This window comes from Corvus hawaiiensis, chromosome 31, assembly GCF_020740725.1.
Source record: "Corvus hawaiiensis isolate bCorHaw1 chromosome 31, bCorHaw1.pri.cur, whole genome shotgun sequence".
NCBI lineage: Eukaryota > Metazoa > Chordata > Aves > Passeriformes > Corvidae > Corvus > Corvus hawaiiensis.
This window is the reverse complement of record NC_063243.1, coordinates 1,602,230-1,670,723: the sequence shown is the minus strand read 5'-3', so window position 1 is coordinate 1,670,723 and position 68,494 is coordinate 1,602,230. Positions and strand designations below refer to the sequence as shown.

General features: G+C 55.5%; 4 protein-coding genes across 6 annotated transcripts; all 4 read right to left on the bottom strand.

Annotated features, from left to right (window-relative positions):
• Positions 1 to 10,815: 10,815 nt before the first annotated feature.
• On the bottom strand, positions 10,816 to 19,014 carry LOC125318728 (serine/threonine-protein kinase PAK 1-like). The gene is made up of 12 exons (XM_048289664.1): positions 18,647 to 19,014; positions 18,166 to 18,278; positions 17,667 to 17,704; positions 16,729 to 17,263; positions 16,439 to 16,502; positions 15,561 to 15,609; positions 14,428 to 14,537; positions 13,552 to 13,669; positions 13,057 to 13,156; positions 12,441 to 12,637; positions 11,340 to 11,530; positions 10,816 to 10,882 (listed from the first exon to the last, which is right to left on the bottom strand). Exons 2-12 carry the CDS (start codon positions 18,242 to 18,244, stop codon positions 10,816 to 10,818), a joined length of 1,548 nt encoding a protein of 515 aa, XP_048145621.1. The 5' UTR covers positions 18,245 to 18,278; positions 18,647 to 19,014.
• Positions 19,015 to 25,470: 6,456 nt separating this feature from the next.
• Positions 25,471 to 26,386, bottom strand: LOC125318727 (zinc finger protein 3-like). The gene is made up of 2 exons (XM_048289663.1): positions 26,373 to 26,386; positions 25,471 to 25,906 (listed from the first exon to the last, which is right to left on the bottom strand). Exons 1-2 carry the CDS (start codon positions 26,384 to 26,386, stop codon positions 25,471 to 25,473), a joined length of 450 nt encoding a protein of 149 aa, XP_048145620.1.
• Positions 26,387 to 35,675: 9,289 nt separating this feature from the next.
• Positions 35,676 to 45,765, bottom strand: LOC125318779 (class I histocompatibility antigen, F10 alpha chain-like). 3 transcript variants are annotated; one of them, XM_048289708.1, is made up of 10 exons: positions 45,601 to 45,765; positions 45,458 to 45,518; positions 44,189 to 44,224; positions 37,958 to 38,221; positions 37,414 to 37,689; positions 36,924 to 37,184; positions 36,715 to 36,822; positions 36,575 to 36,610; positions 36,423 to 36,455; positions 35,676 to 36,122 (listed from the first exon to the last, which is right to left on the bottom strand). In XM_048289708.1, the coding sequence occupies exons 1-10, from the start codon at positions 45,748 to 45,750 to the stop codon at positions 36,106 to 36,108; spliced, it is 1,242 nt and encodes a 413-aa protein (XP_048145665.1). In that variant the 5' UTR covers positions 45,751 to 45,765; the 3' UTR covers positions 35,676 to 36,105. The 3 variants fall into 3 exon arrangements, with proteins under 3 accessions (XP_048145665.1, XP_048145663.1, XP_048145664.1); XM_048289706.1 differs by lacking the exon at positions 44,189 to 44,224 and having other exon boundaries at positions 45,408 to 45,765; XM_048289707.1 differs by lacking the exons at positions 36,423 to 36,455; positions 36,575 to 36,610; positions 36,715 to 36,822; positions 44,189 to 44,224 and having other exon boundaries at positions 36,042 to 36,246; positions 37,051 to 37,184; positions 45,408 to 45,765.
• A 15,780-nt stretch (positions 45,766 to 61,545) lies between these two features.
• Positions 61,546 to 65,290, bottom strand: LOC125318726 (zinc finger protein 154-like). The gene is made up of 3 exons (XM_048289662.1): positions 65,279 to 65,290; positions 64,414 to 64,512; positions 61,546 to 62,046 (listed from the first exon to the last, which is right to left on the bottom strand). The coding sequence occupies exons 1-3, from the start codon at positions 65,288 to 65,290 to the stop codon at positions 61,546 to 61,548; spliced, it is 612 nt and encodes a 203-aa protein (XP_048145619.1).
• Positions 65,291 to 68,494: the final 3,204 nt, after the last annotated feature.

Here is a 68,494-nt window from a genome sequence, read left to right as displayed (position 1 = left end):
AGAGGAAGTGGGAGCACGGGCAGGAGGGTCCCATGGCGGCCGTGGGGCACAGGGGGTGCGGAGCGGGGATCCGGGGTGGCTCCCGGAGCTCTGGGCGTGCTGGGGGCTGCAGGGGGGCAGCCCCTGAGCTGTGTCCCGCACACACAGGGGTGTTCCAGGGGATGATGAAGTCCGAGTGTCACTTCATGAAGGGCAGCGAGCGGGTGAGGTTGGTGCAGAGGAGCATCTGACACCGGGAGCAGCAACTGCACTCGCCAGCGATGTGGGGCTGTTGGTGGGGGACACCCCGTGTGGGGAGAAACAGGCGCAGTGCTGGAACAGCCATGCAGCAAGAGTGGGGTACAAAGGGGCTCTGGCGGACAGGCTCTGCCGGCACAACCGCGAGATCGTTGCCCCGTTGCTGGCGGAGCGCAGAGGTGCAGAACGTCGGGCAGAGCGAGTCCCCTCGGGCCCTGCCCTGGGGATGAGCCTGGAGCCCCTCAGCCCCCCTGGAGCCCATCCCCGGGGCCTCTTGTCCTTCCAGGTTCCCCTGAGCTCTCCCAGTCCCTCCCAGTCCCTCCCAGTGTCTCCCAGTGCCCCCGCGCTTGTGCCTTCCTGCCCTGCGTGGCGCCCCTCAGCCAATCAGAGCGCGTCTCTCTGATGACTCATCAGTTGCCAGGCAGACCCGCAGCGCCGACTGCCCCGTGCTGGACTCGGCCTCCCAGTGCCGCGCACTCCATTCCCAGTCGCTCCCAGTGCCCTCCCAGTGCCCTCCCAGTGCCCTCAATCCACTCCCCTCTCACGAGGGCAGCTCACTTCTCTCAGAACACTCCAACCCAAAGCTGTCTATGCTTCTAGGCCGATCTCTTGTCCTGTTTCTCGGTGTTGAGCATTCCATCAAGAGCCATCCTTCTTTTTAGCCTTGGCAAAGGGGCTGGGAGAGGGTTTGGGGGATCCTCGGAAGGCAGGAGCACCTGCGATGGGGTTTGTGGAGTCCTGGAGGAGATGAGAGTGGGTTTGGCATGTGCTGGAAGGTTTAACGGCGTTCTGAACAGATTGGGGACGAAAAAAAGAGGGGTTTAGAGGGTCCTGATGGCTCTCTGGGGGGTTTTTTGAGAGGTCCTGACCCCTGCGGACCCCCCAGAGATGCCAGCAGACACTGCCCGCAGCAAGATTCTGACGGGGATCGGGGACTTCGTGTTGGGCTTCATCTTCCTGGCGCTGGGGCTCGGCTTTCACTTGCTCGAGGAGGTGACGGGGGGTCCCGGGGATCGCATCCCCCCTCCCCCAGAGCGTGTGTGCCCTCCCGGGCCCCCCAGCCCGGTGTCACCCCCTTTGCTCTGCCCACAGAGCTCCTGAGCCGCCGGCGGCCGCAGCCCCTCCCCGTGGCCTCGGGCCCGGCCGGGACCCCCCGCTCCATCCCCGCGCTGATTTTGGGGGGGTCGTGTGTCCCCCCCAGCCCCGCTGTCACTCTGCCCCTGCCCGGCTGCTCCCAGTGTTCCCAGTTCGGCCTGGTCCCGTTTATTGGGAGGCACTGGGGAGGGACTCTGGGGAACCCCGCAGGGAGCCGAGACTGGGGGGGCAAAACCGGCCCTGGGATGGATCAGGAATGGGGACCCCCGTGTGTCCCCCCCGTGTCACCCCGCTCTGGCTGCTGGGAGCCCCCGGCTGCGGGTGAGGAGCTCTTGGGTGAGTGGGGGGGGGCGCGGGGACGATGGGAAAGGTGTCTGAGAGGGGGATAAGGGCCGGGGGACAGCGGGAAAGGGCTTCCCATGAGAGTCCCTTCATTTCCCCATCACTTGATCTCTTGAGCTGTTCCCTGGGGCTCTCGGGGGAGCAGAACCTCACGGGGGGGTCCCCAAACCCCTGTCCCTCCCTGGGGGTCTCATGGGGGGTTCCTCCCCACCCAGCAGCTGGTGCTGAGGCGGCCGTGGGGCAGAGAGGGGTGGGAAAGGGGTGTCCAGGGGGGTCCCTTGAGCTCCCAACCTGCTGTGGGATGCTGGGGGCTGCTGGAGGGGGGCACCCCCTGTCCTGTCTCCCACACAGGTGTGTTCCATTCCTGGGGAAAAGCCCACTGGCACTTCCTTGATGACAACAACTGGGTGAAGTTCATGGGCAGGAACATCTACAACTGGGAGCAATTTGGGCACAGAGGATACCCCAAAATTTGGAGGTGGGATGGAGTTGTCTTGAGGTGGAATTGAGCTGTTTGCAGTGGGATGGAGACAAGGCTTGTCTGCCTGGGAATGACTGGGTTCATACTGCAAGTGACTGGGGCCTTACCTGACTCTACTGGGAGGGACTGAGAGTGAAAGGAACCATAGAGGGCATGACTGGGAACAACTGGGACCATGTTGGGGGCAAGGGGGATCTTATTGGGAATGACTGGGAACATAAAAGCTTGAGTGGAGTTTTTATCCCGTGGCATTCCCGGGGAGCAGCGGCAGCTCCGCGCCCCCAGCCCGGGGGGTGGGAGCAGGGGAACCACTGGCAGCACCTTCAGGGCACAGCCGAGGGCTGGGGGGCTCCTCCCCCACTTCATTTTCTCTGCCCAATTCAAATCATCCCCTCCCATTCAAATCCCCTCCGTTCACATTTTCTCCCCACCATTAAAGTTTCCTTGCCCCAATTCAACTTTTCTCCCCAGTTAAGCCCTGAGGCCCCTCCCCGCCCCCGGCTCCTCCCGGCAGGACCCGGCCGGGACCTTCTGGAAACAGCAGCGGAAAGAGTTCAAAAATTCCTCATTACTTCCATCGATTTCCTTGCTTTCCGGGGCATTTTCCTGCGGCTGCTCCAGGCCATGGCTGAGGGGTTCCCTCGGGCTCCAGCCCCTTTCCAGCCCTTTTTTCCAGCTCTTTCCTCAGCTGACCCAAAGCTGCGGATTTTGGGGGGTGGGAAGAGTCGCTCTACTCGGGGATCCCCGCGGTGCCCCAGGGAGGCCCCGAGGCCGCAGCGCGGTTCCCTCGGGCCCCTTGGAGCGTTTGGAATCTCCAACTCTCAGCAATCGCTGTCCCTGGGATTCAATCCCCCCTGCAGGGTTTTCCCCCAGACCGGCTTTCTTTCCAGAGGGTTTTGTGGTTTCGCTTCGAGCCGGGGCCTGAGGGCACCGGAGCGGCTGCGGGTGCCGGGGCAGGAAGGGCTGAGGGACAGCAGCGCCCCACAAACCTCCGGGAGGGGGACAAGGGCTGGAGGGGGCAAAGAGAGAATAAACACGAGATTTTAGAAAAAGAAAGAAAAAAAAAAGCGTACCGCTAAGGAAATTCAGCTTGGCTTGCAGCTTGCAGGACACGTCTCAGCATGCAGATCATGTTGGCATGCACCAATTATTACCGCAGGCCTGGGCCCTGGGGTATATCACCATGTCCCACAGCCTTAGGGAGGAGGAGGAGAGAAGATCCAGCAGGCAGGAATTGTGCAGCAAGATTGATTTATTTAATTATTTTACAAACTCTTTTATAGACTTTTTTCTTCATAGTCTAATTGGAAAAAGGATCAGCCACCCCTTGGGGTGATTGGCTAAAATCCTAAAACATCCATTGTCAAAATATTTTTCTACTATACTATTAACAAGACTTTTCAAGGTTGCAGGTGGCTTGGTTGTTTACATACCCTGCTACCTCTTCTGTGAGAGAGAAAAGTCTCTCACGAACTTAGAAAATAGCAAGAAAAATCCTTGCTGGCAGCATTTTTGCATCTACAGTGAGTGAGTGGGGTGTGGATCACATCACTGGCATCCCTCACTCGCCCACAGGCCAAGCCATCGTAGAGAGGAAACATCAAACACTAAAAATACTGCTAGAACAACAAAAAGGTGGCAATGAGATCGCTGTCCCCATCACAAGACTGTCCAAAGCGTTGTTCACTTTGAACTTTTTAAACTGCTCCTATGAGGAACCTGATCTTCCCATAATGAGACACTTCACCAACTCTGCCAAACATAAACTGACTGAGAGACCTGAGGTCCTAATAAAAGACCCTGATACTTTACAAATACGTGGCCCGTACCCCCTAGTGACCCGGGGTAGAGGCTACGAGTGTGTTTCCACCCCAGAGGGTCCAAGATGAATCCCTGGGAAATGGATCAAACCCTTTTTGAGACCACCTGCGGATGCCAAACAAAGGAAAGAAGCTGCCACAGCCTGGAAAAGAAGAAAAATCAAGCCACCTGGAAAAAAGACTCCTCCTCCAGGCCTGAAAAACAAACCCTCCATCTCCCAGTCTCCTTAAAATGTGTCTCCCTTCCCAAAATGACCCCTCATTTTGTTTTGAAAGAGGGGCAGTCCAAGGGAGCCATTGTTATTTAAGTTGATTGTATTTGTATTAATTTTATTTGTGTTATACTGTTCCTAAAGTTACCTCCCTTGACAGCATGATGACATCCTACCTGCTGCTGTCCCACCTGCTGCTGCAGCTCCTCCTCTGCACCGGGAGCTCCAGCAGGCAGATTCCTTCCATTATCAAGGACATTGTATGGGGTTTCTTTATGGAGTTGTTAATTTTATTAGCCTTTCCCAATTTTAAGTGTTTGGTTTTGAAATCCCTTAAGCCTTCCCCCTCATTTCAAAGTAATAAACAAGGGGGAGATGTTGGTGTGACCCAGCCCACTGCAGGGCTGGGGCAGTGAGATGCCAATCAATCCCAGCCCCTCCCCTGGATCGGGTTCCCCGAAGAGGCCGACTCAGAGGTTGATGGGCGGCTCAGAAGCCTAAGCCGCACCCCCTGGGCGGTGCCCGGGTCCAAGCCACCTCCCTCGGTTCGGGAAAATTCTCGGTTATTCAGTCGTTCATTGGTTCTGTTATAACTCCTGCCTCTCGGTTCCCCCCCCCCCGCAGTGGTTCTTGTTCCATTGTATCCTCCCCCTGGCTTGGAACTCATTGGTTGTTTTCCCTTTTCACCAGGGTTTTCAAATTCCCTATAAAACTGAGGAAAAAGCCTCAGTAGCCAATCCCACCAATCCCATCACATACCAACACATCGGATTCCAGCCTTCCGAGCTCGTTTGGGTAGCGAAACTGCGAACAATAAACCTGTTAGAAGTCAAACCTGAACAGCCTCTCTCTTCCTTTGTCTCCGAGCTAACGTGAGCCGATCCCGTCGGCTCCTGCCGTGTTCCCTCTGCTGAGAAGCCAGCTAGTTGCCCAGCAAGCAGCTCTTTTCCTGATCCTGAAGTCGATTCTGTGACGCGCAGAAGTAACGCAGCTGGACTGTCTCTGACCTGGGGCATGCCAGAGCTCATGCTTCGAGCACCAAACGCCGTGTTAAACCTGACTGGGAAAGAGTGGCAAAAGCATCTGATTGTGACTGGCCCAGAGGCCCCGTGTATTCTGGGCATAGACTTCCTCCGGAATGGCTCTTACAAAGGCTCGAAAGGACTCAGGTGGACATTTGGGATTGCTGCTGTGGAGGCAGAGGGCATTAGGCAATTGAACACCCTGCCTGGACTATCAGAAAATCCTTCTGCAGTTGGGCTCCTGAAAGTGGAAGAGCAACGAGTGCCAATTGCCACCTCAACAGTGCACCGTCAGCAGTATCGGACAAATTGAGCTGTGATTCCCATCCACAAGATGATCCATGAGTTGGAGAGCCAAGGGGTGGTCAGCAAGACCCACTCACCCTTCAACGGCCCCATCTGGCCTGTGCGCAAGTCTGACGGGGAATGGAGATTGACTGTGGACTATCGTGCCTTGAATGAAGTGACTCCACCGCTGAGCGCTGCTGTGCTGGACATGTTGGAGCTCCAGTACGAGCTGGAATCCAAAGCAGCGAAGTGGTACGCCACTATTGACATTGCTAATGCTTTTTTCTCCATTCCTCTGGCAGCAGAGTGCAGGCCTCAGTTTGCTTTCACCTGGAGGGCCGTGCAGTACACCTGGAACCGACTGCCCCAGGGGTGGAAGCACAGTCCCACCATCTGCCATGGACTGATCCAGGCTGCACTGGAAAAGGGTGAGGCCCCAGAACATCTGCAGTACATTGATGACATCATTGTGTGGGGGAACACGGCATCGGAGATCTTTGAGAAAGGAGAGAGAATCATCCAGATTCTCCTGCAAGCTGGATTTGCCATCAAGAAGAGCAAAGTCAAGGAACCTGCCCGAGAGATCCAGCTCCTAGGAGTAAAGTGGCAAGATGGACGACGTCAGATTCCCACTGAGATCATCAATAAGATCATGGCAATATCTCCACCGACCAACAAGAAGGAAACACAAGCTTTCCTAGGTGCCATAGGTTTTTGGAGAATGCACATTCCTGAGTACAGCCAGATTGTGAGCCCTCTCAACCTGGTTACCCGAAAGAAGAATGATTTCCACTGGGGCCCTGAACAGCAGCAAGCCTTCGCCCAGATCAAGCAGGAAATCGCTCACGCCGTAGCCCTTGGCCCAGTCAGGACAGGACCAGAGGTGAAGAACGTGCTCTACTCTGCAGCCAGGAGCAATGGTCTGTCCTGGAACCTCTGGCAGCAGGTGCCTGGTGAAACTCAGGGCTGACCACTGGGATTCTGGAGCCGAAGCTACAGAGGGTCCAAAGCCAACTACACCCCAACAGAGAAAGAAATCTTGGCAGCTTATGAAGGAGTCCAAGCTGCCTCAGAAGTAATTGTCACAGAGGCACAACTCCTCCTGGCACCCCGACTACCGGTGCTGGGGTGGATGTTCAAGGGAAAGGTTCCCTCTACCCACCATGCCACCAATGCCACATGGAGCAAATGGATCGCCCTCATCATGCAGCGCACCTGCATTGGAAACCCAAGTCGCCCTGGGATCTTGGAAATAATTACGAACTGGCTGGAAGGTGAGACTTTTGGGTTATCTTCTGAAGAAGAAGAGGAGCAAGTGACAAGTGCCGAAGAAGCCCCACCATATAACGAGCTACCAGAGAGTGAAAGACAATACGCCCTCTTCACTGATGGTTCCTGCCGAATTGTAGGCGCTGGCTGGAAAGGAAAGCCACTCTATGAAGCCCCACATGACAAGCTGCACAGGCTACTGAAGGAGAAGGGGGATCGAGCCAATTTGCCGAACTCAAAGCTGTCCAATTAGGTCTTGACATTGCTGAAAGAGAGAAGTGGCCAAAGCTCTACCTCTACACTGATTCATGGATGGTAGCCAATGCTCTGTGGGGTTGGCTGGAAAGGTGGAATAAGGCAAACTGGCAGCACAGTGGAAAACCAATCTGGGCTGCTGAGGAGTGGAAAGGCATTGCCACTCGGGTAGAGAAGCTACCCGTGAAAGTCTGCCATGTAGGTGCTCACGTCCTCAAGAGCCGGGCTAATGAAGAACATCATAACAACAAACAGGTAGATCAGACTGCGAAAATAGAGGTGTCCCAGATAGACTTGGATTGGCAACATCAAGGAGAGCTGTTCCTAGCTCAATGGGCCCCTGATGCCTCAGGCAGAGATGCCACCTATAGGTGGGCATGAGATTGAGGGGTGGATCTAACCATGGACAGTATCTCCCAGGTTATCCATGATTGTGAGACATGCGCTGCGATCAAGCAGGCCAAGCGAGTGAAGCCCCTGTGGTATGGTGGGCGATGGTCCAAATACAAGTATGGGGAGGCCTGGCAGACTGATTACATCACACTGCCTCAAACCCACCAAGGCAAGTGCTATGTGCTCACAATGGTAGAAGCCACCACTGGATGGCTGGAGACCTACCCTGTGCCTCATGCTACTGCCCGGAACACCATCCTGGGCCTTGGAAAGCAAGTCCTTTAGAGGCATGGTACCCCTAAGAGAATCGAGTCTGATAATGGGACTCATTTCAAGAACAGCCTTATAAACACCTGGGCTAGAGAACATGGCATAGAGTGGGTGTACCACATCCCTTACCATGCACCAGCAGCTTGGAAGGTTGAGTGATGTAATGGATTGCTTAAAACCACCTTGAAGGCACTGGGTGGGGGGACTTTCAAAAACTGGGAGGTGCATTTAGCAAGAGCCACCGGGTTAGTTAACACTCGAGGCTCCACCAGCCGAGCAGGCCCTGCCCAATCCGAGCCCCTACAAACAACAGACGGGGATAAGGTTCCAGTGGTGCACATGAGAGGTATGCTTGGAAAAACTGTTTGAGTTAGTTCTGCCTCGAGGAAAGACAAACCCATCCGTGGGGTTGTCTTCGCTCAGGGACCAGGTTGTACCTGGTGGGTGATGCAAAAGGATGGAGAGACCCGATGCTTACCTCAAGGGGACCTTGTTTTAGGGTGAACTACCCATGGCTCTGTACTTGTATCAGTATCAGAATGAATATATGTATATAATTTTGGGTGATGCATGTATGTGTATGGTTAAAAGGGTTCAGTTTCATGTAACATGTTAGTATGGAAAAAATTTGGGGTGGATAATGTTGGGGTTTTAGGAGTTCTCCTCCTATTTTCTTTTTCTCTTAAAGGAATTTTCCCCATAGATGTTGCCAGGGGGACAAATTACTGGGTGCTTAAGGAAAACAAAGGACCTGGCCATAAAGGAGGAGGGGTGCATCTCTTTCACCTAGGTTTGTGGACAGTCAGTTCCCGGCGTTTGGACGGAGAGAGAGGCTGCGTATTTGGCTGCTTTCCTTTTACTGGAGAGACCCCGGGATCCCAAGCCCGCCTTTCCCTGTCCCGCCCGGAGCCGGGCTGCGGCTGCCCCACCCCTGCCGTTGCTTTGAGCCTTCACTATGTTGTAGCCCTGCTCCCCCTGCCTGCCCAGACCTCCAGGGGTTCCCACCACAGCTCCGGAGTTGAATACATCTCTTCTGACGCCCGGGATTTGTGCTCATCCCTGCTGTTCCAGCGTGCTGTTCCCGAGGGTCCAGCCGGACACCGGGATCGGCTGCCCAGGGGTTTGTGGAGCCTTTGTTCCATCCCTTCCCGGGATCCCAGGCCGCCAGTGCCGCGTGCTCCCCGAGCTCGCTCCGGAGCGCCCCCTGCAGCCGCGGGGGAACCATCGCACCTGCCCTGCTCACCGGGAGCCGCCAGCGCCCCTGCCGGCTGCGAGCGGAACTGCACCCGAGGGGAAAGGGCCTGACAGCCGAGAAGGCTGGCACTGGGTTTGTGATTGTTTGCTGTTACTGCCGTAGTTGTTGTTTTGTTGGACTGGTTATATATACATATATATATATATATATATAGTAAAGAACTGTGTTTCCTATTTCCCACATCTTTGCCTGAAAGCCCCTTAATTTCAAAATTATAATAATTCGGAGGGAAGGGGGTTGCAATTTTTTTTTCTTCCATTTCAAGGGAGACTCCGGCCTTCCTTGGCAGACACCTGTCTTTCAAACCAAGACACTGGGAGCAACTGGGACCACAGTGGGGGCAAATACAATCATACAGGGAGTGACTAGGTTCATACTGGAAGTGACTGGAGCCACACTGTACTCTTACTGAGAGTGAAATGAACCATACTGGGTGTGACTGGGAACCACGGGGACCATGCTGCAGGCAACTGGGATCTTATTGGGAGAAACTGGGACCATATTGAAAACAGAGTGGGAGTGACTGTAAGCGACCGGGATGATGCTGGGAGTGACCGGGTTCATACTGGGGGTGACTGGGAATCACCGCTGAGGCGGCGGCGGAGCTCGGAGGCGGCCCCAGCACAGGTGGGAGCCGCGCTCAGTTCTGGCGGGGCTCGGGGCTGGCTGCGGGCGGAGGGGGCGGCAGGGGGCTGTGGCGGGTTCGTTGTGCCGTGTGGGCGCCGTGCTCGCCCTGGCGTGAGGGCGCTGCGGGAGCGGCTGCCCGCGGTCTCCTTCCCGCTGCTGCCTCGGCAGGAGCCGGTGCCGGAGCAGCGCTGGCTCGTCCCGGCTGCTGTGGGTAGGACAGAGGTGGCTGCCCTGTGGCCGGGAGTGTTTCTTGGAAGGTTTAGACTTCCCGATCCACCCGCCAAGATGCACACACCCGTTTTGTTTGTTTTAGTAAAACAAAGCAATATTAATAACTCCATTGAGTCTTTGTTCTTCTTCTCTACGTTCAGGAATTTAACATGGCCTTGGCTGAGCAGCAGTCCATGGCAATCAGTAACATTTTCTGGAAGTGATAGTTTCTTTCATTCCTTCCTACCTACAGCTCCCTGGCCCTATCTAACGCAGATTCACGGGCTTTGTTTGTTTAAGTCACATTCACCTTATTCCTTTCCCCCCCCCCCGTCACTGCCGGAGCCCCTCCCCTGCTTGCGCTCGCAGGTGCCACCGAATGCGTGTCCCGGGACCGCATCTCCCCGCCCGCAGCCTCCAGCGCCCGCCCTGTCCCGGGCTGGGCCTGGGCTGGCGGCAGCGAGCCCGACAGAAACCAGCGCCCGCGGGGCCACCGGCGCCGGGGCTCAGAGCCGTGCAAGGGACGCTTTGGTTTGCAGGGGCGGAAGGGCCTGGGCTCCTCCCCTGCCCCGTTTGATTTGGTTTAGGATTCAATGTTTTGGCCGACGTGGGAGAGGAAAAAGGCGTGGTTTTTCTCAGCACTGGGCAGGTTTTTCCCTTGCATGGAGCACTTGGGCCTTCCCCGGGCCCCCTCTGGCCTCTTGCAGAACCAGTGGCATTTCCCACCCCAGGTGGTTTGTAAACAAGAGTTGGCTGCAGTCGAGAAGGCTCCAGGCGCCTCCTTCCAGGCTGACTCTGCCGATGCTGAGGCTGCTCTGGGCTCTGCCGGGGCTCTGCTGGGGCTCAGCTCTGGGCAAGGCTGGGCCCGCTCTCCCCTCGCATTGCTCTGGGCAGCTGAGTCACGGGGGGACAAGGAAGGGACATGTCAAGGGATTTGAGGTTTAACAGAGTTTTTATTCAAAAAACTGCCATAACTACCAGGCTGTCCTAACCACCATAACTAACTAGCAGTGCTAACTACTGTAACTATCCACTTGTCCTAACTACTATAACGAAAAGCTGTCCCCAGGTGCTTCACGTCCTCCACTGTTCCCTCAGTTGCTTTGCTGCAGCGATCAGAGGGCTCAGGCTGGAGAGAGGCTTGGCTGATGATAAAAATGGGTGCTGCCCAAAGGATGAAAAAGAAAGAAATGAACTGTTACTTTCCCAAGTCAAGTTCCTCACAGACTCTGTTGCACCAGGACAAAGGGGAATGGTTTGAAACTCAGGAGAGGGAAGCAGGCTCAGATTAGATCTGAGGCAGAATTTTTTTATCAGAAGAGCGGGGAAACACTGGCAGAGGGTGCCCAGAGATGCGGGAGGTGCCTCCTCCCTGGAAACATCCAGGCTCAGGTCAGGCAGGGCTCTGAGCCACCTGATCTGCTTGAAGATGTCCCTGCTCCTTGCGGGGCACCTGGTCCAGATGACCTGCAAAGGACCCTGCCAAGCCAAACCAGGCGAGGATTCTGCTGCCTTTGCATGTGAAAAGCAGCGAGACTGGAGACTATTGGAGGGGGGCCCCACGAGAAAACCCCTCCCTCGCGCTGCTGTTTCCCCTGCAGCCGCTTCGCATCCACCTGCAGCAGCTCCTGGGCAGACAAGCGCCGCTCCTCGTCCGGCTCCAGGCTGCACTCCAGGAAGTCCCGCAGCAGAGCCGACAGGCGCCTGGGCTCCTGCAGCTGCGGGGTCCCGTTCTGCCGGATCAGACAGCGAGCCTGCGCGAAAAGCAAACACTTCTGAAAAAGCTCTGCCAGCTTCCTTCACACCCACGAGTGCTCACAGCGACCCCGGTTTCTCAGCCCCAGTCTCCAGGGGCACTTTCCTCCCTGGCAGAGATGCTGCTCAGAGCTCATTTTTCTATGCCAACCAAAAAAGCCAAATGCTGCTGCAGCCACAGCCATTCCACCATCCAGATGATCTTGCCTTGAGAGCCAATGTCATTGGCTGACTTTGTTAGTTGGACCTCCATCAGAAATAACCCATTTTGCTTCTCCAAATACAGACACTAGCTTTACAGGCCATTTGCAAGAGTCACTGTGGTCTGCCTGTGTTATTTCCAAGGATTCTTACATCAAATGCATCCCTGCAGTGCCACTGACACTCAAGTAAATGCATTCATGATGTTCTATCCCAGAAACTGCCAGGCAAGGAACCTGAAGTTTGGGTTGCTGAAAGCTCAGGCTTGGTGACATGGAGAAAGGGCTTGGGCTAGGAAAGAAATATGTTAGACTATGGGGATGTTAAACAATCATCTTCATGTTTTAGACAAGTTTCCCAGTGAGAAGAGTCAGGGGGAGTTCATCTCGCAGAACATCTTTCAGAAACTCCTTCAGAAAACTTGTTGGGTTTGGGTGTGGGTTTTGGGGTTGGTCTGGGGTTTTCTGCAAGAGAAGATTAGAGCTGATGCTCTGGCTTCATATTTTCAGGTCATCCTCACAGACAGAAGAGCTGCAACAACTTAAAACCCAAAGCAAATTCTGGAGACTGCAGAATATTGGTCTGTGCTTGGGCTCGAGTCCTCTGGGAATTCCCTTCCCGATGGGCAGAGCCCTCCGGCTGCTCCTCCCAGGGCGGGTCCCTCTGTGCTCACAGGCCTCTGCAAACTCTGGGAAATTTGCCTCTTACCATGGCCGCCGTGTGCTCAAAGTAAGGAGGTTCTCCTTCCACCATCTCGATGGTCACAATGCCCAAGGACCAGATGTCCACCTTGGGGCCATAAGGAGAACTGGTCACAACCTCTGGGGCCATCCAGTGAGCAGTGCCCACCATGGAGCTGCGCTGCTCCTGCTCAGGGCTGAGCTGAGCGCAGAGGCCAAAATCAGCTGAGGACAGAAACAAACACTGTCAAAGGCAGCTGGAATGAGGAAAGCAAGCACAAAGATTGCCCACTCTCAGTCTGAGAATGCAGTGCTGAATCCAGCTGGAAAAGTCCTCAGGGCTGTAGCCAAGGCAAGATGGAAGTGGAGCCTTAAAGGAACCCTCAGCTTTCATGCAGTGGCTTTGAGTGATTCCCTTGAAGCTTCAGATTCCAACTCTCACCCCTCTGCAAGGGCCATACCCAGAGCAAAGCCACTGCTGACACCCTGCTCCTCTCCTGAGCTCTCTGCATGGGGCAGCCGCTCTCAGCTGCCAGCAGGGGCCGGGCACCGCCACCAGCAGCACTTGTGGGGCTCTGGCCGTCACTGGGAAGCAGCCCCACACCCGCAGCCCGGGAGCGCCGTGCCTGACCAGGAACACCCACCCAGCTTGACAGAGCCATCCGTTGCCAGAAGGATGTTGGAGCTCTTCAGATCTCTGTGGATCACCCGGTTCGAGTGGAGGAAATCCAGGCCCTGCAGACACTGAGAGAGAGCAAGAAACACGAGGGTGGAAATCCATGGCCGGAATACACAATCACACAAGAAAGGACAGTTTAGAATTCTGCCAGCAGCAGCTTTGCTGTGACAGGCCAGGAGTGCAGTGCAGACAAGCTCCGGGCAAATGGTTCAAGGCAAAGCTGAGAACAGCAAATCAAATCAAAAAAGACAGAGAGTCCCACAACAGCAGGAAAGAGGACAAGAGCAGAGTGGAAGTGCAGTGCCACTGGCAGGCCATTCACTTCAGAGGCTCTTTCTTCTCCAGCTCATAAAAACAACACAGAAACAAAGCTCTGAGCATGGAGCCACTCCTGTTCTCAGGCCCTGCTTGGAAGGAGCATTGTGTCCAAGCCATGGCAAGCACGAGCAGGATCCCTCACCTCCCGACTGACAGCTGCCATCTCTCCTTCAGCCATGCGTGTCTGTCTGACAACGTCCTGCAAAGTTCCTCCATCCATGTATTCCATCACCAGCCAGAGATCTTCATCAACAAGGAAGCTGGAAGAGGCAAACAATGGCATGGAGATGAACGTGCACTGCTCAATTCCCCGATGGAAAAGCCTCGAGTGGAGTTTTGTTTCCAGGTCACTTGTAAATGAGGACAGAATCCGATGCAGAGACATTCCTGCCAGGCTGCACAGTCCTTGGGATCTGCACAGTCTAAGGGAGAAGGAGACGCCTGTGGGAAAGGAGAGGCCTTAGATGGCAAACAAGTGAAAAATGCAGTTTAGCAACAGCCCAGATCAATGTGGAACCACAACACTTGCCCCCAGCTGGTTCAGCATCTGAACTCAGCAGTTCCACCGTTCCCTCCAGAACAAGGCAACACAACTTCCAGAGTTATCCAGGGCAGGAGGCCCTGCAGCATTTAGAACAAAAGTGGTCAAATGTTTGGAAAACCTTGCAGAAAGTCCCTTCAGAAACAGGCAAGGCCATTGCAAAATGGGCAAATGAGGCGTTTCTGGAAACAAGAACCTGGTCTTCCTGGCATCTGCAGCAATGGAAAAGAGTTGGGAAGGAGAAGCCAAGGGAAATAATGTCTGCCAGGGTTTATCAGCACAAGACCCAGAAAATGGGGTCAGCTTGAAGGAAAAACCAAACCAAAGCAACAAAAGCACATGGAGGGAGTGAACTGACAGGCTGTTGTTTTGGGAAGCTACGGCCGGGTGAGGCTTTTTCAAAACAGGCTACAGACTGCGGATGCCAGGAGGGATTAACGCAGGGCCCGTGCACGGGATAAGAGCTGAAGCACTCACCTGTCCCAAGAGCTGACAATGTTGGGGTTCTTCTTGTCCTTCAGGACCAGGATCTCATTCACAGCTCGTTCCCCGTTCTGCCCTCTGAGACTCATTTTCTTTATGGCCACCTGAAAGGACATTGCAGCCCTTGAACTGGAGGAGTCTGGGGCAGGAGGCCGCAGCAAACACGGAGCGAGTCTTTGTGGAGCGACGGAGCCGGGCTGTGCCAAACTGCCTTGGGATGGGACACCCGGGCTCAGCAAGTGACATTCCCACAGCCCCTTTCTCTGCTTGCTGCGGGGCCGCTTACAGGACACACGGCCAGAGACATTTGGCCTTGGAAGCTCTGCAGAAATGGTCCCTCAGCTCTCAGCCTCAAAGCTCTCACAACATTCTCTGCACCTGCAGTCTTCTCAAACAGCCTTAGTTTACCACCACTCTCATTATCATTCAAACACATTTTGCAAGCAGCAAGTAATTCTGGTTCTGTGAAAACAGAGCAAAACAGCCGGGAACCCTTTAGCAATCCTGTGGGATTTGGTCATGATTTCAAAGGCAACTGCTCTGTTTGGGATTGCACAACAGAGCAAACACGCACATCCATTGCTCGGATGATCCCTGTCACGGGCTGTCACTGACACCAGACCCAAACACAGCTGCAGGGTTTAGGGGAGAGCTTTGCTCTGCACATCCATTTTCTCATTCCTCTCCCTCTCTCTGGGAACAGCTGCAGTAGGACTAAAACCCCAAACTGATGCCAAGCAGGATCGCTCCTTAATTAGGTCTTGAGGTATCCTTTGAAGATGAAGCACAGGATGGAAAAACTGCTAAACAGTGTTCCTGTCCGAGGCTGGGATGAAGATAAATTAGGCCTCAGTCTCCACCAGCTGATGCACTGATGCTTTCAGATATGAAGACCAAGCCAGCGTGTCCTGCTCTGACAGACACCGCTGCCCTCCTTGCATTCCTTTGGGCACTTCAGAAGGCTCAAGTCTGTCCCCGCCGTGCTCTGCAGGCTGACACTGCTGTGCCTTCAGAGGAACAACCTGTGCAGGAAAGCTCTGCTGGCCCCCCAAAGCTGCAGCCACAGCTCCCAGCAGAGGGGAAAGCCCTCGAGAGCTGCCCGACGCGCTGGGCGTGGTGACACTGACCTCTCCTCCAGTGGCCCTGTCGAGTCCTTTAGAAACGGTTCCAAAAGCCCTGGAGACAGAAAGCAGAGAAGAAAGAAGCAGCGCTTTAGGCCCTGGGAGTGAAAGCCAGCCCAGACAGGAGATCTCTGCTGCCTGCAGCCTTTACAAAACACCTGGGTGCATCGACCCTTCAAACAGCAGCACAGCAGCCACCAGCCCTGTGCCTTGCAAGGTGTGCGAGAGAAAACTGAGGCCCAACACGAAGGAAAAGGGCTGGAGCAAATCCCAAATGTCCACGCTGAATTACTTTAGTCCAAAACCTAGGGTGGGAGCGGGTGTCTAAAGAACTGGAAATGAATGTATTTCATCCTTTTCCATTTCCTGCCTACGAGCTGCAGGATCCACAAGGGCCCTGCCATCAGGCAGCTGATGCATTTTCCCCTCGAGTGCAGCAGCTCTGTGCCTGTTACTGAATGTCCGGGGTTTACTACCTGTGCTGAAAAGAGCGCTTATTAGCTCATCTCTGGTTTCTGTTTCTAAACCGTTATGTTGATAATCCTGACCGGTGGATATTTTTGGAAGCAAAATATTTGAAAGGAATGTTCTTGAGAACTGTTTTCTGGCAGTCACCAGATGGTGAGCTGCTCTTTCAGGCAATCAAATTCCAGGGACAGAAGATCTTCCAGGTCCTGCTCCTTGCTGCAGGCAGGACACTGCCAGCCTCAGGGACCTTTGATGTTGCCTTCTGACCACAGTTACCAATTCTGATCAGCACTGAGAGACAGCAGCATCGTGCCCCAGTGTCTGAAGCTGTTTGCAGCTTGCCTGGCTTCTCACTTGATCCTGCACCAGCAAATACCTGGCCCCTGCTTGTGCAGAAGTAACTGCCGTGCACTTACCCTTGGCCAACCTGCTCCAGTTCCAGGTATTTCTCGGCAGGCTCCCCCACGCTCACGGCGCTCCCTGAAAGAAACCACATGGAAGACGCTCCCTCCCAGATGGAGAGCCCGCCTTGCAGCAGGGCCAAAATGCAGCCCCACTCGCTGGGGCCGGGAGCCCCTTGGTCTCAGCTGGGCAAGGACAATAAATGACTCTGTGACATTCAGCTGCAGAGCAAGCCTGGGTGCAGCTGATGCTGAGACACACACGCAGCACCCTGCTCTGGCACACAGCAGCAGAGCAGACGTACTCAGCTGCATCAGGCACCACTCCTCTCTGCCCTCTGGCTGCAGGGCTCTGCTGCTGTCAGAATGTTCAGCCCAGGATCCCGCAGCAGAGGGAGCTTCAGTGTCCTCTTCCCAAGCAGAGGGAGGTTCCCCATCCTCTTCCCAAAATTCAACAGGTTCCTGGTCTTCTTTCCAAGCCACGGGATGTTTGCCATCCTCTTCCCATGCTGGGAGAATTGCAGCCTCCTCTTCCCAAGTCACAGGATGTCCTCTGTCCTCGTCCCACACTGGGAGATGTCCGTCCTCCTTGTCCCATGCCGCTGGAGCCTCGCTGTCCCCGTCCCACACCGGGTGATGTCCACCATCCTCGCCCCACACCACAGGAGCTTCACTGTTGTATTCCCAAACCGTGGGATGTTTGCCCTCATCTCCCGGGACAGAGGGAAGTTCACCATCATCCCCCAGAAGAGTGGGAAGTTCACTGCTGTCTTCCTCCTCTTTGGCCTCCTCTTTGGAAGCAGAGGGAGCCAGAGGAGGAGCTGATGCTGCTTTTGTGCCCTGTGGACAGGTGGTAACGTGAGGGACGGGAAGTTCTCTCTCAGTTATCACCTTATTTATCCTCAGCTACACATCCAGCTGCACTAAGCAGGAATGGGATTCGGAGCTGTTCAAACTAGGAATGGGCTGAAGTCGACATTGCCACTTATTGCTGGGCATTCCATATTCCACCGTGGCTAAAGCCAGCAAGCAATCTTCTGCCTGCAAAACCAGACCTGCAGCTCTTCAAAAGCTCTTCAGCAGAGAAGGAGAAAAGTGCCAGGGATCCCTTTGCTGCTGCTGCTGCTGCAAAGACACTGGCAGGAACTTTCCTTCAGCCTCCCAGGCTGGCGCTCGACTGCCACACACCAAGCTCACAACTCTCTGCACAATTCCGACCACCAAAGGTTCCTTTCCCACTCACCGAAGGAGGAGCTGCTCGGGATCCACGCGTGAGGTGCCCTGCAACGGGACAGGGAACACGAACCAGATGCTGTTAGGAAAAACCTGCCCGTGGTGGGAACTCCCACGGAGCAAGGCAACCCCGAGAGGGCATTTTGCTTCCACAACATCCCTCCAGGAGCCACAGTCCCTTTGCACAGCAAGCAAGAGAACAGCACAGAATCCTGGGCTGTGTCAGCTCTTGGCTGGAGCAGCCACCGGAGGGAGTTGCAGGCTCCGCTGGCACAGACTCTGCGCTTGAGGGAACAGAACCCCCCCGGCTCCATTGCAAATGCTGTGCACGCCCCGCTGGCTGCAGACACCCCCTTTTTCAGCTGCAGCTGCTGGCAGGAGCTCTCCCAAACCAACGGTGTCTTAATGGCAATTTGGTTACAAAGGCAGCTCAGTTCCAGTGGCAGAACAGAAAGCAGCCAGCAAGCCCGAAGGCACCGATGCTGCACCCAGGGAAAACCTCGACTTACGTGCCAAGTGGGCTAAAAAATAGCCCGAATAAGCCACAGAGTACAGAGTGCAAACTGCAGCAACCGCTTGCTGGATCATTTTGGCCGTGCTGCACACGTCGCAGACTGTACCCCTGCAAGCACAGAAGGACACCCGTCAGGGGCTGGGCTGGCTGCTGAGAATGCCTCGGGCAGGAGGATCCTCCGGCAACCAGCGGGCGCCCAGAGCCGCTCTGGACACTGAGGGCTCCGTGCCCCGCAGCAACGGGAACACGGCGAGGACGCGGCAGCGTTCCCGTGACATCACAGCAGCAGCTCACGCAAGAACCGCCTGGAAGGTTCTCCTCTGTCCCAAAGGAGCACAAAGGATCCTCCCGGGGCACAGCCTGTTGCTCAAAGGATCCAAGAGGAACCCAGAAAATGCAGCACACAAGGACAGCCCATAGCCAAGCCTGAACACTGAGGAGGAACGAGGACAGGACCAAACCAAAGGAATCACGACCTTTAGTCACTGATGCTGCTGACTAAAACCAGCAAGGATTGTTCCGTCTGGGATCTCTGTTCTAGTTCTAGAAACAAGCAAAGTTCTCCACTCTAAATATACAGAAAGCAGGAACTGGGGAGGAGGCGGGATGAGGAAGGAGGAGAACAGCAGGAGGTGGAGGAGAGGAAAAGGAGGAGCAGGAGGAGGAGGAGCAGGAACAGGAATAGAAGGAGAAGCAGGAGGTTCCAGTGCCCGCTGTGTCCGCAGCACTCCCGGCCCCGGGAGCGTCCCCCCACGGCATCCTGCAGGTGGCTGGGGAGGGGGAGCTCGTCCCAAATCTATCAGGGGGTCCCTGAGAGGGTTTTTTTATTGGGGAGTGTTTGGAGCTGGCAGATTCCAGAACCCAAATATCTTTTAGTGTCCTGGGAGAGTTTTTTTGTGTGTGTATGTTTGGATCTTTCAGGACCCCAAAGCTGAGCCCCTTGGGGGGATCATGTCCCCTTACATCAGCCAATACACACAGAGGAGAGGCCCTTCCGCTGCCCTGAGTGTGGGAAGGGTTTCAACCACAGCTCAACACCACCGGAGGCACCGCTAAGGGAAGCCCTGCGAGTGCCCCGAGTGCGGGAAGAGCTTCGTGCGCTGCTCCAGCTCCATCCCCCGTGGGAGGATCGGCGTTGGATGATCCCCAGTGATCCCCGTGGGGCAGAGCCCTGGTGACCCCCGTTCCGGGTGATCCCCGCTGGGTGGGGGGAAGGTGTTGGAGAGATTTCTTTGCCTTCTCCTTGTGCTGCTGGGATTTGGTTGGGAATAAATTCCCTCCCTGTGCCCAGGCTGGCTCTGTTGTGCCCGTGCCAGTGCTCGGGGCGGGATCTCTCCCGGTCCTTCTCTCAGCTCCTGGGCCTTTCCTTGTATTTCCTGTCCCTGTGCAGTAGCAGAGGGCAGGGACAGAGCGGTTTTGGTGTCTCCCGGCATCCAGGCAGGGCCAGCCCAGCCCCGGGGGTTGGGAGGGGCTTGTGAGGGTCCCCCATTTTCAGGATATCCCCTCTGGAGGAGGGTGTCCCCCCTTGCTGCAGCCCCAGCCCTCAGGCAGCGCTCAGCCAAGCAGGGAACACCCTCAGCTGGGGCCTCGTTTTTGGGCACAGCTGAGCCCCTGGACATCTCCATCCCCATTTTGGAGTGCAGCTGAGCTCCTGGATACCTGGGTCCCCAGTTTTGGGGCTCTATTAGTCTTGCAGAGCCTGGTTTTGGTAGCGGGGTTGGTTCAGAGGTGACTTCTGCGAGAAGGATCTGGAAGCTTCCTCCATGTCTGGCAGAGCCAATCCCGGGCGGCTCCAAAGATGGAGGTGCCGGATGTAGAGATGCCCCCACAGCCCCTGGGAAGGAGGGAGGGGTGGGGGGAGGGTGTTTTTAAGGGTCTTTTTTTCCTTCTCATTCTCCTGCTCTTATTTTTTCGGTGTCATCAATTTAATTAATGTCTCTAATTAGAGCCTGTTTTGCCCGTGCCGGTGTTTGCTGAGGGATCTCTCCCGATCCTTTTCCCCACCCGGGAAGCCTCGGTTCCATTTTCTCTCCCCTGTGCAGCTGCGGGGGGCAGGGACAGAGTGGCTTTGGTGGGTGCCTGGCACCGGGCCAGCGTCACCCCAGGCCATGGGCACCCCTGAGATCCCGCGTCCCTGGGGACACATTTCGGGGCACAACTGAGCTCCCACCTGCCCAGCACCCCGAGGTTCCCCCTCCAAAAACCCCCACCGCGAGGCTGCAGCGTCCCTAAAGCACCTCAGCCAATCAAAATCATGGCCAGCGCTGGCCATGGGGTGAGTGGTGGCAGCTGGGGCCGTACTGGTGGCACTGGTGGTGCCGGGAGCCACCCCGGCTGCGGGCGTGGAGCTCTCGGGTGAGCAGGGTCGGTGGGACGTGATGGGAAAGGGGGGAGAAGGGGAAAAAGGGGTGATGGGACCCCTAAAATGAGTGAGAGGTGGAGGGGACCCTCAAAGGAAGAGCAGGAGGGGGCTGAAGAGTGGGGGAGAAACGGGTGGGAGGGGGTGGGAAAGTGGGGAAAAGTAGAGGATGGGACCCTAAAAGTGAGTGGGAGTGGGCTGGGGATTGGGGGATTGTGGGGAAAAGGGTGGCAAGGGTGAAAAGGGGGGAATGGGACTCCAAAACTCCTCTGGGGAGCGGCTGGAAATGGCGGGGGAGGGGATGTGAAATAGGGAGAAGGGTGGAAAAGAGGAAGTGGGAGCACGGGCAGGAGGGTCCCATGGCGGCCGTGGGGCACAGGGGGTGCGGAGCGGGGATCCGGGGTGGCTCCCGGAGCTCTGGGCGTGCTGGGGGCTGCAGGGGGGCACCCCCTGAGCTGTGTCCCGCACACACAGGGGTGTTCCAGGGGATGATGAAGTCCGAGTGTCACTTCATGAAGGGCAGCGAGCGGGTGAGGTTGGTGCAGAGGAGCATCTGACACCGGGAGCAGCAACTGCACTCGCCAGCGATGTGGGGCTGTTGGTGGGGGACACCCCGTGTGGGGAGAAACAGGCGCAGTGCTGGAACAGCCATGCAGCAAGAGTGGGGTACAAAGGGGCTCTGGCGGACAGGCTCTGCCGGCACAACCGCGAGATCGTTGCCCCGTTGCTGGCGGAGCGCAGAGGTGCAGAACGTCGGGCAGAGCGAGTCCCCTCGGGCCCTGCCCTGGGGATGAGCCTGGAGCCCCTCAGCCCCCCTGGAGCCCATCCCCGGGGCCTCTTGTCCTCCCAGGTTCCCCTGAGCTCTCCCAGTCTCTCCCAGTCCCTCCCAGTCCATCGCAGTGTCTCCCAGTGCCCCCGCGCGTGTCCATCGCAGCCCTGCGTGGCGCTGACGCCCCTCAGCCAATCAGAGCGCGTCTCTCTGATGACTCATCAGTTGCCAGGCAGACCCGCAGCGCCGACTGCCCCGTGCTGGACTCGGCCTCCCAGTGCCGCGCGCTCCGTTCCCAGTCGCTCCCAGTGCCCTCCCAGTGCCTCCCCAGTGCCCTCAATCCACTCCCCTCTCACGAGGGCAGCTCACTTCTCTCAGAACACTCCAACCCAAAGCTGTCTGTGCTTCTAGGCCGATCTCTTGTCCTGTTTCTTGGTGTTGGGCATTCCACCAAGAGCCATCCTTCTTTTTAGCCTGGGCAAAGGGGCTGGGAGAGGGTTTGGGGGATCCTCGGAAGGCAGGGAGCACCTGCCATGGGGTTTGTGGAGTCCTGGAGGAGATGAGAGTGGGTTTGGCATGTGCTGGAAGGTTTAACGGCGTTCTGAACAGATTGGGGACGAAAAAAAGAGGGGTTTGGGGGGTCCTGATGGTTCTCTGGGGTCTTATTGAGACGTCCTGACCCCTCCGGAACCCCCACAGATGCCAGCGGACACTGCTCGCAGCAAGATTCTGATGGGGATCATGGACTTCATGTTGGGCTTCATCTTCCTGGCGCTGGGGCTCAGCTTTCACTTGCTTGAGGAGGTGACAGGGGGTCCCGGGGATCGCATCCCCCCTCCCCCAGAGCGTGTGTGCCCCCCAGGACACTGGATCCAAACATGGATCACTCAGACGGGGGGCACCAGGGCTCTGCCTGTCGTGGTTTGACGCAGTTGAGCGTCAAGCACACAAAATCTGTTATTTTTCATAAGGGGAAAATAAGAAAATATTGAGGAAAACTAGAGAGCTGCGAGGCAAAACAGGTTCAAACTTAAACAGTTGCTGTACAAAGAAAAAGTTTATTACTAACAGAATTAAAAGTAAAAGGAAATAACAAGAAATTCAAGCAAACCTCCCCTCTCTTCCAGCACTTCCCTCCTTTTACCCAACTTGCACAAAGGAAGCAGAACATGGGATTTTGGTCAGTGCTGCAGTTCTTGAAAAGTCTCTTTGTTATGCTTAAGGAAAAAAGGGTTTTCTTCTGCATCACGTGGTTCCCAAAGTGCCACCAACAGCAGACCCACCCAGAAAGAAACAATCTGCGGTGGTGTAAAACATCTCTTGGGCGTGCCCAGCCCCTGCCTTGGAGGGATCTCTGCTGAGAGAAGAGATTTTGTAATCGCCCAGCAGGACTCGCTGGAAAGGCAACCACTTCTTTGGTCACGGCGAGAAAAGACAGACCCACAGTCCTTTAGGAGACCCTATGCAGATCCTTTGTAACCCATTGGCCTTTACCCATCCCAGATCCTTTGTAACCCATTGGCCTTTACCGATCCCCTGTATCCCTATAAAGCCAGCCCTCTGCCTCTGCGAGGAGAGAGAGCTGCTGCCGTCCCTGGCTTTCCCCTTCGCTGGAGTACGGACCAACAATAAAGCTACTCTGTGCGGAACCAGCCACACGAGTGTCTTGTCTCTCTCTCTGGTCTGGCTTGGCCTGGAGGCTGCCCTGCAGAGCTGAGCTGGAATCACGAGCTGATAATCACTAAAGAGCTGACAGTCTCTGCACAGGCCCTTCTGCCAGCAGCTGAGGTAAGACATCGAGCCTCGGGAAGGCGATTCCTTTCGGGACCATCTCCCGGGACCGGGCACCTCTTCCTGGGTCAGAGCCACTGACCCCATCACCAGCTGTAATAATCTCTGCCCTGAAAAATCTCACAGTTCCTTCACACTGCCAGACATGGGCCATCACATGGGGTTATTAATCTTTTTAAGGATTAATTACTTTGGCCTGAACACAAAGGGTTTTGGGTTTTTTTTTGTGAAAGGAAGTCTCTAAAAGCCTCTCAATACTTCTATATAGCCTGGCATAGGCACTTTTCATAATTTTCCTGGGCCACGGGTGAACTTTTCATCCCGCCATGTACTCCAAATGGATCCAAGAGACAAACAGTTTGTGATATTACAGTTTCTTACCACGGCCTGCAGGAAGGTTTTTCAGCTACGCGCGAGAATCGTGGCACCGCCCTCTTTTCTCCCGTCGCCATTTCCAGCCCCGTCCCACAGGACTCTGTGGGATTTCTCCTCCGCTTTCTCTTCTCTCTGACTCCGAAGCCGCCACGTTGAAGAGTGTTCTTGTTCGGGCTTTACAGTGGAGAAAGCCTTGCTCCCTTTGTGCTGCTGGCTGCGTGGTGTCCTCTTCAGTTCAGCGCGGAGTGTGCTGGCTGCAGACAGGAGGCTCCGCCGGCTCCCGCTGGCTCCGCCGGCTCCGCGTGGAGGGGAGAGGGACCCGCCGGTCCCAGGGAGCCGCGCCGGATGGGTTTAGCTGTGAGCAGTCCATGGCTGGCTTTAGCTGCCTGCGGCTCTGGGACAGTTCCCCCCAGCAGTGACACAGGCTCTGTGCCGCGGCGTTGGGAAAGGAGGGGGTGCAGGGGCCCTGGCCCGGCGGGGCCCGGAGGCTCCAAGGCTGCCCCACCTTCCAGCAGGAGAGCTGGAACGAAAGGAATTCCTGCGTTTCCGTGTGGTTTAAATGTGTAAATTGTGAGAAGCATCATTAGTCTAAAGGACTGTCCATCAACTCAGGGTCAACCCACCACATCACCTCTGAACCAACCCCGCTACCAAAACCAGGCTGTGCAAGCCCAGTAGAGCCCCAAAACTGGGGACCCAGGTATCGAGGAGCTCAGCTGCACCCCAAAATGGGGATGGAGATGTCCAGGGGCTCAGCTGTGCCCAAAAACGAGGCCCCAGCTGAGGGTGTTCCCTGCTTGGCTGAGCGCTGCCTGAGGGCTGGGGCTGCAGCAAGGGGGGACACCCTCCTCCAGAGGGGATGTCCCGCAAACGGGGGACCCCCACAAGCCCCTCACAACCCCCGGGGCTGAGCTGGCCCTGCCTGGATGCCGGGAGACACCAAAACTGCTCTGTCCCTGCCCTCTGCTACTGCACAGGGACAGTGATTTACCAAAATATGAATATCGATCTAATATCGATATCCACCTGAGACGGACAAAAACTCTCTAACAGTTTAAAGTTAGAAAGTGCATGTTTTATTTGGCACCAGGCACTGCGTGGAATGGCTCCCTAAGACACAGGCCCCAGTACAAGCAAACATGATACCTTTTTTTTCCAAATATTATGAATATCCAAAATACAAATGTATATTCATAACACTAGCACCTCCCATTCTCTGCTTCGTATGGAAATGAGCTTAAATGTCATTAAGCATGCGTAATGTGTGATCTGAATTGAGTCGGTGGTCTTGAATTGGGTCAGTGGTCCCAAAGAAAATGAAGTAACATCTTCCTCATTTTGACCTTTTTGCTTCTCTGAGTTTTAACAATTCTAATTACCTTAGTGACCTGTAAGTTTCCTCTTGCATGACTTTTGGATGCACTCCCACAAAGGGAGGAAATTGGTAATTGTCTTTATTCTATACACCAACTTATCAATGTTTCTGCTCCTTATTCTAAGCACAGCTAAACAAACATGCAAATGACAGATCATCAGTTATTTGGTAATCAGTTACTAACACCTAAAACTCTATTTCAAGTCCAGCTCGCCTAACTATTTTGATTAACCCGCACTGGGCCCAAGCCTACAACTGAAATCCCAAGCCTATGACTAAAATCTTTGTTTCCTCTAAATCTATGTTTCAACAGGAAATGCAAGGAAAGGCCCAGGAGCTGAGAAGGACCGGGAGAGATCCCGCCCCGAGCACCGGCACGGGCACAACAGAGCCAGCCTGGGCACAGGGAGGGAATTTATTCCCAACCAAATCCCAGCAGCACAAGGGGAAGGCAAAGAAATCTCTCCAACACCTTCCCCCCACCCAGCGGGGATCACCCGGAACAGGGGTCACCAGGGCTCTGCCCAACGGGGGTCACTGGGGATCATCCAACGCCGATCCTCCCACGGGGGATGGAGCTGGAGCAGCGCACGAAGCTCTTCCTGCACTCGGGGCACTCGCAGGGCTTCCCTTAGCGGTGCCTCCGGTGGTGTTCGGTCCAGTGAGAGCTCTGTGAGAAGCTCTTCCCACACTGGGGACACTCATAGGGCCTCTCCCCGGTGTGGATGCGCCAGTGGATGATGAGGTGGGCGTTGCGTTTGAAGCCCTTCCTGCACTTGGGGCAGCGGAAGGGCCTCTCATCCGTGTGAATGCGCTGATGTACGAGGAGAATGGAGCTCCTCTGAAACCTCTTCCCACACTCAGAACACTCGTAGGGCCTCTCCCCAGTGTGGGTGCGCTGGTGTACCCTCAGGTCAGAGCTCCGGCCGAAGCTCTTCCAACAATCCAAGCACTCATAGGGCCGTTCCCCGGTGTGGACCACCCGGTGCTGGATCAGGTGAGAGATGCTGGAGAAGCCCTTCCCACATTCCCCACATTCCGTAGGGCCTCTCCCCAGTGTGGATGCGCTGATGGTTTCTCAGGCTGGAGCTCTGGCTCAAGCTCATCCCACATTCCAAGCACTTGTGGGGCTTCTCCCCACCCTGAGCCTTCTCCCCCAGCTCCAAGCTCCCCCTGGATCTCCGGCCGCCTTCCCGGCACAGGGGGGCTCTTTCCTCCTTGGATCTCTCTGGGCTGCGTTTGCAGCCCCTCCTCCTGCGGCATCTCCGGGGCTTTTCCTCCTCCTCCATCCGGCCACGCCTTGGGAATGACAAATCCTGGATTGGGGAAAAACAAGGGGTGAGCGCCTTGGGCTGGGGGCTCCTCCTGCCCAGGTCCAACATCAGGCATCTTGTGTCCGTAAAAACCTCCAAAACACCAAGATACAGACCAAAACGCTCCCTGACATCAAGACACAGACCAAAAACTCCCAAAACATCAAGATTCAGATAAAACTTCCTCCAAAATATAAACATTCAGCCCCCACAAAAATACCAAAGCACCAACATGGAGACCAAGAAACCTCAGAAACACCAAGATTCACCCCCAGGAAAATCGTGGATCCCCCTCCCTGATCACCTGCTGGATGGGGGGGGCAACGCTCCCGGGGCTGGGGGGAGGCTGCAGATACAGCGAGTGCTGGAACCTTGCGGTGCCTCCTCTTCCTGCTCCTCCTCCTCCTGTGTCCCTACTCTTCCTCACACTCTTCCTCACACTACTTTTTCTCCTGCAGAATCCCACCTGCTGCTCCCACGTCCATCCTTTCACCATTCTGCTCTCCAGCCCTGCTCCTCCAGCCTTTCTCCTCCTCCCTCCAGGCCCAGCACCCACCCCTGGCTCGCTCTGCCCCCCAGAGCTCTCGGATCCCACAGCACCAGCAGGGATGCAGCTGCGGCAGCTCGGGCTGCGGCAGCGCTGGGCTCTCGGCCGCTCCTGCCCGCACTCGGCCCCCGCCGCAGCCACTTCTGCCAGCACAGCACGGGCCGGCCCGGCCTTGGCGCTCCCCCCCTCCCACCTCCCCAAATTCCCCTCGCGGGGGGCGCCAAGGCCGGGCCACACGGGGGCTCCAGCTGGGGAGCGCCGGGCGCTGCGGCTCTGCCTGGCAACTGCTGACTCACCAGCGCCGCGCCTTCTGATTGGCTGAGCGCTGCCTGAGGGCCGCGCCTGCACCAAGGGGGGACACCCTGCTCCAAGGGGGATGGCCCGAAAACCGGGCACCCCCAGCCAAGGAACAACAGCAACGCCTCCCTACAAACACATGCTCTCAATCTGCTCGGACACAGCCACACCGACTTGGACACAAGCAAGTGACACCACAAACCATCAGCTCCACAAAATGGCACTGATTGACACACACTGCTGCTCAGCCAAGCTCCTGCTCAATTCCTCAACTTCCAGAACAACAACAAAGCCTCAACACAACCATGGACATCGTTTCCTATACAAAAGGGGACAAGGTGGAGGCAGTTTGCACATTCTTCCAGAGCTAATTAAGGACATGGACACCCAGCAGGGGTAAAAAGGGAAGTCGAGAAGGGGTCTCAGCAACAGGGATGGATGGTGTTGGTGTGCTGGGAAAGGATTGGTTGAAGGGAGTGTGCAGGAATATGGTTAAGGCAAACAGCAGCAGGAGGCATCTATGTGGTAAGAAAGGAAAAGGAAGATGGAAAAGAGGAGGAAGAGAAAAAAATGAGGACTGGGATGCTTTTCAGCACCATCTTATCCTCAAAATTTGACAGCTGATCCAGATCTTTTGTATCCCCACTTTCCAGGACAGGAAAACAAAGAAGTTCAGGATTTCAGGGTGTTTCTCTGTGGGGGGGAGCAGCAGGACAGGGCAGCACGGGCTGGGGGCCTGTGGGGAGCTGCGGGGCCGGGCCGGGGCTGTGGGGCAGCCGGGGCTCAGCGCCGGGCACTGCCTGACCCCATGTCGCGGGTTCGGTTTGTAACCGGGCGGAAACACCAATTTAGTGTAGTGGTTTGGTCCAAAATACTCATTACTGTTTATCTGCTGTGAGATAAGAATTAGGAGAAATGCAAAACAGGCACCAAACTTGAAAGAATATAAAGAAGTTTATTAACAGACCTAAAAGAAGAAAAAAAAAAAAATTATACCACCTTCAGAACTCTCCTCCTCCCCCCACCTTCCTCCCTTCTCCCACTGACAATGTGCAAAGACAACCCTTAAGATGTTCAGTCTGTTTACCACTTCCATAATAACCTTGTTCAGTCCATTTAGAAAGAGAAGTCTCTTCTTGCTCATGCTATGAAAACAGTATCACAACTAGACAGCCGCCCACTTCCAAATATTGTTCAGTCCATTCAGGAAGAGGAGTCTCTCTGCCTGCGTGTGAGTCCCTTCCCCCGACTTGCAGCTTTTCCCGCAACTGCTTTCGAGGGTCCACTCTTGAAGTTTTTTGGGGTACAATTTTAAGGTTGAGCCGTTCAGAAACAAAAACAGAGGCCCTTCTCCTTCCCTGGGAGCAAAGGGTCTTCATCATCTTCATCGTTAGGACTATCTCTGGGAGCATCTCTAGGAACTGAGGTTTTCTCCTTTCCCATTTGGAGCAAAAGTCCTCATCTGGTTCATCTCTAGGGACTGAGGTTTCCTCCTTTCCCGTTTGGAGCAAAAGTCCTCATCTGGTCCATCTCTCCTTGTCCAAACTTCTCATGAAATTACAGCTGCGTCAGCATCTGCCTATCTCAGTGCAGGTGCTTTTGCTCACGAGTTGAACACTCCACCCCCCGTATCTTCATGAAATTACAACGGGATACTCTGATATATCATAGCTTCACAACAGAATTTCAGCTTTAAGCATCTCCTCTCTCTCTTCCCTCAGGTTTTCAGCTCTTCACAGCAATAAAAAGGGTTACTCTCACCTCGGCCTTGCAGCTTTGCAGCTGGAATGTTGAATGTTTCTTATCACAGTGGAGAGGGGGGAGAGCCGAGCCGCTCCGGCTGCCCACAGCAAGGCAGTGGGGGGGGGTTCCACGGCTAGAACAGGTCCATGGCTTCAGGATGGCCGTGGCCCGGCCCGGCCTGGCCCAAGCAGGGCCTGGCCGGGCCCACTGGGCCCTGCTCGGGCCCTGCAGCCACCTGTCCCAGCGCCGGAAACAAGAGAGAGCTTGGAGGGGGAGTTTGCCTATTCTTAAATGTGGATAACAGAGGTGATCACAACTTTAAGTGGCTTAGAGACTTGTCCATATTCAAACTGGCCAGCTGATAGGTTCTATCAGTTCCCAGAGGAAACTGTAAGCACCCCTTAGCAAGGACGTCCCTTCCTGGACTATGCTTGCTAACCTATGACACCCCAACATCCCCCGGGCAGGGCCGGCACTGGCCCCCGGCCCCCAGGAGGCTGCGGGATGTGGAAAGATCAGGATTTTCTTTCATCGATCTTGTTTGGGTCACTGGAGAAACGAATGATTGTGCAGAAAGCTCAGCAGCTGTCAGAGGATGAGCACCCACAGGCACTGAGGGGGCTGCAGGAGAGGCACAAGAAGCCCCTGCAGCACTTGGCCAGAAAGGCTCAGCAGGGGAATGCAAGAAGGGATGAGCAAAAGGCCAAGGTGAAGGCAAAGGCCATGGCAGAGTTTCTACAGCCCCCCAGGGATGAACCGCAGGGCCCAAGGGGGCCCCAGCACCCAGGGGACGGCAGCGGCCACAAGCACCTGGCACAGGCATTGCCCTCCTCGGCACGGCAGAGCCCACCCAAACAGCCCCTGCCAAGGAATCAGGGCTCCAGCTGCAGGCCACAAGGACACTGCAAGCACAGACAGCAGCACCCTCAGCACCAGCAAGTCCACCCCTGATGGACATGGATTGTCAGGGCTCTCAGAGCTCCCAGCACACCAGGGACCCACCGCACCAGAGCCCTTGAGAACATTCAGGGCGCCTCTGCATCGAGACGAGGCCGCTCCTGATGGACACAGGGGCCTCTCGATCCACTCCAAATCTGAGACCTAAGGGGGGAAATTGTCAAGAAGTTCATTCATTATCCAGGCAATAAGTGGGAAAGATGAGCAGGTGTGTTTTATACAACAACTATAAGTAGGGGATGGGTTTGAAATGCATCGATTTCTGTTTGTTCCTAATTGTGATTGTAATTTACTGGGAAGGGATTTGGTGGCTGAAGTGGGAATGCAAATTCATATTGTCAAAGGAGATACAGAGGCTAATGCTGCTGTACCTTGGTGTCAAATGTCTGCCAAGGCCTCTGCTGAAGGGAACCCAGAAGTGTGGGCAGCCCCAGGGAAATAGGCAAAATTAGATATGGAGCTTCTCCAAATTCCTCTGAAGCATCCAGGACAAGTGGTGTCTAAAAGCAATACCCTGTTCCAAGGGAGGCAAGGAAGGGGTTACAGCCTCTTACTGAGGCCCTGCTAAAGGCAGCGCTTCTGGAGCCAGGCATCTCTCCCTACAACACTCCTCTCCTGCCAGCCAAGAAACCCCATCATGGACACCAGAAGGAAAGCACAAGTTTCAAGGCTTCAAAAGCAGATTAACTGAGCCTCCTGCCCTGGCCCTCCCAGACAATAGACTCAGACAGGGGAACTCATTTTACAGGAAAGATCCTTCAGGCCGTTCTGGCTGCTTTAGGAACACAGTGGCACCTCCAAACGCCCTGGCAACCCCAGAGTTCGGGTCGGGTAGAAAGAATGAATGGGGAAATAAAGAAACACCTTCTGAAGCTGCTGAGAGAAACCAAGATGCCACGGCTACGGCTGCTGCCATTGGCTTTGGCAAGAAGAAGAGCCAGACCCAGGGCAGATATTCAATTATCTCTCCTGGAACTGATGTTTCCAATTCCTCACCCTGCTCATTCTCGACCTAGTTGGGGGGGGTGGAGATCAGGGATGTCTGTTTCAAGCAGTCTGTGGCCAGAATCCTGTCTCTTGTGAAATCTCTTCCACAGGAAGCTCGGCTGGCACACACCCTGCCTTGGGTCTTTAAGGGATGTTACACCTCTCAACAGAGATGAGCTTAACATCTCAACAGACTGGGAAGAGCCCAAAAGATACCCAAAAGATAACGCCCATCAACAAAACATCAACGCCCATCAGCAAACATCAAGGAACAGCTACCTCAGACACTGCCCCCGGCACAGCTGGAGACCCCTGCTCTGGAAAAGGCTGAGAAGGAAATCAAGGAGTGTGCACCTAATTAACATCAGAGGCCAAGCAATCCGGGGCCAATAGGAAACCAAATACTAAGAACTACCCAACTTGGAACCAATGAACATTAAACCTACGGATTTCTATGGGTTTAGACTGTATAAAGTTGAGGAAAAATCGAGTAAAACTCGTGTGCCATGGAATGATTTTCTCTGCACACCCGGGCTATGTGTGCATGAAATGATTTCTGTTGCACATCCTGGCCAGAATAAAGTAATGCCTTGATCCTATAACACTGAAAAGGTCTTTGGAGAGTTTTTGTTCTTCCCACAGTTTCAGTGACAAGATTGCACCATTAGAATGTTTTTTCTTAATAATCCTACTTTGATATTGTCAGTTGGGTTTGGGACAAAGGTGTGAGAGTCAATTTTTAGTCTTAGGGGAAGAACCAAAAATCTTTATTGCTTTGGAGGTTTTTTTGTGTATGTGTGTGCATGGCTGTTAGTGATGGCAGAATTTCGGAATGGGTTTGTTGATGTTCACCTTAAGGCTGCATTTTGCAAAACTAGGAGAGCTTTAAAACTGACCCTTTTCCTCATAAACAGTTAAAAAATATTTAAAAAAAAAGGGGGGGGGGAGGGAAAGCCGCTTTTGGGGGGGCCACTTGTGAGTCACCTGATGGCTGCCCTGCAAGAGAAGCTTCCTTCCAGGCAGCCAGCAGAGGAGCTTTAGAAATGCAAATTAACTCTGCTGGGGGAAGTGTGCACAATGTCCCAGGCTCTCCTTGCCTGCCACAGGAATTGGGCTGATTCCCTCTTCCCCTCACCCCAAGCTCTGCCTCCCTGCACTGACGGAATTTGCATCGCTAAAGGCAGAGCCCACACTGAGCATCTCTGACTCTGCAACAGAAATCCCTGAAGCTGCAAAGGAAAACAGCAAACGGAGAATGTTGGGAGAACTTCACTCACAAAAGCGGGGGGGAATCATCCCTCTCCCCACTCCAACATCTGCTGGCACTCTCTGTGTTATACAGGGTGGGTTTGACCACTGGGCTGCTTTTGCTGACACAAGGTCAGCGAAATCACTTGGGAATCCAAGGATGTGATAATTAATCCGAGAAAAGCGGTCAATTGATGCTTCCCTGGCCTTTTTGGGAGCGCCCAAAAATGGGGAAAAGATCAATGGCCACCAGAACAAATCCTACAACACCATGGAGCAGCCCCTGGGAACCCGAACAAATTCATACCAGGTGCCAGAGAACCCACTGATCATTTCAATGCATCATTAGATTACAAGCTGTCCTCCAAATCATAACCAAGCACACAGCTCCAGCTCCTGACCTTCTCACCCACCAATCCACTCCCATGAGCAACGCCACATTTCACCCTGGGATGCCATCAGATTCTCTTCCAGCAGAAGGACCAGCAGGTTATGGAAAATTAAAAGACTCAAAGTGCTCTTGGCAAAGAGATGACAAAGGAAAAGTGGAGAAACAGAGAACAAAGGAAATAAAACTTCACAGAGCCATGAATATCGGATGTTATACAAAGTGGGGGGGGCACATTAAGGGGCACATGCAGCAGGCGGATCGGGAAGTCTGTACCTTCCAAGGACCTCAGCCACGGGGGAAAGGGACACGGAGATGCGGCCGGGCAAATCGGCATAAAAAGGAGGCTGCGTCCTCCAACACTTGGACAGACCCCACGGGAAATGCCCCGTGGCCTCTCCCTTTGTCCACGAATAAAGTTACTTTTACACGACTCCTCCGGCTCCTCTGGGGACACAAACCTCTGGCCACGGGAACTTTCCCGCACACTGCCGGCCACGGGGCAGCCACCTCTGTCCTACCCACAGCAGCCGGGACGAGCCAGCGCTGCTCCGGCACCGGCTCCTGCCGAGGCAGCAGCGGGAAGGAGACCGCGGGCAGCCGCTCCCGCAGCGCCCTCACGCCAGGGCGAACACGGCGCCCACACGGCACAACGAACCCGCCACAGCCCCCTGCCGCCCCCTCCGCCCGCAGCCAGCCCCGAGCCCCGCCAGAACCGAGCGCGGCTCCCACCTGCGCTGGGGCCGCCTCCGAGCTCCGCCGCCGCCTCACCGGGCTCCGGCCGCCGCCGCCGCTCCCGGGCCCGCACAGACGCTCCGCCAATGGCGCCTCTGCTGCGCCACGGCCGCCCTGCCGGCGGCTCCGGGCCCGGGCTGCTCCCCGCTCCGACCAATCAGCGCGCCAGAACCACGACTGACGGCAGCGCCGCCCAATCGGAGCGAGGGGCGGGCTCTGCACACGGCCCAGCCCCGCCCCGCGCTCCCAGCGCCCCCCGGGCTGCGTGAGGGGAAAGCCGCAGCTGAGGAGCAGCCCTGGAACGGGCCCGGCCCGAGCCGCCATTCAGCTGAGAAGAGAAACAAAGCTCTCCGCTGCTCCCGGCCCGACCTGCCCAGCCCTGCGTGTCGGGTGCCTCCGGCTCCTTGGGAAGCCCTGCAGCCTCGCTACTGCCGCCCCTAATTCGGAGCATCAGTGCATGGCTTTGATTTCCCCGAGAAAGGGAAAACCGCCCCAAACCCCTTTGGCTGAGTGCACGAGGGGAGAGACTTGTGGCAGAAAACTCCCAAAGTCGTTTTTGCCCAGCTTGGGAAGAACAGCCCAAGCCAAGCGGAGCTGGGACCCCCCAGCAGCGCCTCTCTGCCGCCCCAGCTGAAGCCCTCGCTGGCTGCTCCAGGCTGGATGGGCAGACTGGGAGCACTGGGAAGGGGCCCCGGCTCGGGGCGCAGCCCCCGGGGCAGCCCCACGGCCCCACGGCAGCTCCAAGGCTCCGCCAGCCGGGATGGAACGTGGGAGGGGGAGCAGGGCAAGGCCCGGGGCTGTCGGTGCCCAGGGGACACAAGGGACAGCGGGGGTGAAGAGCGGGAAAGACTCCACTACTGGAATAAGTAGTACAGTGGGTGTGTTTATTCCAGCGCTGGGACGCACGGGGGATCGCTCCTCCAAAGCCATGCGTGCCGACAGCTGCGTTCAGCTCGGTATTTATCGGGTTACAAGTTCCATATTCATTGAGTTTCCCAATCCGCCTATACATATTCATTACCTGGCCCCGCCCAGCCTCGCTTCGTATTACAATGAGCCCAAAAGTCATTTACATCCGCGTTGCGCTTGCACAGCGTTCTCTGGTGGTCGTGGGCAGGGGTCTCTGAGATGAAATAAGAGTCTTCCTCAGATGAAGTAAAGGGTCTTCCTCATCCCGAACTTTTCACCTCTCCTCCCTGCGCGTGCTCTTTATGCCCCCGGGCTAAGTCCAAACTTCAAGACTGAGTTAGTTTTGGGTTAAAACCAGGATCTTTGGTCAAGATTCCTTCCCCTTTATCAGTAGTCTCATATCTTCTCATCCTGCTTTGGTAGGCACAATAAGTGTTGGGCAATCTGTATGCATTGCTCCTAACAAAGCAATTCTTAGTAAATCATTTAATCTCTGCTTCCCCATCCCCCCGATTCCCCATACCTGCTCTCGGTCTCGGTATCGTGGGAACGTGAGGTGGGTTGGGTCTCATGAGCGGGACCACCGATGGAGGGGCCAGGGGCACAGGAGGGAGATGCAGGGTCTGCAGCCGGGAGGGACCCCCGGCAGGGGTGGGGGCCCGACGCAACACGGATCAACGCGTGGGGGGAGCCGGGCACGGAAGAGGGACCGCACATGGGCAAAAAGCCACCAGTGCCACCATAGGGCTGCCACCATCTTGTATGAGCGGAGTGGAGGCGGGAGAATTAAAAATAAAAGCAGCAGCTGGGACTGTGTGTCTGCCTCTACTGCCACTGCAATCTTGGATCAAATTTGAAGTAGAGAAAACCGGAGAAGTAGGTACGGGGGAGAGGTCTGGGGCAGAACCCGGGATGGCCTGACCAGCACCACACTGGGCAGGTAACAAAGAAGATTGGGAGGAGGCAGGGAAACCGTGGTATCCCTCTGCACTCGGGCAGAATCCATCTCCCGGTCTCCCTTGAAGCAGGGCACAGGGAACAGGGATGCAGGGAGAGATAAGCGGTAAAGGGTTTTTTAAACTGGGGTTAAAATTTCCCAACCGTTCTCCAAGACTATGAACAGCTCTTTTGCTAGCTTGTAAAGCAAATAACCTTCTCCCAACATAAATAACCATTGCACAAAGTGTTTTAAATACTCATTAAATATTTTTATTAAATATTATTATTATTATGCTTAAATAACCATTGAACAAAATGTTTTAAAATGTGGTATAAAGATAATTTTCCCAAACAAGAACTGGGAGAAAAACTTCCCGCAGGAGACAAGAGAACTCTGGCCCCATCTCCCTCTCTTCCCAACCCTCGAGATAAAAGGAAATTAACAGAAAAGGATACAAAAGTGACCCATATTACGTTAGAGGGTCAAATAAAAGTCTCAAGGGTGGTCCACTGACTTCAGACCAGTGTTCTCTTTCCCTAGAAGGTTGTTGGTCTCCCCTGCTGAGCCCCTGATAGAACTCAGAGGTTTCTTTGGGGCCATGGCTCCTTCAAAATGTGACTTGAGTCCAGAAACTACTGGAGACGGGGATGGTCCGAGGCCATCCACGTTGAGGCACCATTTATTACTGTCTCTGTCCCAGCTTTGTGGGGCACACGTGTGCACGCACAGACGCATGGCTGGGTTCAGTAATACTGTCAGTAGCAGAGTCGAGAAGGGTACTTGCCTGCGTTCTGGCAGGAGCATTTATTGCTTCTACACTGTCGAAAGGTGCAGGGGCAAATACAAACATAATCCTGAAACTCACAGTTCTATCCGGGGGCGGGGAAAAGATGGGACTAGGGAACGGGGACCAGTGGGGAAGCTGTGGGGGAGTGATGAGGGGTAGAGGCCAACAGCCAACCGGGAAAGTCAACCTGGGGTAGATTAACGTAACAGAACCATGCATCCTGGGAGAAGCCTTTTTGGTCACCCTAGCATAAAAAGGCTCTTATGGTACCAGGGACTTGTCTTACTGAGAACTCTCTGTCCCCTGTAATGTACGTTCACCAGCCACCACAGGTGGGAGCAGCGGGATGAGCTTGGCTGAATCTGCCGAATCTGAAGAGAGAAGGGGCCGGCTCCGGCTCCGCTGCGTGGATCGCTCAGGCGGTGATTTGTACTGGGATGAGAGAGGATCACAGTGTCACCCTGCCCCTGTCCCCATCCCACAGGATGGACCTGGCTGTGGAGCCCATGGAGAGAGCAGGAGCTGTTCCAGAATCCCACCTGATCCCACCCCAATCCTGCTGCAATCCTGCTCCATCCATCCCACCCCAATCCTGCTCCATCCATCCCACCTGATCCTGCTCCATCCATCCCGCACCAATCACCAATCCTGCTCCATCCATCCCACCTGATCCCACTCCACCCATCCTGTCTCGATCCCCCTCTGGAATCCCACCCCAATCCCGCTCCGTACCTGCAGTCGAGCCGTTGGTTTCCACGTCTTTTCCTGCAGAAAGAGAAGATCCATGAGATTCCAGCACGGATCACACACTGGGATTACCCCCAGGATCCATCCTGGGATCTGCATGGAGGGGATCCAGAGCCGGATCCACCGCTGGTACTCACCGGCTGGCGGGCTGTATCCATGGTTCTGCCACCTCCCTATGGAAATAAAGTGGGATCAGCACCTGTGGTGGGGGATTCCCGGAACGGTGCCGGGCGGATCTGTGCCCCTTCCTGACCCCCATCCTGTGTCAACCCCGTACCGGATTGGAGCTTCCATACGATGAATCCAACGAGGAGAACGAGGATGACGATGGCAGTGATGACGAACACAGTGACCACCAGGGTGAGATTCCTGCCGGATTCCGGCTCTGGGAAACGCGGGACAGTGAGGAGGGGGAGGCGAATCCCCAGTTGGGAATTCCCAAATTCCCAGTTCCCACATTCCCAATTCCCACACTCCCAGCCTCACCCCAGGCGAAGATCCCGGGCTCCAGCATTCTGGAATGCTCCACCCGGCACCGGTACTGCTCCCGCTCCTCCGGCCGCGCCTCGATCCTGGCCCAGGTGTGGAAGGTGCCGTCGCTGTTGGGAACGACCGTCTCCTGATCCCGGATTTCATCCCCCTTCATCCAGCTGACTGCAATGGGCCTGGGGTAGAATCCGTAGGCGTGGCAGGACAAGATCAGCGTCCCGAATTCCTCTTTTTCGGACACGTGGACATCGGGGGGCTCTGGAATGGGGTAACGGTGAGATGCATCCATGGAATTCCACGGGAACGAGATGGGGATGAGATCCACCCGTGGAATTCCAGGGGAATGGGATGGGGGTGAGATCCACCCATGGAATTCCACGGGAATGGGATGGGGCTGAGATCCACCCACGGAATTCCCACAGGAATTACCATCTTCCCAAGTCCTCCATTCCCAAATCCTAGATTCCCACAGGAATTATGCTCCCACCTTTGTGTTCCAGCGCCTGCTTCCCATATCTGACATATTTTCGGAGCTCTTCTGGGCAGATGTGCTTCGGGTAATTCTTCTGTCGCTCCACCGTGAACCCGTCACTATTCCGGAGCCTCCTGGTGACCTGGGCAGTGCCATCGGCCACCACGAAGCTCTGGGATCCCGGCTCGAAGGAGAGGAAATCCCGCCCGTCGTAGCCATACCGAAAGGATCCATGGACGCTCCCATCGGACAGGAGGTCACAGCCATAAATGTACTGCAGTGTGTGGAGACCTGGGGGGGAATCGGACCCACAGAGACCCATGGAATTGTGTCCCAGCCCCACAGAGCCACATAGTCTGATGGAAACCCACAGATCCCATTCCAGCCCCTTGGAGCCCCATGGATCCACATCCCAAATGCATGGATCACAATAGATCCACATCCCAGCTGAATGGATCCCCATCGCAGCCTCTTGGAGCCCTGTGAATCCACATCCCAGCCCCATGGATCCCATCCCAGCCCCACAGATCCCATCCCAGCTCCAGCTCCTCCCACTCACCCCTGCTCTGGTTGTACCGGACGTGCAGCATCTCCAGGTCAATGGCATCGGTGTGCTGGTTCCCCTTGCAGATCTCAGTCTGGCCATCCCAATATCCCGGCTCAGGTCCCTCCTCCATCCACGGCGTCTGCGGCTCCATCCGGCCCCGCTCGCTGTCGTAACGCCAGAAGGGGATTCCATCCAGGAACCCCACGGACACGAACTGGGGGACCCCCGGGCCGGGCTCCGACACCGCCACGTGCAGGTACCGCAGGGAGTGGAGAACTGAGGGGACACGGAGATTTGGGGGTCTGGGAGGGTCATGGATCAATGAAAGGGGAACTGGGAGAGCTGGGAAGGGGTTGGGGATCTCATGACCCAGGAAAAGGGGGTACAGGGAGTCCCTGTGCCCAGGAAAAGGGGTCCAGGGGTCCCCAGTGCCAGGGAAAGAGGAGTCACGAGGTGGGGAGACGTGGGATAGCTGGAATGGGGGCCTCGGGGGTCCTTGATGCAAAGGAAAGGGGGGGCTGGGGGACGAGAAAAGCAGGAATGGGGGTCCAGGGGGTCTGAGGGTCAAGGAAAAGGGGGAAGTCTGGGAACAGGGAAGGTGAGATGGCCGGAAAGGAAATATGTTGGGGTTTTAAGAATTTAAGAGTTCTCCTAGGTTTTTTTCTCTGTTAAAGGAATTTTCCCGATCCTGTTGCTAGGGAAACAAATGGCCAAGTGCTTAAGAAGAACAAAAGACCTGGCTGCTCTTTTTGTTTCACCTGGGTGTGTGGTCAGTTGGTCTCGAGGTCTCGCTTGTTTCTTCGGGTCTCGCTTGTTTCTTCGGCTGCTTTTCTTTCTGCCAGAGCAGCCCCGGGATCCCAAGCCCGCCTTCCCTGCCCCGCTAGGAGCCGGGCTGTGGCCGCCCTGCCCCACGGCTGCTTCGAGCCTTTGCTGCATTGTAGCCCTGCTCACCCTGCCTGCCCAGACCTCCGGGGGGGGGTTTCTTCCTTTGGATACACCTCGTCTGCCATCCGGGATTTGTGCTCATCCCTGCCATTCCAGCCTGCCATTCCAGCCTGCTGTTCCCGAGGGTCCAGCCGGACACCGGGATCGGCTGCCCAGGGGTTTGTGAAGCCTTTGTCCCATCCCTTCCCGGGATCCCAGGCCGCCAGTGCCGCGTGCTCCCCGAGCTCGCTCCGGAGCGCCTCCTGCAGCCGCGGGGGAACCATCGCACCTGCCCTGCTCACCGGGAGCCGCCAGCGCCCCTGCCGGCTGCGAGCGGAACTGCACCCGAGGGGAAAGGGCCTGACAGCCGAGAAGGCTGGCACTGGGTTTGTGATTGTTTGCTGTTACTGCCAGAGTTATTGCTGTTTGTTTGACTGGTTATATATATAATAGTAAAGAACTGTTATTCCTATTTTCCCACATCTTTGCCTAAAAGCCCCTTGATTTCAAAATTATAATAACTCAGAGGGAAGGAGGTTGCATCTGCCATTCCAAGGGAGGCTTCTGCCTTCCTTAGCAGACACCTGTCTTTCAAACCAAGACAAAGTATCAGGTGGGATTAGTGTAGGATAAAGGAGTGCAGGAGGGTCCCAGTGCCCAGGACTGGAAATTTGGGGGGGCCCCCAGGGACCTTCCCAGACCCTTGGGACCCCTGTCAGAAAGCGCAGGGTGTCAAGAGTTGAGGGGACACAGAGACTGGAGGAGTCTGGGTGTGCCCAAGAGTCAGGAAGCAGAATGGGGAGAGCCAGGAAGGGTCCGAGGTTCAAGGAAGGGACTGGGAAAGGCACGAATGGGGGTGCAGGATGTCTCTGTGATGCCTTAGGTTTTAACTTTTATATTTTTCAAATCCTGTACTGCTTAGTGTGTAACTCTGGAGTTTCTTGTAGCCTGTTAATTTCTGCTCTCTCACGCCAGGTAGACATAACAAAGCATCACTCCGTATCTCTGAGGGAAGGGGAAACCTTTTGTTGTATGAATAACAAAAACTCGGAGTATCTCTGCCAGGCCACTGAAGGCCTCTCCTGCCCCACTCTCCCCAAGCAAAGTGCCCCTCCTTGCCCATCCTCGCAGCACTGTCCTCATGCCCTTCTGCTCGTTGTGGATGATGGGGCAGAGGGTTTGTTCCAGGGCATCCTGCAAGCACCAGGCAGGACAGTTCCACCAGGATGGGAACCCAGCTCAGGGCTGAGGGACTCAGAAAATCTAAACACCAACACAACACCAACAGGGCACATTTGTCACTTTTGCTACAAAAGGCAGCACTGAAAATGATGGGTAATGAGAGCCTCCTAATCACCCCAATCCCTTCTCCATTTTAAACTTTCTCTGAAATAACCAGAATAGCTCTTCAAATTCCTTCATCTTTGTCAGTCCCAGATCTTTGGAGAGCAGACTGGGGAAGAGAGCACAACATCGGCATGTTGGTAATCAGACATGGCTTGTTGTCCGTTTCTCCTTACTCAGTTACAGCGGTAGATATTGGGAATAACCAGCTGTCCTGAGGAATTTTTCCTGCAGCAAGTTATTTTCCTGTCATGGTCCATCTGTAATTTTATTACTTTATTACTTATTAAATGACTTATTACTTATTAAAACACCAACATACATACAGTACAGCGCCTTGCAATTACTCCCCCTTATATTTATAAACCTCAAAGTCTTCCCGGTCTTAACAACATCTTTCTTCTATTCTTACTCTTTGGGTGCATCAAAAGACTCCTACTCACAGCAGTAGAGAAAACCTTCTCGTTAAAGAGTACCAGTGGTACAAGATCTACCCAGGCAGCCGTAGCCGTGGCTACCAGAGAAACATCTTGCTGGGATGATACCCAAAGCACCCCAGTTTAAGGTTTAATTTTCCTTTATTTTTTTAAACAAAAATGGGGGAGATGTTGCCGTGCACCTTCCCCCCCATACTTGATCTGTCCCAGTTCATTTCACTGCCAATCAGTTTGTAGTTTCCCCTCCCCTTGCTGCATTGTATACGCCTCGCCTTAGCTGCCAGTCCTTGATGTACACCACCCCTTTCCCCTCGCCCTGTGTCATAGGTTAGCAAGCATAGTCCCGGAAGGGATGTCCTTGCTAAGGGGTGCTTACAGTTTCCTCTGGGACCAGACAGAACCTATCAGCTGGCCAGTTTGAATATGGACAATTCTCTAAGCCACTTAAAGTTGTGATCACCTCTGTGATCCACATTTAAGAATAGGCAAACTCCCCCTCCAAGCTCTCTCTCGTTTCCGGTGCTGGGACAGGTGGCTGCGGGCCCCATGTGGGGGCCAGTGGGCCCGGCCAGGCCCTGCTTGGGCCAGGCCGGGCCGGGCCATGGCCATCCTGAGTCGATGGACCTGTTCCAGCCATGGAACCCCCCCCCCACTGCCTTGCCGTGGGCAGCCGGAGCGGCTCGGCTCTCCCCCCTCTCCACTGCGATAAGAAACATTCAACATTCCAGCTGCAAAGCTGCAAGGCTGAGGTGAGATTAACCCTTTTTATTGCTGTGAAGAGCTGAAAACCTGAGGGAAGAGAGAGAGGAGATGCTTAAAGCTGAAATTCTGTTGTGAAGCTATGATATATCAGAGTATCCCGTTGTAATTTCATGAAGATACGGGGGGTGGAGTGTTCAACTCGTGAGCAAAAGCACCTGCGCTGAGATAGGCAGATGCTGACGCAGCTGTAATTTCATGAGAAGTTTGGACAGGGAGAGATGAATCAGATGAGGACTTTTGCTCCAAATGGGAAAGGAGAAAACCTCAGTCCCTAGAGATGCTCCCAGAGATAGTCCTAACAATGAAGATGATGAAGACCCTTTGCTCCCAGGGAAGGAGAAGGGCCTCTGTTTTTGTTTCTGAACGGCTCAACCTTAAAATTGTACCCCAAAAAACTTCAAGAGTGGACCCTCGAACGCGGGAAAACCAATTGCTATCTGTGTGTGACCTTGAACAAGCTGCAAGTCGGGGGAAGGGACTCACACGCAGGCAGAGAGACTCCTCTTCCTAAATGGACTGAACAATATTTGGAAGTGGGTGGCTGTCTCGTTGTGATAATGTCTTCATAGCACGAGCAAGAAGAGACTTCTCTTTCTAAATGGACTGAACAAGGTTATTATGGAAGTGGTAAACAGACTGAACATCTTAAGGGTTGTCTTTTCACATTGTCAGTGGGAGAAGGGAGGAAGGTGGGGGGAGGAGGAGAGTTCTGAAGGTGGTATAATATATAATATATATATAATTTTTTTTTTCTTCTTTTAGGTCTGTTCATAAACTTCTTTATATTCTTTCAAGTTTGGTGCCTGCTTTGCATTTCTCCTAATTCTTATCTCACAGCAGATAAACAGTAATGAGTATTTTGGACCAAACCACTACACTAAATTGGTGTTTCCGTCCGGTTACGAACCGAACCCGCGACACCTTGCTAGAAAGTTCTTCTCCCCTCAATACCCCCTTGGTCCCTTTGAATTTCTCCCCTCCCCTTGTTTTCCCTCATTGGCTAATTGTATGTCACTCCACCTGTGAACCCTCCCCTTCTCCTTCCCAACTGGCCCTGAGATTGTTGCTGCCCTTTGTCCAACCCCCCTTTAAAAAGCTGTGCAACCCCTTTTCTGGGGTCTTTGGTCCCTGCTCCCCCTGAGGACGACAAAGCCCTGGATACTCTACTGGAGTCCCCTCCTTCCTTCTTGCCTCTGCCTGCGAGTGCAAACCATTCAGCACCCTGAGAGCTTTGCCTCTTGCGGCGAGACCAGCTTCATCTTGGTCTTCGGAGCGCATCAGACCCGTCACTGCGAGTGACCGGGCAGCTCCAGCAGCGACAGTTATGTACTTGGAATCGCCGTGCTTATGCTCAGTGGCAAAAGCACAAACCCAGAAGCAAGGCAGAAAAGGGTACTTACTTTCAAGACATGCGAGATTTGTAAAGAATTACAAATGACCAAAGAAAAAGGGGGGATTGAGAAACGGGTGATCAATACTTAACTCGTGTAAGCACAGTTAACTATTGGGAGACAGCAAATGTTACTCACAAAACCTGAGAAGCAGGACTCGCCCTAATCTTGTCAAGATAAGAGGAACAAGAATCTGTTTGATACCAGCACAGAAACTGCTGAGTCACCCCACAAAAGACTGCCCAAGACTTCAAGGACACCCAGACCGTCCTACCAAAAAGTATAAACCAAAAGCCTTTGAGAGGGGGGCAAGTGGAGGGGAAATTACATCATTAAACTGAAACTTTAATTGGAGAATTAACCCTGATATGCAAATGAGCCAAACCTATAAAAGCGTGAAGAACTCATGACCTGCTGTCCATCTTGGCAAAAGCCTCTGGCTCCCCAGGGGGTACCCTTGAAGGCCTTTCAAATAAATACCTACTTTTATTCCCTTACTCCTGTCTAGTCTCTCTTTCTAGAAGGCCTCTTAAGGCATCATCTGGGTCATGGGAAAGGAGGGTCTGGGGCTGGGAGAGGTGGGCGGATCCCAGGGGCGAAGTTTGGGAAGACACAAAAGCGAAAGAGACCGAGGGAGTGCGGGGGGAGGGGAGGGGGGAAAAGGGCAATTCCAGGGAATTCAGCTGGATCCCACTGGATCCCTGCTGTGACGCCCCTGGAGACCCCCGGGATGCCCCGGACCTTCCAGGACCCCCTTTCGGGAAGTAGCAGGAGCGGAAAACAGGGGGGACACAGAAATTTGGGAGATCTGGGGGGTGCAAAAGCCAAGGAAAAGGGTGGGACTGGGGTCTGGGAAGGGCGGGATGCCCGGGAAGGGGGTGCAGGGCGGTCCCAGTCCTGGATAAGGGGGTGCAGAGGATCCCGGTGCCCGGAAATGGGGATTCAGGGGAAATCCCGTGTCGGGGAATGTGGGTTCAGGGGAGTTTCCTTCCCGGCTTTCGGGATTCAGAGGGGCCTTGGTGCCCGAAAATCGCGATTCAGGGGTGTCCCGGTGCCACATAAGGCGGTCCGGGGGTTTCCGGTGCTGGGGAAAGAGGTACAGGGGAGTCCCGGTGCCCGGAAATGAACGTTCAAGGGGGTCCCTGTGCTCGGGAATGAGGGCTCAGTGGATTCTGATGCCCGGGAATGGCGGTTCAGAGGGATCCCCATGCCCGGGAATGGCGGTTCAGGGGGGCTCCGGTGCCAGATAAGGGGGTACAGGGGGGTCCCGGTGCTGGAGAAGGGGATGGAGGGGGGTCACAGGACCAAAAATGGGGGTTTAGGGGGGTTCCCGGTGGCCGGAAATGGAGGCTCAGGGGGGTCCCGGTGCCGGGGGTCCCACTCACCTTTCGTCGCCCGCCCCGGGGTCCCCAGGAGCCCCAGGAGCCCCAAGAGCGCCCCGAGAGCCGGCGCTGGAGCCATCGCGCTGCTCCGCTCCGGCCCCGCTCGGCCCCGCCCCAGCCCTGGCCCCGCCCCCAGAACCGCCTCCGGCCCCGCCATTGGCGCCGCTATTTCCTGCCGGCCAATGGAGACCCGATCTCCACGTGACGTCATTGGTCACTGGGCGGATCGCGGTCTCGCAGGTTGGGACGCGGAAGCGAAGGAGACCGAGGGAGCGCGGGAGGGGGGGGAGGGGAGGGGCTGGGAAAAGGGGAATTCCCGGGAATTCCTCTGGATCCCACTGGATCCCCGCTGCGACCCCCCTGGAGCCCTCTGAGACACCCTGGGACCCCCTTTCAAGAAGCGCCGGGAGTGGAGAACTGGGGGGACACGGAAGTTTGGGAGACCTGGGGGGGTCCAAAGGTCAAGGAAAAGGGCGGGTCTGGGGTCTGGGAAGGGCGGGATGCCCTGGAAGGGGTGCAGGGGGTCCCAGTGCCGGGTAAGGGGGTGCAGGAGTCGGGGTTCAGGGCGGTGCCCGTGCCCACAAATTGGGGTGGGGGCTGTTCTAGTGCCCGGAAAGGGACATTCAGGGGGGTCCCTGTGCCCAGGAGCGGGGGTTCAGGGGCGTGCCGGTGCCGGATAAGGGGGTGAAGGGGGGCACTGGTGCTCGGAAATGGGGGTTCAGCCGAGTCCCCGTGCCCAGGATTTGGGGTTCAGGAGGGTCCCGGTGCCCAGGAATGGGGGTGCAGGGGGGTCTCTGTGCCCAGGAATGGGGGTGCAGGGGTTCCCGGTGCTGGGGAAGGGGGTACAGGGGTTCCCGGTGCCCGGAAAGGGCGATTCAGGGGGGTCCCGGTGCCAAATAAGGCGGTCCGGGGGTTTCCGGTGCTGGGGAAGCGGGGGCAGGGGGGTCCCAGCGCCCGGAAATGAGCGCTCAAGGGGGTCCCCGTGCCTAGGAAGGGGAGTTCAGGGGAGTCCCGGTGCTGGGGAAGGGGATGGAGGGAGGTCACAGGACCAAAAATGGGGGTTCCGGGGGGTTCCCGTGCCCGGAAATGGAGGTTCAGGGGGGTCCCGGTGCCGGGAATTGCGGTTCAGGGGGGTCCCGGTGGCCGGAAATGGAGGTTCAGGGGGGTTCTGGTGCCCGGGAATTGCGGTTCAGGGGGTCCCGGTGCCAGGGGTCCCACTCACCTTTCGCCGCCCCCCCCCCCCCCCCCCCCCCGGGGCCCCGAGGAGTCCCAGGAGCCCCAAGAGCACCCCCAGACCCAGCGCTGGAGCCATCGCAGCCGTCACCGAGCGCAGCTGTGGCGCAGTTTGGGAAACGCGAAAGGGACCGAGGGAGCGCGGGGGGGGAGGGGAAAAGGGGGAATTCCAGGGAATTCACCTGGATCCCCTCCCCGGACCCTCCCCGGCCACGCCCTGCGGGACCCCCGGGCCGGGCTGGGCTGAACTCCCAGGCCCTGCGGCCAAACTCTGCCTGGAACCTGCTGGGTTCGGCCCAAAGCGGGGAAAGCCCCGGGACCCGCGGATCCATTTTGTCCTGTGGCTGTGGGGCCCCACCCCCGAGGGAGCAGGACTGGGCACTGTGACTCCAATCCCTGATTCCGAATCTCCTTCTCTCTCTCCCCTCTCCTCTCCCTTTCCTTTGGGTGATCACAAATCCCAGAACAGCTGCAGAGCCCCGTGCCCAGTTCGGGTTTCCCAGCAAAGGGAGGCCTGGGGCTGAGGTGCCCCGGGATGGCCGGGAATGGGGGTCCGGGGGTCCCCAGGGTCAGGGAAAAGGGGGATCCAGGGTCTGGGAGAGGTGGATACCCGGAAAGGGGGGCCAGGGGGGTGTTGGTGCGGGTTCAGGGGGTGCAGGGGGGTCCTGGAGCTGGGGAAGGAGATGCAGGGGGGTCCCAGTGCCCAGGAATGGGGCAGGGGGGAGCAGGATCTGGGAAATGGTGGCAGCTGCTGGGAAGGGACCAGGACAGAGAGGGACAGGCTGGGATGGGCTGGGACAGACTGGGACACTGGGATACACTAGGACTGGGACCAGAATCCACTGGGAGCAGAACTGGGGCACCAGGGATCATACTGGGATATACTGGGACCACACTGAGGGCTACTGGGAGCATGCTGAGAGCAACTGGGTGTTCCTGGGATATAGTGGGCATGATTGGGATCATCCTGGGACTGACTGGAATCCTACTGGGAGTGACTGGAACCATAGTGGTGGTGAAAGGACACAATTGGAAAATTGCAGGGGGCAACTGGGATCATCCTGGGAGCAGCTGGCTCATGCTGGGGTCATACTGGGATCATACTGGGAGTGACAGGGTCATACTTGGAGTGACCGGGATCATACTGGGGGTGACAGGGATCAAACCAGATTCATAATGTGAGTGTCTGGAAGCTACTGGGATCATACTGGGGGTGACCGGACTCATACTGGGAGCAACTGGGGCCACAATGGGGGCAAATGGCATCATAGGGGATATGACTGGGTTCATACTGGAAGTGACTGGGGCCACACTGAACTCTTACTGAGAGGGACTGAGAGTGAAATGAACCATACTGGGCATGACTGGGAGCAACGGGGATCATGTTGGGGGCAACTGGGATCCCATTGGGAGTGATTTGGAACATACTGGGAGTGACCGGGATCATACTGGGGGTGACTGGGAACAGCCGCTGAGGCGGCGGCGGAGCTCGGAGGCGGCCCCAGCGCAGGTGGGAGCCGCGCTCGGTTCTGGCGGGGCTCGGGGCTGGCTGCGGGCGGAGGGGGCGGCAGGGGGCTGTGGCGGGTTCGTTGTGCCGTGTGGGCGCCGTGTTCGCCCTGGCGTGAGGGCGCTGCGGGAGCGGCTGCCCGCGGTCTCCTTCCCGCTGCTGCCTCGGCAGGAGTGATGAGCGGGAAAGACTCCGCTACTGGAATAAGTAGTACAGTGGGTGTGTTTATTCCAGCGCTGGGACGCACGGGGGATCGCTCCTCCAAAGCCATGCGTGCCGACAGCTGCGTTCAGATCGGTATTTATCGGGTTACAAGTTCCATATTCATTGAGTTTCCCAATCCGCCTATACATATTCATTACCTGGCCCCGCCCAGCCTCGCTTCATATTACAATGAGCCCAAAAGTCATTTACATCCGCGTTGCGCTTGCACAGCGTTCTCTGGTGGTCGTGGGCAGGGGTCTCCGAGATGAAATAAGAGTCTTCCTCAGATGAAGTAAAGGGTCTTCCTCATCCTGAACTTTTCACCTTTCCTCCCTGCGCGTGCTCTTTATGTCCCCGGGCTAAGTCCAAACTTCAAGACTGGTTTCAGTTAGTTTTAGGTTAAGACCAGGATCTTTGGTCAAGATTCCTTCCCCTTTATCAATAGTCTCATATCTTCTCATCCTGCTTTGGTAGGCACAATAAGTGTTGGGCAATCTGTATGCATTGCTTCTAACAAACCAGTTCTTAGTAAATCATTTAATCTCTGCTTCCCCATCTCCCTGATTCAGGAGCACGGTGCCAATAATGCCAAGGTTGTGGTTCAATCCCCGCCTGGGCCGTTCCCTTAAGAGCTGGACTCGGTGACCCTTGTGGGTCCCGTCCAACTCAGAGGATTCTGTGATTCTGTGAAGTGGCCTTGTGTGACCCCCAGCACTGTTACGGTGCCAATGCTGCTGCTACTGTTGGCTTTCTTATTATTTTATGAATTTTTGTCATGGGTAAGGCAGAGCATTATTGTATTCCATATTTGTGCCCAAAATATGTTACTTTTAGGATCGGCACCGTGCCAGAACGGGAATAGCCGGGCAGGTGGGGATGGAGCTGTTCCCTTTGTAAGCGGAGCCCAGAAGCTGAGAGCTTTGTGTCTGTCCTGGCAGCGTCTGCTGGAGGTGGAGGCTCTGCTTTGGGGGAAGTTGCTTTGGGCTCGGTTACAGCAGCCACACGAGCACAGCTCCTCTGTGGCCACCAGGCTGCAGGAAGGGCACAGGCGGGGAAGGGCGGGACTGAGCCGGCACCGCCCTCCTGAGCCTGGGGCTCCCGCAGGGCCGGGACCAGCCGGGGCCTCTCATCGGGGTCCTTCCAGCCGGCCTTCGCCGTGGTTGTAAAACTGTTCCTGAGGCTCCTGCGGAAGGGTTTTTCAGCACTGCTGATGCCTCGGGAGCAAGGTGCTGGTTGCACTGAGCGGGGAGGTGCCGGCTGTGGGCTGGAGGAGAGGGAATTCTGCTCCATTCCCGGGGTTGTGAATGAAGCCCTGGATCCCCAGGACGCATCAGGAACCGGAGACATCCAGAAAAGAACCCTTGGAGGATTTCTGGGTGAGTGCAGTGTAGGACAGCGGGGTGGTTCGGATGGTCGGGACGGACGGAGACCGTCGGTGATGAGAGATCTCTGAAGTCAGATCTTGGAACATGCGGTTTATTGCAAAGGGTGTGGGTACAGGGGCACTGCTTAGAGCTGCCAGCTGCAGCTCTGAGCAGGCCCAAGAGAGCAAGAGATTGAGCGGGTAAGTAAAGAGAGAGAGAGAGAGGAATGAGAGTGAAGAAGTGAGAGAGAGTGTAGTAAGAGTGTGCAAAGAGTGTGAGTAAGAGAGAGAGTGAGAGAGTGTGCGAAGAGTGTCTGAAGTTCTGGTTACAATACAATAAATCATCTTCTGTACTGAATATTCTAATTGTCACTAACCAATCTAATACAAGATACAAATCCTATAGCATTTACATACAGCCTATAAGAGTTCTTATATTACCATAGAGTGTTACATCTTAACTTCTAAAAACTACTCTTTGGACCCCTTCTGCTGAGCTAGTAGGGTCTGCTCTGACCCTTGGACCTGTTTGCAAGCAGAGGGTATTGTTCAATCAAGAGGGGATTACCTTCAGTCGGCCATACCATTGTTTTCCAGTTGTTCAGTAACTAAGATTTGGTATTTCAAAAGTGGCTTTCATTTCGATGTCGCCTATAGTTTTCATATTCCCAAAATCTTTTGTCAGGCAATCATATTTATAAGGTGTCTTGGGGTGACCTTATGATGTGTATCCCATATCGCTGCCTATGCCCAGAAATTAATTATTGGCCTTTCTATGCCTCTGAACTGAGCCTGAGAGGGGGAAGAAAAACTGAGCAAAACTTTCTCAAAGCAGTTTGAAACTTGTTCAAGGTCACATAAAGATAGCAGGGGTTTTTTTCCAGCTGGGGCAGGGGGGAGCGAGGAAGCACCCGGCTGGCAGCTTTTCCAGTCAGTTTTTGGCCAGTTTTTTTCCAGTTCCTTGTTCTCTGGAGAGAGGCTGAGAGCTGAACTTTTCCTTCTCTGGAATTTCGGATTTTCTCCCTTTTCTACTGGACTGCCTGATTGCTGTAACATCAGAGCACATCGGGAGGACTTTCCACCGGGCACAGAGGGCCTGGCCCTGGGCCAAGCCCCAGCTCCGAGGAGACCAAAGGGAGGACTCGAACACTTTCCCAGGTTTTTCCTCTACAGCGAAAGATTTTACCATTTAACATTATTTTCCTTTCCCGTGTGCTTGTTAAATAAATAGTTTTATCTTCTTCACTTTCCTTCGAGGAAAATTTATTTTTTTTTTCCCGAACCTGGTGGGGGGAGGGGTGGTTCTGCCTTCTCTCAGAATATATATATATTTCTAAATTTGGCCAAACCGGAACAAATTTAGTGGCGCCCAACTGTGTGGCTCGAAGGAAAGTGAAAAAACTTGTGCTAATTACATTTTGGGTTGAATTTACTTATTCTGTGTTGGAGTAAAGTAGTCACCATGCTGGTTGAGTTCATAATGTCTCTCTGGCTCGATGTACTCATGTCTTTCTGGTCCTTAGGCTTCATTGAGGTACTAGTGCTTTTTTGGTCCCTAGGGTTGTTTGCCTATCCACAACTTGCTCCAATCTTGTCCCTGGTATGTAAATTTTACAGAGAAGGGAGACGAATCAGGATTTCTATTTTGCTGTGCTCAGTGATAATGATTTATAAGAAGTTGATAGAGGTACAGGCAGCTGTTCGAGGTGTGTATGATAAGTGGTTTCTCCGTCCTAACCCCAGTCCTAGCTTCAGTAGCCTGTTTTGGGAATTTATTAGTAATTGCACCCAGATTGTTAGAGGAGGAGGAGATGGGGTTTCCCTTGCCTTTAAATTTGACAGGTTATCTTTTGAGAATGTTCAGTATCCCCTGGATGTTAAAGAGACCACCCTCCTGGTATTTAATCTGGTAATCTTCCTCTATATGATTCACAGCTTGTCTAGAATAAGAGCTCAGATTTCCAGGGTGACTGCTGAGACACCTGACCCAGAGGTGGAAAATCCTGAGTGGTGTGGGGAATGGGAGGACATCGGCCAAACCCTAAAGAAATTCTCTGACCCGATAGTTTGGGATTTCCCATCTGAACAAATTCAGAAACCAGCTGAGGTGGGAAAATATCTGAAAGAGAGATACAATGACAATTCTAATGAGAACAAGCTCCTTGCAATATGTTGGGCTTTGGCATATGCCTATCGCACACTGCAGCAGCAAGTAAAGGTAGAGAGGCAAGAAGATCAATCAGCAAAGCCTGCAGACACCCCAGTCACTCAGGCTGCAGATAAACCAGACAGCCAGCCCAAAACAGATGGAGAGTCTAAGCCACTGACAGTGGCTCCTGTCACGAGGAAAAAGCACACAACCAAAACTGATCGCCCAGTGAAAGATGATGATGATGCAGGGGAAGGAACCTCAAAAGATGCAGGGGAAGGAACCTCAAAACCACCAACGGACTCAGGCACAGAAACCATTACTGAGTCCATGTCCATAAAGGACCTTCACAGCCTAAGAAAGGATTACACCCGACGGTCCGATGAATCCATAATAAGTTGGATGGTCCGTATTTGGGATGCGGCAGGTGATGATGTGATGCTGGACGGTGCTGAAGCGAGGCATTTGGGATCCCTGTCACAAGATCCAGTGATCGACCAAGAGATGAAAAGGGAGGCTAACTCTACCAGTCTCTGGAGACGAGTTTTGACAGGCGTGATGGAAAGATATATGTGTGGAGATGATCTCTACATGCAGCAAACGCCGTGGAAGACCATAGAACAAGGGATCCAACGCCTGAGAGAACTAGGGGTGGTAGAGGTTGTCTTCACACATGACCCAGGATTGAGGAGTCCAGACCGGGCCAGAGTTATTCCATACATGTGGCGAAAACTCATACAGCTTGGGCCACCAGAATACGCTTCTGCTTTAGCAATAATGAAACCAGACTACGGTGCGAATGAGACCGTGCGGGATATGGCAGTGAAGCTCAGAGCATATGCAGACTCTGTGCATGGCCCAACACATGCAAGAATCGCAGCTGTGGAAACACATATGCAGAAAATGGAAGATGAAATGAAAAAGAGTCTCCAGGAGATTAAAGAGTGCCTTCTCCGTGGACGTTCCCCAGAGAGAAGGTACATCCCACGAAGTGAGCTGTGGAATTTCCTGTGTGACAGTGGGGAAAACATGAGGAAGTGGGGTGGACAACCCACTTCTGCTCTGGCAGCACGAGTGAGTGAATTGAAGGAGCGCAAGTCTCAGAAAGGAGGATCTACCAAAAAGGAAGTAGCTCCAGTTGCCTGTAGCCAAATTGCCGGAAATGATGGAAAAGACGACGGCATGTCCAATTCCCATGAAGGAACCTCTAAGGTGCAGGCCCAGGGAAAGAAGGATAACCAGGCATAGAGGGGCCCTGCCTCTAGCCAGGTGGAGGTCAGGGAAAACCGTGTTTTTTGGACTGTGTGGATTCGTTGGCCTGGTACATCAGAACCACAAAAATATGATGCCTTGGTTGACACTGGTGCGCAGTGTACAATAATTCCATCGCAGCATGTGGGGGTAGAATCTGTTTCTATTTCTGGTGTAACAGGTGGATCACAAAATTTGACCTTGGTGGAAGCTGAGGTGAGCCTGACTGGAAATGAGTGGAAGAGACATCTCATTGTGACTGGCCCAGAGGCCCCGTGCATTTTGGGCATAGACTTCCTCCGGAACGGGTATTTTAGAGACCCAAAGGGACTCAGGTGGGCTTTTGGAATAGCTGCTGTGGAGACAGAGGGCATTAAGCAATTGAACACTTTGCCTGGGCTATCAGAGAACCCGTCTGCAGTTGGCCTTCTGAAGGTGGAAGAACAAAGAGTACCAATTGCTACCTCGACAGTGCATCGCCGACAGTACCGGACAACTCGAGATGCTGTGATTCCCATCCACAAGATGATCCGTGAGCTGGAGACCCAAGGGGTGGTCAGCAAGACCCACTCACCCTTCAACAGCCCCATCTGGCCTGTGCGCAAATCGGAAGGAGAATGGAGATTGACTGTGGACTATCGTGCCCTGAATGAAGTGACTCCACCGCTGAGCGCTGCCGTGCCAGACATGTTGGAGCTCCAGTATGAGCTGGAGTCCAAAGCAGCGAAGTGGTACGCCACTATTGACATTGCCAATGCATTCTTCTCCATTCCTCTGGCAGCAGAGTGCAGGCCTCAGTTTGCCTTCACCTGGAGGGGCGTGCAGTACACCTGGAACCGACTGCCCCAGGGGTGGAAGCACAGTCCCACCATCTGCCATGGACTGATCCAGACTGCACTAGAAAAGGGTGAGGCTCCAGAACATTTGCAGTACATTGATGACATCATTGTGTGGGGGAACACTGCAACAGAAGTGTTTGAGAAAGGAGAGAAAGTTATCCGGATTCTCCTGGAAGCTGGTTTCGCCATTAAGAAGAGCAAAGTCAAGGGACCTGCCCAAGAGATCCAGTTCCTGGGAGTGAAATGGCAAGATGGACGGCGTCAGATTCCCACTGAGGTCATCAATAAGATCACAGTAATGTCTCCACCGACCAACAAGAAGGAAACACAAGCTTTCCTAGGTGCTATAGGTTTCTGGAGGATGCACATTCCCGAGTACAGCCAGATTGTGAGTCCTCTTTACCTGGTTACCCGCAAGAAGAACGATTTCCATTGGGGCCCTGAACAGCAACAAGCTTTTGCCCAAATCAAGCAGGAAATCGCTCATGCGGTAGCCCTTGGCCCAGTTAGGACAGGACCCGAAGTGAAGAACGTGCTCTATTCTGCAGCCGGAAGCCATGGCCTGTCCTGGAGCCTCTGGCAGAAGGTGCCTGGTGAGACTCGAGGTCGACCACTGGGATTCTGGAGCCGAAGCTACAGAGGGTCTGAGGCCAACTACACCCCAACAGAAAAGGAGATCTTGGCAGCCTATGAAGGAATCCAAGCCGTCTCAGAGGTAATTGGCACTGAGGCACAACTCCTCCTGGCACCCCGACTACCGGTGCTGGGGTGGATGTTCAAAGCAGAGGTTCCCTCTACCCACCATGCCACCAATGCCACATGGAGCAAATGGATTGCTCTCATCACACAGCGCGCCCGAATCGGAAAACTGAATCGCCCTGGGATTTTGGAAATAATTACCAACTGGCCTGAAGGTGAAAACTTTGGTCTTGCTGATGAAGAACAAGTGACACGCGCTGAAGAAGCTCCACCGTACAACCAACTGCCATCAGAAGACACACGCTACGCTCTTTTCACCGATGGTTCTTGTCGCATCGTAGGGATGAAACGAAAGTGGAAAGCAGCCGTATGGAGCCCCACACGACGGGTTGCAGAAGCTACTGAAGGAGAAGGTGGATCAAGCCAACTCGCTGAACTCAAAGCTGTTCAACTAGCTCTGGACATTGCTGAAAGGGAGAAGTGGCCAAAGCTCTACCTCTACACTGATTCATGGATGGTAGCCAATGCTCTGTGGGGATGGTTAGAAAAGTGGGAAAAAGCTAATTGGCAGCGTAGGGGAAAACCAATCTGGGCTGCTGCAGAGTGGAAAAACATCGCTGCCCGAGTAAGAAAGCTGGCTGTGAGAGTCCGCCATGTGGATGCTCACGTCCCCAAGAGTAGGGCTAATGAGGAACACCAAAACAACAAGCAGGTAGATCAGGCTGCAAAGATAGAAGTGTCACAGGTAGACTTGGACTGGAAACACAAGGGAGAGTTGTTCCTAGCTCGATGGGCCCATGATGCCTCAGGCCATCAGGGCAGAGATGCCACCTATAAGTGGGCACGAGACCGAGGGGTGGATCTAACCATGGACAGTATCTCCCAGGTTATCCATGACTGTGAGACATGCGCTGCGATCAAGCAGGCCAAGCGGGTGAAGCCCCTGTGGTACGGTGGGCGATGGTCCAAATACAAGTATGGGGAAGCCTGGCAGATTGATTACATCACACTGCCTCAAACCCGCCAAGGCAAGCGCTATGTGCTCACAATGGTAGAAGCCACCACTGGATGGCTGGAGACCTACCCTGTGCCTCACGCTACTGCCCGAAACACCATCCTGGGCCTTGAAAAGCAAGTCCTTTGGAGGCATGGCACCCCTGAGAGAATCGAGTCTGACAATGGGACTCATTTTAAGAATAGCCTTATTAATACCTGGGCTAGAGAACATGGCATTGAGTGGGTGTACCACATCCCTTACCATGCACCAGCTGCAGGCAAAGTGGAACGGTGCAATGGATTGTTGAAAACCACTTTGAAGGCACTGGGTGGGGGAACTTTCAAAAATTGGGAACAGAATCTAGCAAAGGCCACCTGGTTAGTTAACACCCGAGGTTCCACCAATAGAGCTGGTCCAGCCCAATCTGAATCCCTGCATACAACAGATGGAGATAAGGTCCCAGTAGTGCATGTCAGAGGTCTGTTAGGAAAGACTGTGTGGATAAATTCTGCCTCGAGTACAGACAAACCCATCCGTGGGGTTGTCTTTGCTCAGGGACCTGGTTGCACATGGTGGGTAATGCAGAAAGATGGCACAACACGTTGTGTACCACAGGGAGATCTGATTGTTGTGTGAAAACCACCTGTAGTGTGAAATGCCAGAATACCCTTGCTTGCTGAGTGTCACTGTCACTGTTCGTACATAGCTGTGTATATATATAAGTTTATGTATTAATGTGTGTGTGGAGAATTAGAATATCTTAGTTTGGACATTGAGCCAACAATATGGGATAAGGGGTGGAATGTCTTGGGGTGACCTTATGATGTGTATCCCATATCGCTGCCTATGCCCAGAAATTAATTATTGGCCTTTCTATGCCTCTGAACTGAGCCTGAGAGGGGGAAGAAAAACTGAGCAAAACTTTCTCAAAGCAGTTTGAAACTTGTTCAAGGTCACATAAAGATAGCAGGGGTTTTTTTCCAGCTGGGGCAGGGGGGAGCGAGGAAGCACCCGGCTGGCAGCTTTTCCAGTCAGTTTTTGGCCAGTTTTTTTCCAGTTCCTTGTTCTCTGGAGAGAGGCTGAGAGCTGAACTTTTCCTTCTCTGGAATTTCGGATTTTCTCCCTTTTCTACTGGACTGCCTGATTGCTGTAACATCAGAGCACATCGGGAGGACTTTCCACCGGGCACAGAGGGCCTGGCCCTGGGCCAAGCCCCAGCTCCGAGGAGACCAAAGGGAGGACTCGAACACTTTCCCAGGTTTTTCCTCTACAGCGAAAGATTTTACCATTTAACATTATTTTCCTTTCCCGTGTGCTTGTTAAATAAATAGTTTTATCTTCTTCACTTTCCTTCGAGGAAAATTTATTTTTTTTTTCCCGAACCTGGTGGGGGGAGGGGTGGTTCTGCCTTCTCTCAGAATATATATATATTTCTAAATTTGGCCAAACCGGAACATAAGGCTTTCCTGTTTCATCTTCCCCAACAGTGCAGGGCCAGCGCTGTGGCCTGTGGGGAGGGGCAGTGTCAGCCCAGGAGCCCAGGGCCGGCAGGGCTGTGGCTGTTCCCAGGGCTCTGGGAGAGGCCTCGTGGTTTGCAGTGGCCGGGCCCAACACCCCCGGCTGCCCCCAGCCCTGGGCAGTTCTCCTGCCACAGCCTGGCCCCTGGCCCCTGGCCCTGGCCAGTGCCTCCAGTGGCTCTTTCCCGCTCCAGGTGAGTGGTTCAGATCCCATCCCTGTCACGCTGCTGGTTCTGCTGCTCCTGGTCCTGCTCCTGGCTTTGGGGGCGGCCTTGGCTGTGCAGTCAGGTAAGGGAGGGGCAGCTGCCTCGGCCCAGCCCCCCGGGGCAGAGCGGGGTCCCCGCTCCCTGTGCAGGGCGATCCTCGGACCTTCTCCCCTTCGCTGTCCAGCAGGAAGCTGTGGTAAAACTCCAGTTACCCCAGTTGCACCTGTGGCTCCGGTGCTGCTGGCCTGTCCCAAGGGCTGGGTCGGGTACCGCGGGGTCTGCGACTTCCTCTCGAGGGATCAGGGGACCTGGGGTGTCAGGGTCAGGCTCGGTGCTCCGAGCTCGGGGCCTCCCTGGCCGTGCTCAAGGATGAGGAAATGGTGAGTGAGGGGCCGTGGGGGCTGTGGGGTGGCAGAGGGGAGCCTGGGGGGCTCCTGGGCCGGGCTCGGTGCTCGTGGGGCTGGGGGTGCAGCCCTGCCCCGGGGCCTCGCAGGGAAGGAGCCCCGGGGTGCGGGGCAGCCCTGGGCGTGTGTCCCCCCGAGGGGCCGGGGCAGCTCCCACTGCCGCTCCTCTCTCCTTCCCAGGAGTTCCCCTTCCCCTCTGTGTGTGCCAGTGATGCCAAGGTTGTGATTTGACCCCACAGGGGCCATTCCCTTTAGAGTTGGACTCCACGATCCTTGTGGGTTCCTTCCAGCTCAGAGGAGTCTGTGAGTCTATGAAATGGCCTTGTGTGACCCCCACCAGCACTCACAGGGCCAATGTTGTTGTTGTGGTTGTTCACCCAATTATTCTGTTACTTCTGCATGAAATGCTTGTGAAGTGCCCTCGCTGTCCCTTGTGTCCCCTGGGCACCGACAGCCCTGGCCCTTGCCCTGCTCCCCCTCCCACGTTCCATCCCGGCTGGCGGAGCCTTGGAGCTGCCATGGGGCCGTGGGGCTGCCCCGGGGGCTGCGCCCCGAGCCGGGGCCCCTTCCCAGTGCTCCCAGTCTGCCCATCCAGCCTGGAGCAGCCAGCGAGGGCTTCAGCTGGGGCGGCAGAGAGGCGCTGCTGGGGGGTCCCACCTCTGCTTGGTTTGGGTTGTCCTTCCTAAGCTGGGGAAAAACGACTTTGGGAGTTTTCTACCAAAAATCTCCTCTCCTCCTGCACTCTGCCCAAGGGGTTTGGGGCCATTTTCCCTTTTTGGAGGAAATCAAAGCGATGCACAGAGCCCTGGCAGGACAGGGCAGCCCTGCAGCCCCTGAGCCTGTGCTGGCCTGTGCATAGTAGAGGAGCAAAGCAGCTCAGGGATAATTAAACAGCGATTAAGTAATAATTACTTAGCCAAATACATTGCTCTGAATTAGGGGGTAGGAGAAATGAGGTCCCAGGGCTTCCCGCTGAGCCGGTGCCACTCCATACCCAGGGCTGGGAAAGCCTGGGCTGGGAGCTCCACAGAACAATTTGTGTCTATTTTTGGATACCTCTGGCTTTTCGTTGATCAACTCTCAACGTTTTATTTCTCCTTCAATGATATTTTATTGATTCTCACCTCTCAGAGATCAGGACCAACCTCCTGATCTTTTCAGCATTTTATGGGGTGAGGAGGGGTTTTTCTCTTGCAGTAGCTCCTGCCACAGCTCCTTCTCCTTTCCTCTGTGGGAAGCTGCCCCATATCCCGATTTTCCTTCCTCTGGAGACAAAATCCCACCACCCCCCAGCCCCTCGGTGTCCCTCCCTGGGGTGTCAGGGCTGCGGTGGGGGCAGGAAGCTCCGGTCCCGCTGCCACTCACCCCCCACCCCGGGCCAGCGCTCAGAGGTGCTGTGGCTTCGTGTCCCCTCCTGTGTGTCCCCACCCCGCGTCCCCACCCCGCGTCCCCAGCCTGTGCCCCCGGCTCCGCCGAGCCATGGAGGGCGAGGAGGGCTACACGGTCTTAGCCCGAGGGGCGAGCGGGGGCTGCGGGGAGCCCCCCACCCCTGCAGGGTGCAGGCACTGGGGGTCGTGTCCGCTGGACCCCCCCGATTGGTGGGGGACAGGAACTGGCGGGGGGTGGGTGCGGGGCTGGGATCCCGGCGGGGCTTTTGTGTTTGAGTTTCCTTGGTGCGCCGGGCACCGCTTCACTGCGGCTCAATTGAACGGGATGAATTCCTCAATTAATGCCCCCCAGCATTCCCCCGCGCAGGATTCCTCCCCGTGGGATACTTCCCTCGGGATTCCTCCCCCGGCATTCCTTCCCCCGGGATTCCTCCCCCAGGATCCCTTCTCTCAGGAATTCTCCCCCGGGATTCCCCGCCCTGGGAACCGGGTGTGCTCACGTTCGCACTCGCTGCCGCGGGGTTAAACACCGGCTGCTCTCCCACCTCCCTCCTCCTCCTCCCCGTGCGGCCGCTTCGGCCCAGCCCTGCCGGGATCAAAGCTCGGCTTTGCAGGAAGACTTTTAAGCCCTGGCATCGCCCAGCGCGGCCCTTTGAGCCTCATCCCTGCGTGGAGAGGCTGAACTGGGAAAACTGAGCTCCACACCAAACGTGATTTCCAGGGGCTGGTTCTTCCAAAGGGTCCATGCTCAGAGCAAAAGCCCCAAATCTGCCCCAATTCCGCTGCTCGAAGGAGAGCTGGGATGCTGAAGGGTTGTTGGTGCCTTCAGACACCCTGATCCGAGTCTCGATGCTCCTGGTCCATCTTCCCTGCGCTTGTGGGGGTTCCTGCTTTGTTTCCTTCCACCGCTCCTTGTGCCTCGTGCTTCTTCCTGCTGGCTCCAGTTTCGGTTTCCTTATGGAGAAAATCCAGTGGGAGAATCAGAACTGTTGAGGTTGGAAAAGACCTCGAAGATCACAAAGTCCAGCCACTGACTAAAATATTGGATTCCTGCGGCTGGGAAAATCCACCAACGTTTGAACCCTGGGGGCTGCCGGGCTCGGAGCTGCTTTTGGGGACAAACAGCCCAAATCTGCAGAGTTCCGGCCCGCTGGGTGCGGGGCTGGGCGATCTCCGGTCACCTCTGTCCCCTGCAGCTCCGGGCTGTCCTCGGTGGCACCGCGTGGCGCTCGGGGCCGGCTGGACCGGGAATCTCCTGCTCGGAGAGGCCGCGGTGGCGCTGGGGCTGCTCGTGTGAGTGCGGCCATGGGGACACGGGGACAGCCCCGACAGCTGTCGGGGGACTCGTGCGGGGGAACAATCTCCCGGATGGGTTTGAGAGGCCCGGGCCGAGCTCGGGGTCACCCAGAGCCCCGATAAAACGAGCCCCGTGCCCAGTGCTGGCACCCCCAGCACCCCCAAACCACCCGGGCAGGCGGGAGGGAGACTCCAATGTCTGCTGGATCTTGGGGAGACCCCTTAGAGGGGCAGAGCTGGGGGAAAATCCCCCCAAATAAACTGCTGCGACTGTCCCCGTGGTGGGCAGGGGGTGCTGAGCAGCCCCTCAGCCTGGGGCCGGGCCCCTCTGGGCCGCACAGCTCGGGGGGCACAGCTCGGGGTGCCGGAGGGGGAGCAGAGGCTCCGGCGCTCTCTGGGCTCCCGCTGCGATGTCACCTGAGATACGGTGACACCTCGGAGGGGCCACATCCTGTCAGCAGCGTGAAGCTGCAGTGGAGGGCGGGGGGGCACCTCCGGGCGCTGGGGGAGCTCAGGGGTGCAGAGCCCGGCCCCCAGAAGGAGACGGGCTGGGGTCTGCTCTGGGTTGGGAGCCCGAGGCCAGTTCTCGCCCCTCACGAGCTGCTCAGGCCAAAGCTTGGGGTGAGCTGGGATGAGGGGAGGGCTGAGGGGAGGGGTCTGACCTCCCGCTTTATGTCAGAATCCACCCTGGGGCCGCGTGCAGGTGGATCTCGGTGGGCAGCGTGCTGGGGGAGCCAGGTCCTGCTCCCTGCTCAGCCTTCCTTCCTCTGCAGCTCTCCACCAGCAGCCTTTTGGGGTTCACTGGGTGCCGTGGTGGGGTTCAGTTGCCTCCCAAAGCCCCCCCAGAGTGGTGTGATATGGGGGGGACACACGGGGGGGGACACACGGGGGGGGACACACGGGGGTCCCCATTCTCAATCCATCCCCAGGTTCTGCCCCCACCAATCTCAGCCCCCCAGGTCCCTCCCCACTGCTCCCCAGTAAACGGGACCGGGGCGAACTGGGAAGCTTTACTGGGAACACTGGAAGCAGCCGGCTGCGGGCAGAGTGACAGCGGGGCTGGGGGGACACACGACCCCCCCAAAATCAGTGCGGGGATGGAGCAGGGGGTCCCGGCCGGGCCCGAGGCCACGGGGAGGGGCTGCGGCCGCCGGCGGCTCAGGAGCTCTGTGGGCAGAGAAAAGGGGGTGACACCCCCGAGTAGGGCGGGGTTTCCTCCGGCCAGCAGCGCTCGGATTCAAAAAGGGCTCTGGGGAGCGCGGGGAACAGGAGCGGGCAAACAGGGCCGTGGCAGTCTCCGAGGGCAGGGCTGCGGGTGTTCTCCTGCCCGTGGAGTTTTGAGTTTGTTTTTGTGTTGAGATTTGGTTGGTTGGGTTTTTTCAGCAATGGTCCTCACACGATCAAAAGCTCCAGCCAGTAAAAGTGTACCCAGGCAAACAGAACCCTCCCAGAAGGACGCGTCTGTCCAGCCCCCTTCCTGTGAGGAGTGTTTGAGCCTGGCAGTAGCACCGGGGGACGCTGTCAAAGAGTCTGCCTGAGGTGTGAGCAGTGAACGAACTCCTTTCCCTGGTGGCCGAGCTTAAGGAGGAAGTGGAAAGACTAAGGAGCATTAGAGAAAGGGAAAGGGAAATAGACTGGTGGAGTTTCACGCTTCCAGCCCTGAGAGAAGCCCCCCAGCAGTCAGAGCACTCCCATGCTTCTCACCATCAGGCTGAGGGAGGAGACCTGGGGGATGAAGGGGAGTGGAAATGGGTTCCTACTCGGGGAGGTAATAAAAATTCCTCCTGACCCCCATCACCTCCCCAGGTGCCACAGTCTTCCTCGCTTTGCACTTTGCACCTTTCTTTCCTAGGCAGGCGCAGTCTCTTGTTGGCTGCTTCAGCAGTTTCTCACTCAGGTCTCAGCAAGTTTGTTTCTCATTTCTGCAACTTTTGTTCCCCATTTCTTGCCAAGTTACATTCTGTGCCTTAAGCTTGTGGCCAATATTTGCTTAACTTTTATCCTGTATCTTATATTTGCACAGGTACAATGATTTGAACCCTTTCAACTGGAACGGGCACACCAGACCCAGCCTGGGCACACGGAGGGAATTTATTCCCAACCAAATCACAGCAGCACAAGGAGAAGGCAAAGAAATCTCTCCAACACCTTCCCCCCACCCAGCGGGGATCACCCGGAACGGGGGTCACCAGGGCTCTGCCCAACGGGGGTCACTGGGGATCATCCAACGCCGATCCTCCCACGGGGGATGGAGCTGGAGCAGCGCACGAAGCTCTTCCCGCACTCGGGGCGCTCACAGGGCTTCCCTTAGCGGTGCCTCCGTTGGTGTCGGGTCAAGGTAGAGCTCCTGGAGAAGCTCTTCCCACACTCAGGACACTCGTAGGGCCTCTCCCCGGTGTGGATGCGCCGGTGGCTGACGAGGTGGGAGTTGCGTTTGAAGCCCTTCCCGCAGTCGGGGCAGCGGAAGGGCCTCTCATCCGTGTGAATGCGCTGATGTACGAGGAGGTGGGAGCTGGTCGGAAACCTCTTCCCACACTCAGAACACTCGTAGGGCCTCTCCCCAGTGTGGGTGCGCTGGTGCTTTCTCAGGGTGGAGCTGTGCCTGAAGCTCTTCCAACAATCCAAGCACTCATAGGGCCGTTCCCTGGTGTGGACCACCTGGTGCCGGATCAGGTGGGAGATGCTGGAGAAGCCCTTCCCACATTCCCCACACTCATAGGGCCTCTCCCCAGAGTGGATCCTCTGGTGCTGGATCAGGCTGGAGCTCCATCTGAAGCCCATCCCACATTCCAAGCACTTGTGGGGCTTCTCCCCACCCTGAGCCTTCTCCCCCAGCTCCAAGCTCCCCCTGGATCTCCGGCCGCCTTCCCGGCACAGGGGGGCTCTTTCCTCCTTGGATCTCTCTGGGCTGCGTTTGCAGCCCCTCCTCGTGCGGCATCTCCGTGCGGCATCTCCGGGGCTTTTCCTCCTCCTCCATCCGGCCACGCCTTGGGAATGACAAATCCTGGATTGGGGGGAGAAATAAGGGGTGAGCACCATGGGCTGGGGGTTCCTCCTGACCGAGTCTATCACCAGACATCTTGTGTCTGTAAAAACCTCAAAAACACCAAGATTCAGAAAAAAAACCGCTCCAAAATATAAACATTCAGCCCCCACAAAAAAACCACAAAAACCCCACAAAAAAACCAAGCACCAACATGGAGCCCAAGAAACCTCAGAAACACCAAGATTCACCCACGGGAAAATCGTGGATCCCCCTCCCTGATCACCTGCTGGATGGGGGGGGGCAACGCTCCTGGGGCTGGGGGGAGGCTGCAGATACAGCGAGTGCTGGAACCTTGCGGTGCCTCCTCTTCCTGCTCCTCCTCCTCCTCCTGTGTCCCTACTCTTCCTCACACTCCTCTTCCTCACACTACTCCTTCTCCTGCTGAATCCCACCTGCTGCTCCCACGTCCATCCTTTCACCATTCTGCTCTCCAGCCCTGCTCCTCCAGCCTTTCTCCTCCTCCCCCCAGGCCCAGCACCCACCCCTGGCTCGCTCTGCCCCCCAGAGCTCTCGCATCCCACAGCACCAGCAGGGATGCAGCTGCGGCAGCTCGGGCTGCGGCAGCGCTGGGCTCTCGGCCGCTCCTGCCCGCACTCGGCCCCCGCCGCAGCCACTTCTGCCAGCACAGCACGGGCCGGCCCGGCCTTGGCGCTCCCCCCCTCCCACCTCCCCAAATTCCCCTCGCGGGGGGCGCCAAGGCCGGGCCACACGGGGGCTCCAGCTGGGGAGCGCCGGGCGCTGCGGCTCTGCCTGGCAACTGCTGACTCACCAGCGCCGCGCCTTCTGATTGGCTGAGCGCTGCCTGAGGGCCGCGCCTGCACCAAGGGGGGACACCCTGCTCCAGGGGGGATGGCCCGAAAACCGGGCACCCCCAGCCAAGGAACAACAGCAACGCCTCCCTACAAACACATGCTCTCAATCTGCTCGGACACAGCCACACCGACTTGGACACAAGCAAGTGACACCACAAACCATCAGCTCCACAAAATGGTACTGATTGACACACACTGCTGCTCAGCCAAGCTCCTGCTCAATTCCTCAACTTCCAGAACAACAACAAAGCCTCAACACAACCATGGACATCGTTTCCTATACAAAAGGGGACAAGGTGGAGGCAGTTTGCACATTCTCCCAGAGGTATTTAAGGACATGGACACCCAGCAGGGGTAAAAAGGGAAGTCGAGAAGGGGTCTCAGCAACAGGGGACGGATGGTGTTGGTGTGCTGGGAAAGGATTGGTTGAAGGGAGTGTGCAGGAATATGGTTAAGGCAAACAGCAGCAGGAGGAATCTATGTGGTAAGAAAGGAAAAGGAAGATGGAAAAGAGGAGGAAGAGAAAAAAATGAGGACTGGGATGCTTTTCAGCACCATCTTATCCTCAGAATTTGCCAACTGATCGAGATCTCTTCTATCCCTGCTTTCCAGGACTGGGAAACAAGGAGGTCAGGATTTCAGGGTGTTTCTCTGTGGTGGGGAGCAGCAGGACAGGGCAGCACGGGCTGGGGGCCTGTGGGGAGCTGCGGGGCCGGGCCGGGGCTGTGGGGCAGCCGGGGCTCAGCGCCGGGCACTGCCTGACCCCAACACCCCCCGGGCAGGGCCGGCACTGGCCCCCGGCCCCCAGGAGGCTGCGGGATGTGGAAGGATCAGGATTTTCTCTCCACGATCTTGTTTGGGTCACTGGAGAAACGAATGATTGTGCAGAAAGCTCAGCAGCTGTCAGAGGATGAGCACCCACAGGCACTGAGGGGGCTGCAGGAGAGGCACAAGAAGCCCCTGCAGCACTTGGCCAGAAAGGCTCAGCAGGGGAATGCAAGAAGGGATGAGCAAAAGGCCAAGGTGAAGGCAAAGGCCATGGCAGAGTTTCTACAGCCCCCCAGGGATGAACCGCAGGGCCCAAGGGGGCCCCAGCACCCAGGGGACGGCGGCGGCCACAAGCACCTGGCACAGGCATTGCCCTCCTCGGCACGGCAGAGCCCACCCAAACAGCCCCTGCCAAGGAATCAGGGCTCCAGCTGCAGGCCACAAGGACACTGCAAGCACAGACAGCAGCACCCTCAGCACCAGCAAGTCCACCCCTGATGGACATGGATTGTCAGGGCTCTCAGAGCTCCCAGCACACCAGGGACCCACCGCACCAGAGCCCTTGAGAACATTCAGGGCGCCTCTGGATCGAGACGAGGCCGCTCCTGATGGACACAGGGGCCTCTCGATCCACTCCGAATCTGAGACCTAAGGGGGGAAATTGTCAAGAAGTTCCTTGATTATTCAGGCAATAAGTGGGAAAGATGAGCAGGGGTGTTTTATTCAACCACTATTAGTAGATGTGGGAGACGGGTTTGAAACACATCAATTTCTGTTTGTTCCTATTTGAGATTGTAATTTACTGGGAAGGGATTTGGTGGCTAAAGTGGGAATGCAAATTCATATTGTCAAAGGAGATACAGAGGCTAATGCTGCTGTACCTTGGTGTCAAATGTCTGCCAAGGCCTCTGCTGAAGGGAACCCAGAAGTGTGGGCAGCCCCAGGGAAATAGGCAAAATCAGATATGGAGCCTCTCCAAATTCCTCTGAAGCATCCAGGACAAGTGGTGTCTAAAAGCAATACCCTGATCCAAGGGAGGCAAGGAAGGGGTTACAGCCTCTTACTGAGGCCCTGCTAAAGGCAGCGCTTCTGGAGCCAGGCATCTCTCCCTACAACACTCCTCTCCTGCCAGCCAAGAAACCCCACCATGGACACCAGAAGGAAAGCACAATTTTCAAGGCCACAAAAGCAGATTAACTGAGCCTCCTGCCCTGGCCCTCCCAGAAAATAGACTCAGGCAGGGGAACTCATTTTACAGGAAAGATCCTTCAGGCCGTTCTGGCTGCTTTAGGAACACAGTGGCACCTCCAAACACCCTGGCAACCCCAGAGCTCAGGTCGGGTGGAAAGAATGAATGGGGAATTAAAGAAACACCTTCTGAAGCTGCTGAGAGAAACCAAGATGCCACGGGTACGGCTTCTGCCATTGGCTTTGGCAAGAAGAAGAGCCAGACCCAAGGCAGATATTCAATTATCTCCCCTGGAATTGATGTTTGCAATTCCTCACCCCAGTAATTCCCGACCTACTGGGGGGTGGAGACCAGGGATGTCTGTTTCAAGCAGTCTGTGGCCAGAATCCTGTCTCTTGTGAAATCTCTTCCACAGGAAGTTCGGCTGGCACAGACCCTGCCTTGGGACTTTAAGGGATGTTACACCTCTCAACAGAGATGAGCTTAACATCTCAACAGACTGGGAAGAGCCCAAAAGATACCCAAAAGATAACGCCCATCAACAAAACATCAACGCCCATCAGCAAACATCAAGGAACAGCTACCCCAGACACTGCCCCCGGCACAGCTGGAGACCCCTGCTCTGGAAAAGGCTGAGAAGGAAATCAAGGAGTGTGCACCTAATTAACATCAGAGGCCAAGCAATCCGGGGCCAATAGGAAACCAAATACTAAGAACTACCCAACTTGGAACCAATGAACATTAAACCGACGGATTTCTATGGGTTTAGACTGCTTAAAGTTGAGGAAAAATTGAGTAAAACTCGTGTGGCATGGAATGATTTTCTCTGCACACCTGGGCTATGTGTGCATGAAATGATTTCTGTTGCACATCCTGGCCAGAATAAAGTAATGCCTTGACCCTTAACACTAAAAAGGTCTTTGGAGAGTTTTTGTTCTTCCCACAGTTTCGGTGTCAAAGATACAGCATTAGAATGATTTTTCTTAATAATCCTACCTTGATATTGTCAGTTTGGTCTGGGCCAGGGGTGTGAGAGTCAAGTTTTAGTCTTAGGGGAAGAAGCAGCAAAAATCTTTATTGCTTTGGAGGTTTTTTTGTGTATGTGTGTGCGTGGCTGTTAGTGATGGCAGAATTTTGGAATGAGTTTTTCGATGTCCACCTTTAGGTTACATTTTACAAAACTGGAAGAGCTTTAAAACTGACCCTTTAACTCCTGAAAAGTTCATAGAATATTGGTTGAAAAAAATAAGGAAAGAAACAAAAAAGCCGCTTTTTGGGGAGGGGGGAGAGGTACTTCTGATTCACCTGATGGCTGCCCTGGAGGAGAAGCTTCCCTCCAGGCAGCCAGCAGAGGAGCTTTAGAAATGCAAATTAACTCTGCTGCGGGAAGTGTGCACAATGTCCCAGGCTCTCCTTGCCTGCCACAGGAATTGGGCTGATTCCCTCTGCCCCTCACCCCAAGCTCTGCCTCCCTGCACTGACGGAATTTGCATCGCTAAAGGCAGAGCCCACACTGAGCATCTCTGACTCTGCAACAGAAATCCCTGAAGCTGCAAAGGAAAACAGCAAACGGAGAATGTTGGGAGAACTTCACTCACAAAAGCGGGGGGGAATCATCCCTCTCCTCACTCCAACATCTGCTGGCACTGCCTGTGTTATACAGGGTGGGTTTGACCACTGGGCTGCTTTTGCTGACACAAGGTCAGCGAAATCACTTGGGAATCCAAGGATGTGATGATTTAATCAGAGAAAAGCGGTCAATTGATGCATCCCTAGCCTTTTTGGGAGTGCCCAAAAATAAGGAAAAGATGAACGGCCACCAGAACAAATCCTACAACACCATGGAGCAGCCCCTGGGAACCCAAACAAATTCATACCAGGTGCCAGAGAACCCACTGATCATTTCAATGCATCATTAGATTACAAGCTGTCCTCCAAATCATAACCAAGCACACAGCTCCAGCTCCTGACCTTCTCACCCACCAATCCACTCCCATGAGCAATGCCACATTTCACCCTGGGATGCCATCAGATTCTCTTCCAGCAGAAGGACCAGCAGGTAATGGAAAATTAAAAGACTCAAAGTGCTCTTGGCAAAGAGATGACAAAGGAAAAGTGGGGAAACAGAGAACAAAGGAAATAAAACTTAACAGAGCCACGAATATCGGATGTTATACAAAGTGGGGGGGCACATTAAGGGGCACATGCAGCAGGCGGATCGGGAAGTCTGTACCTTCCAAGGACCTCAGCCACTGCGGAAAGGGACACGGAGATGCGGCCGGGCAAATCGGCATAAAAAGGAGGCTGCGTCCTCCAACACTTGGACAGACCCCACGGGAAATGCCCCGTGGCCTCTCCCTTTGTCCACGAATAAAGTTACTTTTACACGACTCCTCCGGCTCCTCTGGGGACACAAACCTCTGGCCACGGGAACTTTCCCGCACACTGCCGGCCACGGGGCAGCCACCTCTGTCCTACCCACAGCAGCCGGGACGAGCCAGCGCTGCTCCGGCACCGGCTCCTGCCGAGGCAGCAGCGGGAAGGAGACCGCGGGCAGCCGCTCCCGCAGCGCCCTCACGCCAGGGCGAACACGGCGCCCACACGGCACAACGAACCCGCCACAGCCCCCTGCCGCCCCCTCCGCCCGCAGCCAGCCCCGAGCCCCGCCAGAACCGAGCGCGGCTCCCACCTGCGCTGGGGCCGCCTCCGAGCTCCGCCGCCGCCTCACCGGGCTCCGGCCGCCGCCGCCGCTCCCGGGCCCGCACAGACGCTCCGCCAATGGCGCCTCTGCTGCGCCACGGCCGCCCTGCCGGCGGCTCCGGGCCCGGGCTGCTCCCCGCTCCGACCAATCAGCGCGCCAGAACCACGACTGACGGCAGCGCCGCCCAATCGGAGCGAGGGGCGGGCTCTGCACACGGCCCAGCCCCGCCCCGCGCTCCCAGCGCCCCCCGGGCTGCGTGAGGGGAAAGCCGCAGCTGAGGAGCAGCCCTGGAACGGGCCCGGCCCGAGCCGCCATTCAGCTGAGAAGAGAAACAAAGCTCTCCGCTGCTCCCGGCCCGACCTGCCCAGCCCTGCGTGTGGGCTGCCTCCGGCTCCTTGGGAAGCCCTGCAGCCTCGCTACTGCCGCCCCTAATTCGGAGCATCAGTGCATGGCTTTGATTTCCCCGAGAAAGGGAAAACCGCCCCAAACCCCTTTGGCTGAGTGCACGAGGGGAGAGATTTGTGGCAGAAAACCCCAAAAACTCAGAGCAGGGTAATGCGAAGTAAAAGAAGACCCTTCCTAACTTCTTCCTCCCACCCCTCCCTCCTTCCAGCTCCACCTCCCACCCCGGCAGTGCAGGACACAGGGAATTGGGGCCATGCTCAGTTCATCCCCGGTGCCTTCTCCCGCTGCTCAGGGACAGGAGTCGTTCCCCTGCTGTACTCTGGGCTCCCTCCCAC

Coding starts and splice junctions, on each gene's coding strand:
- LOC125318779 (XM_048289706.1), bottom strand. CDS start 45,750: ATGGATCCGCGGGTCCCGGGGCTTTCCCCGCTTTGGGCCGAACCCAGC. Junction 37,690..37,957: donor CCGGTACAACCAGAGCAGGG/GTGAGTGGGAGG, acceptor ATTCCCCCCCAG/GTCTCCACACACTGCAGTAC. Junction 36,611..36,714: donor CGTATGGAAGCTCCAATCCG/GTACGGGGTTGA, acceptor TTATTTCCATAG/GGAGGTGGCAGAACCATGGA.
- LOC125318726 (XM_048289662.1), bottom strand. Junction 62,047..64,413: donor TTCTCAAGGGCTCTGGTGCG/GTGGGTCCCTGG, acceptor CAGGGTGGGGAG/AAGCCCCACAAGTGCTTGGA.
- LOC125318728 (XM_048289664.1), bottom strand. CDS start 18,244: ATGATCCAGCAAGCGGTTGCTGCAGTTTGCACTCTGTACTCTGTGGCT. Junction 14,538..15,560: donor ACAGGGCCACTGGAGGAGAG/GTCAGTGTCACC, acceptor ATGTCCTTTCAG/GTGGCCATAAAGAAAATGAG. Junction 13,157..13,551: donor TGGCAGCTGTCAGTCGGGAG/GTGAGGGATCCT, acceptor GCTCTCTCTCAG/TGTCTGCAGGGCCTGGATTT.